Below are 72,089 nucleotides of genomic sequence, written 5' to 3'. Positions count from 1 at the left end.
GCCAGTTAGGACAGGAAGTGCTCTCTGAAGAGTTGGGTCTTCAAGAGCTTCTTAAAGGTAGAGAGGGACGCCCCTGCTCTGGTAGTGCTGGGTAGTTCATTCCACCAACGTGGAACTACAAATGAGAATAGTCTGGACTGCCGTACTTGCACAGACGGCACTGCCAAACGACGCTCACTAGAAGAGCGCAGCATCCTGGGTGTAACATTTGCCCTTACAAGAGCATTTAGGTAGGTGGGAGCAGAACCATCAAGCACTCTGTAGGCAAGCATAAGTGACTTGAACTTAATGCGAGCAGCTACAGGCAGCCAGTGGAGGTCAATAAGAAGCGGGGTGACGTGTGCCCTCTTCGGTTGGTTGAACACCAGACGCGCCGCCGCGTTCTGGATCATTTGTAGTGGTTTCACCACGCAAGCCGGCAGGCCCGTTAGGAGGGCGTTGCAGTAATCAAGGCGGGAACACTTATGTAACTGCGCAAGGGGCTTAAAACAGCGCTTATGTATCTTACGTGCGTACGTTTCTACGTTAAAACCGAGTATAAAAGCCCCTTTAGTGCTCATGCAGTGCTGAGCGCCAGGCCAAACGGCTGCAGCCTACGGGCTGAAACACACCAAACGCGTTTCTAAAAACGTGTATGCTTCAAAAACGCCTTGGCAAAGTGCGGCGGGCACAACAGCCACAGGGGCACCAGGCTGTTTTGCCCGGCGCCTAGGAAGCGGAGCTGCGTGCGCAACCTGCCTGGGCCGAGTGTGACATTGATGAGCGGTGCGCCTCCGCGCCTTGCGCTGGAAAGTTGAGAATAGCTCAACTTTTAAGCGCATCTAAAAAACGCCAGAAAGACGCAACGCGTGGCGGAGAAAAGGTGCACACGCAAGGCGCGCCGTACCATAGGAAACAATGCATTTGCTAGAGTCCCGTTTTTAAAAACGCGTTTGGTGTGTTTCGGCCCTATTTCTTCTCTGAGCATCAGAAAAACAGGTAATGGCGGTGTTTGTGCAATCCCCCGACGTTGTTTGGTGATAAATTAACCACAATATTAGCGCCGTTGAAAACATTACGTCGCAACTGGTCCGACGTTTCCTAAATAAATAAACAAACACAAAACTCCAAGCCTTGTCCAGCTGTTTACTGACGTCTGTCATGTTTAATGAAGAGAGAGGGGTAGAGAGATACAGGCAGGCAGACAGACAGACAGACAGGCAGGCAGGCAAACAGGCAGGCAGAGAATTTAAAGGCAGTTTTACGGCTCTACAAATTAGACAAGTTCACTAGTTTTGTTTATTTTAAAATCGTAATTATTGAAATGAAAGGTAGGTCTTAAGTTGAGCTACATGACAGTCTGGTGAGGTATATTGTGGTATATTATTAGTGTAATGCTGCTCATGCTTCAACTCAGTCAGAAAACAGTAAAAACAAATGTGTGTGTAGGCTACTGTGTTGTCAGATTTACAGAGATTGTAAGTCACTCTTGATCATTATGCACAACATTGATTTATCTCATTTACAAAATTTGCAGCATAATGCCAAGAAAAGAGAGACTCCAAAAGCAGGACAGGGAACTGCAGCACGCAGCTCAGGGTAGCAGCTCTCTTTTATCTTGGATCAGGCCCTAGTAAAACAAATAAGGGAGAATCAGTAACCCTACCTGGTTCAGAGGAGCCCATCATGGATGAGGAAGGACAGACAGAGTGTAGAACTGAGTTATGTTCAGGAGATAATTTGAGTTAGTTTGTTAACAAAAATAAATATTTAAGTTGAGAATATCCTACTGTGTTTTTTTTATATTTATTTATTATTATTATTTTTAATTTCATTAATCATTTTGGCGATGGGTGCCCTTTTTTTTGGTTTGAGCACCTGCCCTCCAAAATGTCTGTGCACGTGCCTGATTGGGTATTTAATCGACTGGAAGTACATCGCAACGCGCATTGAAAGGATACTTTTCGACGAGTCAAATGGCTCACGCTGCATCAGCTATCAAAATAATTGTGCCGATTCTAATACTGGTAAGTAAAGAACAATTGGTTACTGTAATAATTTGTCTATAAATTCAGGAACAGCAAATAACGGAATGTTGTAAGTGTAATCTTGCACGTAGGCTTGAAATCCCAAAGAGCTGAACAGAGGGACGTGTGGTGAAATGTCGACACCTTCTCAAGCGTAACTTTTTCAAGTTTCTATACAGTGACTTTATATCTCTTCATCCGCTGAAATGAGTAACTTGTTTGTTTTGAGACACGTACAGTTTCTCACGAAAGTTTCTCTGAGCGAGGGTATCGAGGCTATTTCACTAACTCTGTTTGTAACGTAGAGTGGGAGGTTCAAATGGAAAATATCAGCGATATATTTTTTACGGGATCCCTACATCACAAGATTAAAAAGTAACGTCAGACACTATGTTTTACTCTGTATTGTTTTTTATATAGCCATGGATGGAAAAGTGCTCTAGAAATAAAGATAATTATTATTATATTATGACTATGTCAGTGTTCAACTGTGCACCTACAATATAATACCATTGTGTAGGCTACTCTTATTGATAAAGTTGAGCAAAAATGGTAGGTAATATACCATCATGGTTACTGTTGTGTTGTGTTCATTGCTATATATATATATATATATATATATATATATATATATATATTTGCTATATATATATATACTGTATATATATATATATTTTTTCATATTGATTTTGATTGTGTGTCTCGTTTTATAGATTATACAAGTCCAGGGGTATGGCAGAGGACTAACAGAGAACTAACAGGCAGAGAGAACATGGATCATTGCTCCCAGGAAACTAATGGAAAATGATGACTATACTAAGGAGGATTACATAGCAAAAGTATGAATATTTTCATTATCAGACTCCATTCTTGGTAGTCGATATAACCCAGGCTACTGACACGTTACCACACGGAATACAAGGAATTGGGACTGCTCCCCTTAATTTCGCCATGTTTATTTCATGTCTATTCAAATATACATTAGCTGCTCTAATGCTCCTAATTGAATGTGTAGCATATACTCATCAGACTCTCTTTTGTGGCCACATTTCATTTTCTATTGACCGCTAAATGCATGTCAGTTTGCTAAACAGGATGCATTAGCAGCCATAAAATGTTATACAATCTGGAGACTAGTCTATGTATATAGCTATATTAATTGAGCTGTCAGTGATTGTAACTGACATACAATGGTTTAAAGTGTACATAAATGTGGTGTATCATGTCTTCACTGTTTACATTCAGTGAAGACATGATACACCACATTATGCTGGTACTTTATTGTAGATCAGATCAGATAGTACAGTAGATCACCAACGTTCTTCTCCCTGTCCTTGGTTATTTTTGAAAGCACTATTTGCATTGTCACTGTCTAATTAGACAAGTAGGCATCACCAGACCTTCATGTCTTTTCCAACAGATACGCAGTGATGAAGACGTCAATGTACGATACTCTCTCGTAGGCAAAGGAGCATCTGAAGAGCCGTTCAACCTTTTCACAGTGAATGAACGGACTGGCTTTGTCAGGATCCATGGCATTCTTGACAGGGAGGAGACACCTTTTTACGACGTGAGTCTATTTTTTTCACGCTGGCTGAGAAATTGACTTTTGCCACGAGGCTGAGGTTGTTAGTCAAGCTGCTTGATTTTGTGTTTCTTCTCAGTTGAAGGGAGTGGCCAAGTTCACAAACAGCAGCCGTGCAGAGAAAGACATTGAACTGAAAATAGTAGTTCTAGACCAAAATGATTGTCCACCTGTGTTCTCTTTCGAAATTACTAGGGAAGTCAGTGAAGCAAGTGCGACAGGTATGCGTTTTACCTTTCAGATATCAGAAATGGTATCACAGTTTAATAAAAATATCAATTTGCATCATTATTAATATGATTTATTAAAGTGACTGGCCACAGTGATTGATTACTTTGTTGTGTTTCAGGTACCTATGTGATGAAAGTCAACGCCACAGATGGAGACGAGCCCGGGACGCTTCACTCACAGATAGCCTACAGTATTGTTGCTGGAGGCGGTAGCATGTTCTACATCAACCAGAAAACAGGAGAGATCCATGTCAAACAGGAAACTCTAGACAGAGAGGTGAGTGTCTGACTGTTGAGTGATGGTTGAGCAATTGTCAACCACACTGGAAAGTAAAAACATGAGTAAGAATATGATATGATGATATATGCAAATAAGGACATGCGCAATCCAAGGATCCCACCTTCATTTCATAACTTGCATAGCACAAATTGTATTAGTGTTATTGACTCTGGCATGTTGTATGTCTTTCTGATATCTGTTTTCTATGGTTTCTAATGTGTGCAGACCCTTGGCACTTACACTCTAACAATCAAAGGAACTGATATGAACGGAAGTCCTGGAGGGCTCTCGGGAACTGGAAAATTTGTTGTCAAGATTCTGGATGTAAATGACAACATTCCGACCCTGGAAAATACCTATGTGAGAAATGAAGCCTTTTCGCATTTCAGTAACTTAACAGTAGCTTTAAGATATTTCACTTCATCATTATGAGTTTGTTGAGTTTTGTTGAAGATAAAATAACCAGTCCATGACAGCAACGGAGCTATTTTTGACAACATCACGTGAAAGAAAATATTTGTTTAGGAACAAATGCTCAGAGATGTTTTGCACTTTCTATATTTACAGATGAAATACCTCTCTAAATGCAAGTGAATTGCTGAGATCTGTATTATTATATTCACAGTACGAGGCCAAAGTAATGGAGAACACATTCAACGTGACGGTGTTGAGGATCAAAGCACTGGACGCTGATTTAATCCACACTGATAACTGGCTGGCTCTCTTCACCATTGTGTCTGGAAATGAAGCAGGATACTTTAGCATCACCACAGACAGCAAGACAAACGAGGGCATTCTGGTGCTGAACAAGGTGTGGCATTAAGACATACTACAGTACACACTGGCATTTACACCAAACCACACAGGCTGCAGGCGGATAGGCTTTTTTGTTGATGAATGTTCCCAACTGAGTGAAATTGGCAGCCATGATAAGAGCTGGTCGAATTCTTTAAATGCTATGGAAATGTCCTTCAATGCTTCCTTTCTAATCCCCCCTAGCATAAGGGACACTGGACCATCATTTACGAAAGGAAATGAGATAATGCTGTCCTACAATTCCTGTTTCCATTCCCCCTCTACTGCTCCCTTCTCTCCCCAGCAAATCATCTGTGTTTTTGTGTTTGACTGACATTGTAGAAGCTCAGTCCCTTTTTTCCCCTTCCTCTGGGTTTTTGATTGGTCAAAGATTAAAGGTCAAAGGATTAAAAGTTAAATGCTCACCATGAAACTGAGAGGGATAGAGGGGAATATTTCAGCAATCCACGTCAGGCAAATATTTGGAGCACATTTCAGGGAAAAAAACACATAGCTGACCTTGAGTTATTGTATATTTACTAATCTAAACATTTCTGATGTCCTTGGAAGGCCTTAGACTACGAGCAACTGAAAGAGCTCAACCTGCTAGTGGCTGTTTCCAACAAAGCAGAGTACCACTCCTCCATCATCACCTCCACCACCAAGACCAAGACTTACCCCATCAAGATTCATGTCCAAAATGAGCCAGAGGGCCCTCACTTCCAGCCTCTAGTCAAAGTGGTGCGTGTCTCAGAGGATCACACCACCATTAACCTAAAAGAGGTCATCACTACCTACACGGCCATTGATAGTGACACGCTGCTGATTGCCACCAATGTCATGTGAGAGCCCATTTTATTTTGTCTGTTTTGTTCATTTTATTCCAATGCTTCCATACAATGTGCATTACTCTACACTTGATTCAATATACCATATGCATTAAATGTTATTTTATTGTCTTTGTGAATCATTAGTTTTTCTAAAGGTGTGCTGTTGAATCTTGTATCAATACTTATGTCCTTAGCATTTCATCTTCATATTTGCTGTTGTGTTCATGGCTTTCCTTTTACCTCTTTTTCAGATATGCCAAAGGAGAAGATAAGCATAACTGGATAACAATAGATCAACACACTGCTGAAATCAGACTGAATAAACTCCCAGACAGAGAATCCCTCCACCTGGTTAATGGGACCTACTATGCCAAAATCATTTGTATCACAACAGGTAGGGATTCTTTTTTTCTTTAACCATGTCTTGCAATTACATTGATATGTGTTAGGGTTGGATTACTGGTAGAAAGAGCATGTTGCAATGTACATGAGGATCATTCATTTAACAGTGTATGTGGATGGCAGATACTTTCATTAGTAAGGTATTTATTAACAATCCTCAATATTTAATCTTAGATATTCCAAGAAAAACAGCCACAGGAACCATCGCTATTCAAGTTGAGGACTTCAATGACAATTGCCCGACCCTTACCAGCACGAATCAGACGGTGTGCTTTCAGGATAATGTGGTGTATGTCACAGCCGTGGATGGGGATGCCTATCCCAATGGGGCACCATTTGAATTTAAAGTTGTGTCCAACACAAAAGAAGAGTGGTCTGTAGAGCGCCTGAATGGTGAGTATTTGCATAGAGTCACAGACAGATCATTTATTACCCTGGGAATGAACTCTCAAACAAATTGACATATTTCTGACGATGACACTGAAATATACTTTCATGTATTGCTAGTCTGAGGAACATAATGAATATTTTGTATTGTTAAGTTAAGTGTGTGTGTGTGTGTGTGTGTGTGTGATTTTTACTCCTCTGACCATTTTTACTTTCAGACAACACAGCCATCTTACGACCAAAAGAGAGTCTGTGGCCAGGCAGGTACAAGGTCTTTATGGTGATCCAGGACCAGCAGGGAAAAGCCTGTGATAATGACCAGGTGTTAAATCTGGAGGTGTGCAGTTGTACCAAGGACAACAAGTGCCCCCCACGGCTGGATAGGAGACCTAGCGCCACCCTGGGACCAGCAGGCATCCTATTGATGCTCCTGGGACTCCTACTGCTTTTCTGTGAGTTAACTCACAGGATCATGAATGCTCAATGAAAAAGTGTTTCATGGCACTAGTTCCTTCGTAAATAAATAATAATAAAAACTGGTTAGACTAGCTCTACAGAATGCAACTGTCAACAGCACACAGGGTAGATAAGGATTGTTATGTCTATGCAAGGAATACTAGTTTTTGATGATTAATCCTGTGCATTTCACATGTGCTTGCAGTGCTGCTGCTGTTCTGCCTGTGTGGTGGTGCTGGAGACGTGGGCGGTTTTAAGCCCATGCCCTGGGAAGCCAAACAGCACTTGGTCGATTATAACTGCGAGGGCCAAGGGGAAGATAAGGTATCAGTCGTGCGCAGTCTCACAGCCGGGCTGCTGCTTTACTGTGTTTTTAATCATAGTATACTGCAGACAGGCAGGATTAAATTAAACTAATGAAATTAATCTCCTCAACTGAAACATGCCATTTTGACTTCACAGGACGTGCCCATGGTGATCTTAGTAACGGAAGGGAAGGTGGACCTCACAGGCGCTGCTGGTTCACATTTGTCTCAAAGTAACATTAATAATGGACACTACCATTGGTTTAACCAAGTAAACCGTAGGGAACATGGTTATGGGCAACATGGCCAAAGGATTTGGGGATCATCAGTCCAGAGGGTGCATTTGAAGGCATTGCTCTGTCTGAGGGTTCCTTAGAAACTATTATCAAAGTGAGTGTTTGTTTATTTATTATTTGTTGTTATTGTATCACTTTCATAACTGAACGTTAGCAACTTACATAGTCTGAACCATCATTAAGCGCCACAGGTGTTCACAAAAACATAGATTAACTGAAAGTTTGCAAACACTGTCGTTAAGTTGTATAGTGCAAACAACAGCTCTCAACCTCGTGTTGTGAGGAAGGAATACAGTGTATGCTTTACATAGAGCTAGTAACAGAGGTTTAGAATGAAAATAATTCAGATTAAAGAAATCATTCAGCCTAGATGTGAATTCATTGCCTCCAAGGTGCAGCCTGCTGTGTTTATTTGGAAATACCACAATAGAAGCCTATAAAAGTAAACTGAATATAGACAGCAATTTTACAAGATAAGCCTGTATGTTGAAATTAATATTCTAGATGACAGAGGAATTTGGGGAACATTATTCATAGGAAAAATGTAAGTAGTAGTATGTGCCCCTCATTAAAATACGCAGGTGTGCCAGTCCATGTGCTACACTGCGTCATTTACCAAGTAAGTTTGAACTACTAACTAACAAGGTTCAAACTTACTATTTTGGTTTCCGAAAACTGTACTTTAGGTGTTAGTTAGTTTAACGACACATCGTACCATGTTAGTTTAATGCTAACTTCCATCATTGTACGGGAAACACACCCCTATAGTTTTTTTCCCAATTGCATGTCAGTAACTCTCAATTTTCTCCTTGACTTTAGAAAGCCAGCTGCGTGGAGGGGCTTGAATCTGCAAAAGAAAACCTGCTCATCTATGAGTATGAGGGCCAGGAGTCTCCGGTGGGCTCTGTGGGCTGCTGCAGTCTCCTCGAGGAAGACCACGACCAGGAGTTCCTCAATGACCTGGGGCCTACATTTAAGACTCTGGCTGGCATCTGTGGTGGTGCGGCTTTTGAATTTGAATCTAGTAGGGTGATGGTCCCAGCTCCTCAGCCATCTGCGTCACATGTGACAAACGTTTGTTCCAGTGGGGAGATCTCACAGAGCATCAGCGCAGCCAAAGCCGATGCCAAAAGCTTGGCCACTTCCTCCACCATGTTCCAGGAAAGCGTTTCCTCTACAACCTGCCATGCAGCCACCAACATGCATCTTCAAGAGAATATAGTGGTCCCAACCCAGACACTACTTATCCAGCAGCCAACTCTCTACTATGCTGCTGCCCCACCTATGTATGTAGTGGACCCACATCCCCATCCCACCCTGCTTGTAGGTCCTACAGTCAATGTGGGTGAAAACCTGGTCATGGTAGAGAGACAAGCCACTACAGGTGGCTCTATCCAGCTACAGGGGATAAGGCAGGGTGTGGTTGGGCTTGAGAACCTCCAGGGAGGCCAGAGCTTGGTTCTGGTGGAAGGGAGGGCCTCTGCTGCTGGTGACCCTCACCAGATTATTGGCACGTTAGGTAGAAGGCAAGTGGTTGAGATGCAACAAGGAATGGGCAGCAGTTCTGTGAACCAAATGGGCTATGGTGTGACCTCTGGTAATATCTCACTGTCAGAGACAGCAGTAACTGCTGGAAGTGGAAGGCTACAGCATGAAGGCAGTGGAGGTTTCATTCAGGTTGTCCCATCCCAAAGCCATATGAGTCAGAGTGTAGAAATGAGAGGCCAAAGTGCGTCTTTAAATGTTCCTCTCGAGACAAACAAAGTGTTTGTTCAGGAGAGGGTGTCGTTCACTGAGAGAAATATGCAATCCAGTAGTATTGCATAAAATGCTAAGACTTAAACACACATTTTCCGTTTAATGCATTAGGTATTGTGGGTAAGAACAGAACCAAACGGTACATTTCTGGTGGTAACACTTGTTGCTTTTATTGTTGATGTTGCCTGTATTCCCGGGTGGAGGGCACGGCGAGATAAAGGTTTGTTGATGTGTTCTCCACTCTTGTTGAGAGACATTTTGACAAGCACTCCCGAGCAACTAGGGAGACCAGTGCCTACTACTACGGCCTACTTCTGATGAAAAGGGAAAGTCAAAGTATTTACCAAACACTGGTACAAAACCATTAATGTAAAATGAAGATATAGTGTTACTAGGATTTAGTGTTTATTCCATTAGCGGAAAAGGGTCGCCAACAAAAAGAAGTCCTTAGTTTTATTTTGGCTTCGGTAGAGGATTTGTATATATTTTAAGATGATGACACATTTTAAATCAGTCGTTCTCAAAGTGTGGTCCGCGGACCACTGGTGGTCCGCAAGTGCCCCGTAGTCAGGGGCGGACTGGGGGAAAAAAGTGGCCCGGGAGTTACTGTCAGACCGGCCCACGCAATACACGGCGCGCGGCCCAGTCAGTACACGGCGCGCTGTCCAGTCAGTACACGGCGCGTTGCCCAGTCAGTACACGGCGCGTTGCCCAGTCAGTACACGGCGCGCTGCCCACTCAATGCATCGCACGTATCGACCAGTCAGAGGCCTACTTGGAAAAATACTCATACACTTAACATTATTTTGGATGATTACAAAGCAATTACATCATATATGTTTGTTTTTTAATAACATTTGGATCCACCAATTTGCCTGGATGGACACATGGAATAAAATGATACTGGCTATTGTAACACTCCAAGGTAGGTATAGTTTGCTAGATGAATATGCTTAACTCTGGGCTAGTATCAGATGGTTATACTGTACGTACGGTATAACTACAAAGCCTTAAGGAATCTGTCAAAGTCACTGTCATCTTCAGCCTACATGAGTGGTAAATAGGGATTATTATGTAAGTATGTTAAACCATTGACACAACACTATCAGCAAACTATGGTAGTATTTAGTATTAGTGCCCCAGGTGAAAAAAAAACTACACTTAAGTACATTACATTAAAGTGTACTAAGTATACTTTTTTGTACTTAACTTTCCACTATTGGTTAGTACACTCAAAGTGTCTTAGATAAATATACTTTAAATACATGTGCTGAATTGAAATACACTATTTTTGTATATTAAAGTGTAACTTAGGTGTACATTGTACCCTGGGTCTTAACTTGGCTCTGGGGCCCCTGGCTGCTGCTTCTAGCAGCAGAATCATCAATCTAGATACCATATTAACATTGTTTATAATGTATGTGTTGTGTGTAACACGGTGATTTTAGCATAACAAGCTAGCTGGTTAACTTAAGTTATTAGAAATGATAAGATTTCCCTCTTTACAACTACCACCATGGATAGCTTGCTCATCGATTGTAAACAAGTAACTACGGCTAACATGTTAAATAGATAATCTCGATGATGACAACAGCGCCAGCTTGCTTATTTTACCAGATCATAACGGTCTCAATTTTGGACATTTATCTACCTAACGTTAGCTAGGCTAGCTTGTAGGGAACGTTACCTCATCTGTGAAAAGCAAGCTAACATTGACCAAGTCAACAACTTACCTTCTTATCACTGTCAACAGTCGGTGGTTTCCCAAATAAATCAGAGATTTTTGCATATTTTGATGCACCTTCCTCCAGACATCTTTTTTTCTTCTCCCTGCCACCTTTGCGTTTTGGTGCCGATGATATGCTCACTCTCAAAAACAACTTTGTCTGCTAGCGAGTGACGCAAGTGTTGAGTAGGCAAGGCAAGGAAACTTTTTTTAATTTATTTATTTATGGAAGTCAATGTGCTTTACATATACAATAACAGGAAAGGCCACAAATAATTGAAATAAATTAAATTAAATGTAGACTAGAGTGATCGACATTTAATAACACAAAACAAAGTTAGACTGACGGAAGAGATTAGATGAGTAAAGCTTTCTTTTGAACTCCACTTATGATGTTTTAGGGCATTCATGAAAGTTTTCTCATGTGGGATTCGTTTTGAATTTAGACCAGAATTTCAGAACGCGAAATAACAGCCGTAAATGGCCCAGAGTTTTCAATCAGGCTAGGGCTGACTGCACACTTCACTACGGTTGCGTGCCCTGGCTGGCCGTGTATGAATGCAAATCCAAATTTAAGAATCCTCATCCTCAATCCGTACAGCTGAGAACACTTTGGCTGTTTAAGAACCCATTTGCAGGCGTTCATTTATAAGGTGGAGATCGTTTCTTACGTTAAACTTCCGAAGTCCGTAAGAACACATTTCAGAAGACACTTCAGAATTTTTTCGAAAAATAGGCACCATGAGTGTGAATACAGATCGCGAGGAGGAGTATAAAACTCAGTCAGTGCAATTACCTTGGCGAAGTTCTTAGAGCTAACTATACGTGTGCTGTGTAATAGGGAATCTGTAAATTTGACCGGCCATTTAAGAGGGTGGGCCGGTTGAAGATAACGGTGGGCCGGTATTTTGGACAATCCCAACCCCGTCGGCCCACCGGGGATTCCCCCGGTATCCCCGATGGCCAGTCCGCCCCTGCCCGTAGTGGTCCGCGACGGCCACAAGTAAATGATTGCGACATTTCTAACATACAACTCAGAACGAAGAGAACACAGTCAGTAGAAGCCTAATCTATTAAAGAGTAGCCTAATCTATTAAGAAGGTCATGGATCGGTGGCTTAAGACAGGGACAATGAAAAGAAAATTAAATGAGAATGCCTCTGACACAGACAAGGAGAAGGGTCACTCCCGCCGCGGAGCTGCTTTCAAACAGCATTTCTTTTCTCCCGCTGCGGAGACAGCAAGATGTGAACTATAGTTTGTAACTTAACCAAGTCACGCATGGAGCAGGGTTCCAAATGCTTTGCCTAGCGCATTGTCATATCTATAACTAGCCTACCGATAAAAAAGGAGTGCCCATCCGCGAAAATCACGTGCCGCTAACAATTGTCTGGTGCCAGGTCTGGGTAGGTGGCCTGTTGTTCCGGGGATATACTATTTAGTTAGATGGTCCGCGAGGTTTTTTTAATTGGCTAAGTGGTCCTTGGTCTGAAAAAGTTTGAGAAACACTGTTTTAAATGATCTATCATTATTTAATACAAAACTTTATTAAACTGTACCCAGCACTGTATTTTGTTTCTTTGTATGCCCCCTATATTGGAGATCATGAATTAAGTGTCATTTATAATAATAATGTAATGTTTTCATATTTTGGGGGGAAGGCTTGTTTTTTTAAAAAGTATTTAAAAAAAAAACTTGGATAAGCGGTACATAAACGGGGAATAACAAGAGTGTTTGGCTTAGGTTTTCTCTGCTTATTATACACTGCTTATTATTACTTCTAGATGGTGCTACTGTTCTTTATATGGGCTCCCACATCGTATTAGTGATATGCATTTATGTATATTTGTGTAATGTAATAAGCAAAGGAAATAATCACTTGAACCACAGAATAATCTTTTTTAATGTTTTTTTGTTCCTTTTCCTGTGGGTTTGGCCCTGCTTTTTTGGCACAGTTGGCTAGGGTACAGAAATGCAATGGCGATTGAATTATGTTTTATTGCCACATTTTCAGATTTTTTTAAAACGGCTTTATGCAGCAGTATATGTATTGTATGCCTAAATGCACTGAAATAAATGGATTTCGAATTCAAACATTCTTGTTTTGTATTCTTTTTTACATTGTTTGGGAGGTGAGGCTTCACAAGTTTCATTTACCTCAAATACAACCACTGCCACACATCAGTTGTCTGAAAGGATGCATAATACAAAAACCAGTGTACATGTAAGGAAAACTCCTTTGGTGTTGAAGGATCCATTTGCATGGAAAATTATAGCTCATAAAACAATCCCCCAACATTGAGCAAGAATGATATATGACAAAAACTCTGGTTAGTATACCACAGTGCACTCAATGTATATAAAGAGAATACTTGTCAATCAGTGTTGATAACCTTTTCCTGAAAACAACCTACTTGATAGGTATTATTTTATAATTACAAAACAAGATGAGTAATGACTTTAATTACAATCAAGTGGTGAGAGTGGGGAGTAAAGTTATTGTATATATCCCTAATCCAGGATATGCCTTATCAGTTACAATTTGAAGAGTGTGCATATGTGTGCATATGAGAAGAAGATATATCCTATTTAGGATAACATTTATTAACTTTTGTTGATTAGATTAGATTAGATTAGATTAGATTCAACTTTATTGTCATTGCACAGAGTACAAGTACTGAGGCAACGAAATGCAGTTAGCATCTAACCAGAAGTGCAAAGCAGAAGAGTGCAGAGTATGTGCATAATGGTAATATAAATATAGATAAATAGGGATGGGAGCTGTCCTTCTCGATGCAACATAGAGTTCCACATAGAATGAGAGGAAACATGTAGGCTAACCATGGATCTTTCACAGCTTTTATAGCTGCTCAGCTAATGGACCTGGAAAACATCTAATGCTTAAAGAGAAAATCTATTGACCATGTCACCGACTTTATAAAATCTGTGTGCAAATCACAATGAGATCATTTCCTGATTGCCATGTATGTAACTATGGAAATTGCTAATGTAAGGAGTCCCTTTCCAGACCAATGGTGGAACTGGGAGTGGGTGAAGGTTTCTGCGTGTTCCTTTGTCTGTGCTTTAATGAAATATAATAGTTTATTAAAGGACCCCATCTTGCTAAACCACCCTTATTAACTGGTTTCTTTTAGGAATAGTGTCGTTCAGAATATTGCCACTGCCGTTTTCTAGATTCAGGCGTATGCCACGGACACAACCTGTTACTAGTTCTGGAGAATAGCTCAGAGGATGCAGTGCTGCCACGGATTGCTGTACTTCCCAGCATGTTAGGCCTAGCTGGTTCAGGGACTGCGTGACCAGTATAACCATTTGGTCCAGTGCTGAGGCTGGAAGGCAATCCACCACTGTATAATACAATGTATTGAACAACAGTTCTGCTACAGGGTGTCTAACCCAGGTGATTAGCCAAGAACCTCAAGACTTATATCGCTGCTTTTTGACTATTCCTAGCAGGCACGTGCACAGATAGACCCCTAGTGGTGCTCAAGCACCTGCCCTTTTGCCCTGGATGAGAAAAATGCCCGTTCTGCTGGAGCCAAATGTTTTCTTCATTCATCAATATTTAAGAATAAAAATTACTCTCTCTGTCATCAATTCCCCCCAAATGTGTTTTGATATATGGCGGGGCATTTATTTGAGCTCTTGTCAGAATTTCGCCCCGACATGCTCTGCGGCGCTCACAAGCCCCACGCGCCCCTCCCTCCTCCTCCTCCACTTAGCGCTCATGCAGTGCTGAGCGCCAGGCCAAAGCGCCAAAGCTAGCGCCAAAGCTAAAGCTAGGGCACACTCGCACACCATGAGGGGGGAAGAAAGGAAAAAGGGGGGAGGAAAAAAAAGGGAAAAGGAGAGAAAAAAAGAAGGAAGGGATTTTGTATGGCCTAATCCTCCATGACTAAAGTTTTTTAATGTTGATGTACATCATAAATTATTTTTAAAACATTAAACTTCTGTTTTTATATACATTACTATGAGCGCAGAGGTTTCAGGTTCGAGTCCCACCGTTGGCAGAAATTGAGGTTTGCATTATTTCATGCAAAGCTCATTTTCATTATTGGAAATCACAATTTGTTTGCATATTACCTTTTATTAACCTTATACTAGTGAGATATGGATAATTCTACATTGAATATTTCAATACATATATGCATTTATGAGAGAAGAGTTGACCCCAAAGTTCCCGGTTCGAGTCCCACTGTTACCAGAAATGTAGGTGTGCATTATTTACTGCAAAGTTCAATTTTATTACTGGAAATCACAATTTGTTTGCATATTACTTTTAATTTACCTTATATTAGTGAGATATTTCTAAATCTACATTGAATATTTCAATGCAAGTTCATGTACAGTTATGTGTGAGGTACTTTAATTGTTTCACAAAATATTTGTGTTCCAGTTAATACATCCTTCTATTCACAAAAGAACAATGTATACATCTTTGTTGTAAACAAACTTTTATTTGCAATAACAAATTCAACAACAACAACTATAGCATAATATATATATACACAATATAATAATATATATCAGAAAACATTGTACTGGCTGTGTCCAGTCTCCGCTGTCCTGAACTGCCCGCATTTCTTGCACGTGTTGCGCAGAACACTGCAGGTCCGTTTTCGGACTGGAGCAGGAACGGCAGAGGAGAGGCTGGCACCCAGAGCCTGTGGAGCAGCACCCAGCACAGGCCCCTGTGAGGTCACTGGACCCAGCATGAACAGCTGAGGGCCCGAGGGTGGAGCAGGGAAGAGTTCTCGCTGGGGGCACGAGTTCACAGCCGCCGGTGCGACGGCGGACGATACCTTCCTCTTCACCTGTGCCTGGCCCGCGGTGCTGCCAGCCCGGGGGTACTGGTGAACTGGGCCTGGTTGGGGGGGGGTGCAGATGGTGGGCACACATTAGCAGGGAGGAGAGGGTCAGTCGCCACAGACAAGTGGCTTGGCAAGTCCAGTCCTTGCACCACCACGTTGCCCTGCCTCTACACCCTCTTGTTGTGCCACTGTACCAGGTTGGGTGGTGTGGCTCACGTCTACCAGCTGCAGGGTGGTCTGCTGCATAACAGCCTCATTGTCTAGAATGTGCCGCCTGATCCTCCTGTAGTCATTAAGGATGAGATCCCATCTGGACAGAGAGAGAGAACACAGCAGCCCGTGAGAAAAGACAAAAACATGAGTATGAATATGTATGACAGGGCACAGAGGGAAAGTAGTAAGACAATAAATGTTCCTGACCTGCTGGTTGGTGAGGGCCAGAGAGAGCTGGTGCCTCAGCTCCACCAGATACTCTGCCATGCTGTCAACTCGGTCCATGCCTGGCACCCCAGAGTCATCCACAGCCTGAGAAAGAAAAAAAAACATAAAAACTGATGAGTGACAAATTTAGTAAACAGATGTGGGACAAAAAGCAGATACAGTGATTTTACTTCTTTACACACAAGTATGAATTTACATAACCCAGACTCATCAGGAGAGGCTGGGACACCTGTGTGCAGCATGGAGGCAGCAACAGTCAGGTCCCCCACCCACCAGTTCCTGCAGCAGCCGCTCAATAAGGCTGATGGCGCCCTCCACGCCGCATGTCCTCCTGCAGCAGTGGCTCAACTCCCTCCTACTTATTCTCCTGTCCACCAGAAGATCAGTAAGGGCTAGCACCCCTTCCTGCCTGAGCTGCTCCCTCGTCATCTGCCGCAACAGAGCGAGGTCCCCTGCATCCCACTCAAAGGGGCATGCAGACAGGCAGCCCATGAAGGTGTGGTAGAGCATCGGTGGTGGTGCTGCCGACAGCCAGCCTCCTCATGAAGGGCCAGGTGTACCTGGTCTGCAGCTTACTCGCCCCCTCACTCACGCAGCGGCCACAGTCCACGTATAGCAGGACTGGGGGTGGAACAGCTGCTTGGTGGTACCGCTCCATCACTCCATCCTGTCCAGTCCCAGCCCCTTCTGCACTGTCACGACACTGGTCAGGATGTAACCAACCTCGTTGCCAATGGAGGTCACCCAAAGAGCTGTCCCCCTGCCACGACCAGTCAGCTCCTTTGTGATCTGAAATTAGATAACAGTGATGCTTAATATTACGCACTTTTTTTTCCTACAGCAGTTAGTGTATGTGGATTAAATACACAGCACACATTTATAATAACTGCTTATAATTTAAATCAATGTTATTAGCTAACTAACTAGAACCATACAACAGGTACAATAAGCAAATAGGTACAGTAGTCAACAAGTAAACACTGAATATGAGCAAGCTTTGAACAATACACTGAGACATTGCAGCACATAAACATACACTTCTGTACCATTATCGTTATCAATAGCTATCATATTATGCATGATCAGTTACAGTAGTTGTATGAAATACGAGAAACGACGCTTAACACCGCTGGTCAGGCGTCATATACAGATAGCAAGCTAACTAGATGGTTAGCTAACTGATACAAGCTTTCAACAACTACTTTAATCACTGCCAATACTCGGCCGTTTGGCTGTTTCAGCTCAGAGTAACATTATAGTAGTTACACATGGCTGTTTCCATTCATAGCAATGTTGTAGTTATAAGACTTAGCATAACCTAGTTCATAATGTAACCGTTATCTTCAGTGAAAGCGTTAACGTTAGTTATGCTTGTCAATTAATACAATATGGAAATGATTGGTGCACGTATCTTCAGTGAAAGCGTTAACGTTAGTTAGGCTTGTCAATCAATACAATATGGAAATGAAACGTGTGTCCGTCTAAGAGAAAAATTAAAACAAGTCGTGGTTACTTACTTACTTTGACGAGTTGTCGTAGCTTCAGCCATCTTGAGGAGCTTGCGTCTGCGTAACTTGGCAACGTAACGTCACACAAGTTCAAGCCAAGTTCTCGACTATGGAGAGAAGTGCCGCGATTGGCGCAGGTCCATTCTCGTTCCACGGCTGGATTGGATACTGAGAATGGATTTGAAAGGCGAGGATTGGCCGACGAGACCCGAGCGGTCCTGCTCCAAGTAGCGCCAGCAGCCTACGGGCTGAAACACACCAAACGCCTTTTTTAAAACGGCAGACGCTTCAAAAACGCCTTGGCAAAGTGCGGCGGGCAAAACATTCGCAGGATCACCGGGCTGTTTTGCCCGGCGCCTAGGAAGCGGAGCTGCGTGCGCAACCTGCCTGGGCCGAGTGTGACATTGATGAGCGGTGCGCCTCCGCGCCTTGCGCTGGAAAGTTGAGAATAGTTCAACTTTTAAGCGCATCTAAAAAACGCTAGAAAGACGCAACGCGTGGCGGAGAAAAGGCGCACACGCAAGGCGCGCCGTACCATAGGAAACAATGCATTTGCTAGCGTCCCGTTTTTTAAAACGCGTTTGGTGTGTTTCGGCCCTACTTCTTCTCTGACCCGCAGCATCAGAAAAACAGGTAATGGCGGTGTTTGTGCAATCCCCCGACGTTGTTTGGTGATACATTAACCACAATATTAGCGCCGTTGAAAACATTACGTCGCAACTGGTCCGACGTTTCCTAAATAAATAAACAAACACAAAACTCCAAGCCTTGTCCAGCTGTTTACTGACGTCTGTCATGTTTAATGAAGAGAGAGGGGTAGAGAGATACAGGCAGGCAGGCAGACAGACAGACAGGCAGGCAGGCAGGCAAACAGGCAGGCAGAGAATTTAAAGGCAGTTTTACGGTTCTACAGATTAGACAAGTTCACTAGTTTTGTTTATTTTAAAATCGTAATTATTGAAATGAAAGGTAGGTCTTAAGTTGAGCTACATGACAGTCTGGTGAGGTATATTGTGGTATATTATTAGTGTAATGCTGCTCATGCTTCAACTCAGTCAGAAAACAGTAAAAACAAATGTGTGTGTAGGCTACTGTGTTGTCAGATTTACAGAGATAATGTAAGTCACTCTTGATCATTATGCACAACATTGATTTATCTCATTTACAAAATTTGCAGCATAATGCCAAGAAAAGAGAGACTCCATAAGCAGGACAGGGAACTGCAGCACGCAGCTCAGGGTAGCAGCTCTCTTTTATCTTGGATCAGGCCCTAGTAAAACAAATAAGGGAGAATCAGTAACCCTACCTGGTTCAGAGGAGCCCATCATGGATGAGGAAGGACAGACAGAGTGTAGGACTGAGTTATGTTCAGGAGATAATTTGAGTTAGTTTGTTAACAAAATAAATATTTAAGTTGAGAATATCCTACTGTGTTTTTTGATATTTATTTATTATTATTATTTTTAATTTCATTAATCATTTTGGCGATGGGTGCCCTTTTTTTTGGTTTGAGCACCTGCCCTCCAAAATGTCTGTGCACGTGCCTGCAAGTATGCAAACTTTGCAAAAATAAAAGGAATATGGTTTTGTTTTGCTTTTTCATTTCATTGCAGTTTGTTTTGTCTTTTTCCACAGGTCTGCAGACTTTAACACATTTAACACAATGCCACAATGAATGACTTCAGCATACAGAGATGTCCCACCTAATGACTGGCACCTATCTTCCTGCCATCACACAATACTTAATTTCTCACTTATACTTTCTTTTTTTTTTTAGAAAAGTATTGATGGCAAATCAATTTAAATAAACCGAGTATTTTCACATTCAAAATGAATTACTGACCAAGCATCGTATTCGGATTTTTATGTTAAAAAGTATTAGTTACATTGCATGAATTGACATATGAGGTAGATAAATGTAACAAGTGATTGATAACAAAGCTGAGTCACAGTGGACGTGAAACAAATAGCCTGAAAGGTAGAGGGGACAGAGTATCTATGCATACACACACACATACAACGCTGTTGAATCATCAACAAACCAACCAACCAAACAACACACCTGACCGTGGAACCAGTTCCCATTGAAAAAGCCATTGGCAAAACCTTCTAGTCGGACTGGTCAGACAAGTTCCAACGAGTTCTAACTAGCTCTGTGGAACACAATGGACCTGGCTCCAGTTCAAACATGTGCTACAACATGTGCAGAGGAACTGGAAGCACAGGAGCACTTACACCTCTGTCAAGTCCATCTCTGGTTTGTTTGGGGGAGAACACTGGGTAGTAAACACAGGTTTCCAATCTCCCTGGCACAGACCACTCCAGATGTGGTGATTAACTCTCGCCCTGTGTTTGTTCACTGAGGCCAGGAACCAGAGGAGTTAGCAATCATCTGGACTCAACGCTATTAGTTTCCAATCACTGATTTAGCTCTCCACATTCCTTGTTACTGCTACTAAATAAAAATGATGGATTGTTTTTCAATTTTAGTTTATTTAATATTTCAGTTAATTGTTAGCCCTCTCTGCCACTGTTTCTGGCAAGTGGTCACTCACTTGGGGGACAGAGAGAAATACAAAACACATCAAACAATACCACAGTAAGATTAGTAGTAGGCTATTTTTTAAATGTTCTAGCTTCGCTAGGTCCAATTATTCGGGCCAATACTCTGAATATTTTTCATTTTCAGACATGTTTCATGTCGTTTTTTGGCTACTCACACAATTCCCTCTAAACAAGTGCATGCGATTGATAAACATAAACCTGACATTTCATAAATGGAAAACTGGTGATGGTAAAATAGAAAGATCATGGTAAAACAACAGAAAACTCTAAACTGCTTAAGGGGTTCACATACTTTCAAGCAGCACTGTATATGCGGCAAGAGGGCCAACAGTCAGCAACCTCCTAGGCAGAGATACAGCAGTAGAGATGGGACTGGTGAAAAGAGTACAGCAGATTAAGTAAGCAGCAGACCACCAGGGCACGCTGAAAACTGACCCGGTGAGGATACACCTAAGAGAGTGTACACCACCAGAAGAGTCCCACTAACTCTCCTACCTACAGTCCAGGCAGAGCTACAACGTATGGAAGAACAGGGCGTGATTGTGAAAGTGATGCAACCAACGGACTGGTGCGCTGGAGTGGTGCGGCCCATGGTTCCGGTGATGAAGGCGTTAGGCGCAGTCAGAATCTACGGAGGAGACATTAGCTAAGCTAGCAGGATCCACTGTTTTCACTTCCCTTGATGCTGCCTCAGGCTTTTGGCAGATACCACTGCATGAAGCAAATAGGAGTCTTACAACTTTCATCACACCCTTCGGCAGGTACTGTTTCCCTTGATGCTGCCTCAGGCTTTTGGCAGATACCACTGCATGAAGCAAGTAGGAGTCTTACAACTTTTATCACACCCTTCGGCAGGTACTGTTTCGGAATTAACATCTGTTAGAGGGCCTGGAAGGCGTAGCCGTTTACATGAATGATGTGATTATACATGGCAAAGACATGGCGGCACACAACAGACACCTCCAGGGCACGCTTGAGAGGATGGAACAGGCGGGCCTCAAGCTGAACAAGGAAAGGTGTGTGTATGCACAACCAGAGCTGCGATTCCTGGGCCACATTGTGGACGCTAAAGGAATAAGAGCGTGACCCAAGCAAAGTATTGTAACAGCGTCAAATACCGGCACGCGTCAATTATCGGCCACATTCAGCATTGTCATGTTTACATTCACTCTTGTGATCAACTTCGGGCAACTATTTTGCTCCCACAAAAATATGGCATTTAAGCTTTACTTGTGAAAAAGATGAACTCTGTAGACCTATTTTAAACAAAGCGACAAATATTTAATTTGGTCTTAAAGTTGTACTGTCAGATTTGTTCTCTCCAAGATGAAGTTTAACTGTCATTTTAAACTGTCATTTCAAATGCTAACACAGCTAGCATGATTTAATGTAAGTATGGATGCTCACAGAGACCAAATCCGATTACTCTGGTCGTTTAGACCTATTTCAACATGAAAGGCACTCGTTGAGAAATTGGGCGGGAGAACAACGTGATTTGTCGAGGAAGGTCGCGTTCCGTAGTTGCGTTTACAGTTAAACTAAAACAAAGTTGAATTAGATAAAAATGTTGTATTTCCACGAACAATAGTACAATTACAATACTGTTATAATAACATAACATACATAATCATGCCATGTTTGTTTTGTGCGATAGATGGATAGATAGATAGATAGGTAGGTAGATGGATAGAGATATGAATGGGTGAATGGATGGATGGATGGATAGATAGATAGATAGATAGATAGATAGCTCACTCATTTAACATCTGGTAAACGTGATGTGAAAATACAGTATATGCATGGGCATATGACAGAAGTACAGAACAATATGGAAATAAAATGAGAAGACAATCATATGTAGACATCCTTTGTTTATTTGGTCCCTGCTGAGCACATAGTTAGGAGAATGACACAATAAAACATAATGAGTGTGAACGTCTGAAGCATATTTACTGTGACTATGAGACACATATCTCCTTAAGATTATGATGTGTTTACAAATATGTGTTTGCATACCAGTACAAATATTTTGAAGTAGTTTACACATTGCACTTTCAAAAATAACAGTATGAAAGAGTATAAAAGTGTACATTACAAGTTGGGTTATTTGAAGTTAAAGCATATACTACTTACAGTATAATTGCAAAGAAAGTATTTATAATTCATGATAGCACCTGTCATGAAATCATAACGGCTAATGTGAGCAGGTGTGTGTTGCTTTTGTGTGGGAGTGTTCAAATGTATCTACGGCTATCTGAGCTCTAGCTTCCTTGTTTGATTTCTCTAATTCTAAGCAGTGTAATTAGGATTATGTGATAATCTAAGTACCTAAGAAGGACACTTTTAATTTGGTCTCATCATTTTGGAGAAACACTTGCTTTAGTAGCACAGTCACACAGAGGGAGTCAGATGGATCAACAAATAAAACCAGACTGGTTCCAAGAAAGGCCAAATTTGTTAGTTAATCACAGTTTACAACCAGAGAAACACAAATGGTCAAAAAACTTTAACATTAGTTTTATAAGTACACCTCAGTGATGTGTGTGTGTGTCTGTATTCACCTCACAAGTCCTAGTCGTGTGTGTGTGTCTTTTCCCCTCACAAGTCCTAGTGGTGTGTGTGTGTGTGTGTGTGTGTGTGTGTGTGTGTGTGTGTGTGTGTGTGTGTGTGTGTGTGTGTGTGTGTCTCGTTTCTCTCCCCTGCATTTCTCTTTTGTTTGTTCTCTCTTGTGACTACGATAGTTTAGGCACGGTTCTTCAGCTCCCTGGACATCTGACACCACATGCAACAGTAACAACAGCAGGACAGGAGGAGATCGTTAACATCTGAACCCTGAAAAAGAGACGGGAGAGAGAGAGAGAGAGAGAGAGAGAGAGAGGACATGATTGGCATGTTGTAAACTTTCACCCAAAGTTTATAACATGCCATTTGTGTCAGGCTTGAACAGTCTCAACGGGTAACTCTTTTTCATAGGACCGCTTCCTGTCGATGGGTCATTTCATCTTATTTATAGGACCGCTTCCTGTCGATGGGTCATTTCATCTAATTTTCATAGGACCACTTGATGTTTGGTTGAGTGTATACTGCAAAGTGCACATGTTTGGTGGAATGCATACTGCAAAGTGCACATGTTTGGTTGAGTGCATACTACTGTCATTCTTACAGACGAATGTGTGACGTAGTCATGACTCGCAGTGAAAACACTACTTTAAGTGTAAACAGTCTTTTCAGTATCCCTAGTGGATTTTTATAACTGCCAATCGACAGTTTTATAACTGCCCAATTGAGCCAAATTGAACTCAAAGGGAGTACTTTACATGACTCTTTCATGTGCCTCAAGGGCAGACCATTAACCAAGACGAGTGACCAACCATCAGATTATGTTACTTATTATCTATCTTCACCTGGCAACTGTGTTTACTTGCCAATAGAGTATTTCTTTAGACTTCCTGGTTTTCACTGTGTTTGTATCCCCCCTCTGAATGAGCTGACTAATGCCACCAGGAAATTGAGTTTTCATCTGAAAACCACAATGTTTGTGTCAGATCATAAAAGCCTCAATAGGTAGCTGTCAACATCTCATCCCATTTTCATAGGATTGCCTCTTTTCCCCACATCGGCACACCACACCCATTCTAACCCTTTCCCAGGCCATTCCTGTCTGCATGTGTCTGATTCCCCTCAGTTCCCCTTGCTCTCTCCCTCTGAAACCTCCGGCAGCCTTACCTCGATGCCATGTTTCTCCCGGATGGACTTGCGCAGGCAGCAGCCGACAAATGGCCAGGCTATGTAGTCCAGCAAAGGCATTAAGAGGCACCAGCCATGCCTGGAGGCCGTCTGGCACTGCTGGCAGGGGAAGCACCACCACGCAAAGCAGACTGGAAGGACATAACGTGGATAAGAGGCACAAGAAGAAGGTCAGATGCATCCGTACCTTACAGTTCCCAAAGCATATTTTTGTTATTGCATGTCAGGTTCATATAGTCTGAGTTGTGTTCTAATTCGTGCACATACACTGTATATGAATGAGGAAGCCAGACGGAAAGAGGGTTCTGGGGAAGATTTTGTGATTTTTCAGGGAGGAGCAGGGAGGGCAAATATCACTCCATACACAGACTGTGTCCTGCCCGCCACACCCACCACAGCAGCTTTCCTGTTTACTTTAACCAGCTCTCCCTTTCAAATGCAATTTGCTGCCAAACTGCTCCTCTCTCTATCAAGGGCCCCTGACAACTCTCAGCCTCCAAAATCATACATTTTCCAGGGCTGCTGTTCAGCCTGGAAACCCCAGGGGTTTCAGGGGTTTCAGGAGTTTCCCCTTCTTTGCTACGCAACTGCTTTCTGTCTATCTATCAGGGAAAGGGGAAAACCAGCGCTTTAAGCAGCAGTCAGTTTTTGTCTTAAACTAGTGAGTTACCTCAAACGCATGCGAAAAACCTCTCCACGAAAGCGTTTCTTACAGTTTTGCAGGGTGTTCCATCCCATTTCACAAAACTACATATTGCATAACCTGGATGGTTAGTGGGAAAGATAGGTGTGTTTATCAGTCATTCATTATTTTTTTATTCATTTAAAGATGATACCAAAACTAGTTGCTCATTAAATCATACTTCAAAAAGTAGCAAATTATAGTGTTGTTTTAAATTATTGCCTGAGTATTGCTGCTCTGTACCCTGACAGTGCAATCATATTTTGACTTCCATCGCAGTTCCATGTTTAGATACATGTTGACAGGTCCAGTGAGGACAGTGTATGCATGTCTACATGGACTCTCTCTGGCACTCATCAGCACATCATGATCAATGCAATACCATTAGGGTGGGCAACAAACACTGCAGACTGAAGAGGGGACTGGAAGTAAGAATACTGCCAGCCATTAGAGAGGGCAAACACTGAATACATGGCTTCCTATATGAAATGAATTGACCAATTCTGGCCCGCCAGCGATTTTCTTTTGGCCCGTTAGATTATTCCGATCGTAGCCGAGTTTTTTTTTTCCCCTGTCGACAGGCTCACGAATTAGGCAAGCTGATGCTTAATAGAAATGAGAGAGAACACCAGGGCGGGCCGATGATTTGCATTCTTAATTTCATCAGTCGTCTTTAACTGAACTTCAAGCCGACAAAAGTCAAGGGTTTGGTCTCAGCATTGGTATGACACTGGCATTTTTCTATCTACAAAGCACAAGGGTCAAAAATATCAATGCTGAGACCAAACAAAATACTAATTTTCAAAATCAACTGTTTCAAAGATCTTTGGGATGGATAAACAACAAAAGGTAAATAGTAAATAGTATTTACAAAAGTGTAACCAATAAAAAAAAAGAAGCTTATTAACCCATTTCATTTTAAGACACTTGAAATATCTGAATAGCTTGTCACGTGAATAAGCCCATGGATAAGATAGGACAAGGCCTTTGACTGAACATTAGAGAATCAACATTTGGTCTAATCAGTTGCTGTAGGATGGCTACTACAGGCACGGAAGAGAACACTTCCTTCAATGTTACAACAGTGCAAGCATTTATTCGACATGTGTTTTAAATTAAATGCGCTGGTGTCTTGATTGCAACAAGCACCAGTTTTGATTCCACAACTTCATCTGGCTTTACCTCATTAAAAGTAATTTCTAATGTCTGCACTATGTGACATTAAGGAATGGCTAACTTGAAATAATTAAACAATAATTATTGTTTTAAGCAAAGTCAAGAAGGATAACCCAAAGCCTACCACAGGACAGGATTTTTGATGGATGTGAAAGAATCATGGAAACAGTACACAGACATGACAAAAGATCAGAACTCAGATGTACTGTTCTGAAGAAGGGGTAGACACTTACAGCTTTCAATGTCTGAAAAGCAGTCAAAGAGTTCAGTGCTCCAGGAGCCGGTGCTGTTGGTGGTGGTCGCTGTGGTTACCTGCTGTTGCACTGGCATGGTTCTAAGACAGCAAGAGAGGAAGGTTTCAAAATACAAAAAACTAGAGTTGACATCCACTAGAAAATGCAGCTTTGCGACATTAAACTCACTTGCGTCAGATATGTGTGTGTGTTTTGGGGGAGGGTTAGCACAATGTTTTTCACAGATGTCTATCATTCAGGCTAAGATGGCTGAGTTCGTAAAGGGTCTGGTTCTGAACGTGAGAATCTATGGTTTGTTTTACTCTGAGCCTCGCTGACAAAAACAAAAGAATGAAAGAAAAAAACTGGTCGCTGGTTTTTCCCCAAATAACTTATACTTGACTGTTATCTTGTTTCTTACCTCCCCCACCCCATTCCACCAGCCAGTCTAATTCATTACCTTTATAATAAAGAGTTTTGTACCATATTCAAGTCACATATCCCCCCTTATTTCTTGGTCTGAAATCCGGGAATTGTTCCTTGAGGGAGTCTCTTGCTACCCGTCGGACATTGCCGACGGCCAGGGTCAGTGCTTCTAGCTCAGAACTTCCAAAAGTCGTATAGAAGAATAGAATGAGTATTATTTCACCTACACTCCCTACTTTGACAGAGTAATGCAAACGAGGTCAGACAGGCAACCTAGGCTACGCATATTTCAAATTAAATGGGACATAAAATAAATGTATTGACAAAATTGAAAATGAGAAGTTAAGAAATGAGAAGGAAAACTGTTCGAAAGCATTACATTTTCTTAAATGGCAGTCTACAGGAAAAGCGTTTATTGCTGAAGAAAAACGTGAACGTGTGAAAGGATGAAAAAGATATAAACAGTTACACACTTAAACCGAGTTTGTTGGAATTCAGGGACATTTGCAACTTTTTTTTTTTTATTCCGAGGTCCAGAGAACCTTGTGTGAACAAAGAAAACCTTGGCCTAAATAAATAAGCAATAGAATATAAATGTGGAGAAGGTAAACCATCAGAAAGGTTTAATGTGGTCTTACCAGTTTTATCCTCGAGTAGCCTCCTCTTTGAAGAACTAATAATAATAATAATAATAATAATAACAGTGCAGGGTGTCCGCAGCAGTCCTTAATGTCAGAGCAGATCAGTCTTTTTAAGCGTGTGTTGGCGCAAAGAAGAATGTTGTAAATCCAGGCTGACAGGCTGACATACGGTAAAACGTTTTCATTGACTTCCTGCCAGGATAAATGTTTTGTTTGCTCCGACCTGACTGTGGGCGGTGCGATCCATGGGTTACATCAATCAACTGTGGCATCACAATATGGGGAGTGGAGCTAGGACTAAACAGAGCACATGCACGACTACGCCACCCTGGGAGTTTCGGCCAGGGAAATAGTTAAGGTCTAGGTGGAATTAAACTAGCCCACAAGGGGCACACAGGTTTGTGAACTGAGGAAGCTGGAGACGTGTTTCCATAAATAATAAATATGTTTTATTTAATACACAAATATAAAATACAAAAACACAAAGTGGTAACAGTAGGGGACAGACAAGGGACAACACATACACAACAGATGTAAACAACATAACACAGAATAAACACAAACACAACACAGAAACTGGACTGAGGCTTACCAGTCAGGCAGGGGTATTTAAGTAGCGGGGTATTACCTCCAGGAGGACACAGCAAACGTGCACTGCTCACACCAAATGCACACAAACCTAGTGAAAGGTGAATCCACACACATCAAATTATCTCAAAATCACACACACGGGAGATACTACCACCACTAGGGTGGGGGAGGATGGACTACCTTGGGCACAGCCAACTTGTTGCACAGCCAACAAAACATTGAACACAAAACAAAAAAGTAGCCACCTAAAGATGGATACAAATAAACAGAAAAGAAATACGAAACAACCAACAGCAACAATAACACACAGACGCAGCAAAACAGCAAAACAGCTAACAGCAAAACAGCAGCGGTGTCAAACCACCCAGGCCAATTCCAAGCATCCAAAGGCACGGAACGCAGGATGACACAGGCAGTGGCGACTATGCGTCCGCTGGCTGTACGTAGCGCACAACGAGCATATATATCCAACCCGGAGTGATACAGGAGTGATACAGGTGCAACAGCTAGAAACGAACACCCAACCAAATAAGGCTTAGCTACTACCACAAACTGGTGGACCTGAGCTTGATGCAACAGGTACCGTGGAGTATGAAGCATGCCCAGATGGCATCTTGTTGTTAATTTATAGGGGCTGGGCAGACTCGCAAAGTGTCACTTAATTACAGGTAAATTAAGAGGGACAGGGAGAAGCAAACAGATGGTGCAGTGACGTCAGATTTTACCCGCCCTGTTACACATGCATTAAGCAATACGGATCTTTCTACCACAACAATGAAGAAAAAGTCTAGTGCATGTGTTGCTTCAAACTCTTGCACCTACGGATACATGTTTTTAAAATGATAATAGCTATCTATTCATTCGAATACAATTTAACACTAAACTTACAACTATAGCCAGAAGCAATTGACGGATAGGCAACAAATTTAGTCCGTATCTTTTCAATACATGACTGGATTTGAACCCTGCTCCTGCAGTTTCCAGGTATTGGCTTGAGACAATGTGACTGTTCAAACACAGACAATACATGTTTCTAAACCTTTCCTGAACACCAGAGTGTTAGGGTGGCTTGAACGTTGGAACTTGTCTGACCAGTCCGACTAGAAGGTTTTGCCAATGGATTTTTCCATGGGACCTCGTTCCACAGTTGGGCGTGTTGGTTGGTTGGTTTGTTGATGATTCAACAGCGTTGTATGTGTGTCTGTGTGTGTATGCACAGATAGTCTGTCCCCTCTACCTTTCAGGCTATTTGTGACACTTCCACTGTGACTCATCCTTACTTGATTCATCTTTGTTATCAATCACTCATTGCATTTATCTACCTCATGTCAGTTTATGCAATGTACCTAACATGTTTTTACGTAAATCTGAATATGATGCTTGGCCAGTAATTCGTTTTTAATGTCTAAATACTTAAATTGATTCGCTATCAACACTCTTCTCCAGTTTAAAAATACTTTTTTTTGTAATCTAGTGTATCAGAAATAATGCGAATAGCAAATGTTCCTTGTGCAAAACATGTCGTGAAATACTAAGAAGGGGGGGTTGTGAGAACATTGTGACGTTGTGAGTTGTGAGCACGCTGGAACAAAGAAAGGGCGTAATCAATTTCTTGCAGAAGTGCTCTCGGTCACGTTATACCATCCCTCACGTAGACGTTGTGATACTTCATGTTGTCTTTATCTCAGTAACTCTGTATAAACAGAAACTGCCAATGAGATAATGAATCTGACTCTCACAGACTGCTTGCCACTCTGTGTGATTCTGATCCTTCTGCAGATTTCTTTTCTTAATCTACCTTTCTTCACCTGTGTACCTGTCATGTAATTTAGCTGACATTACCGTGAAAACATCAAAATTGGTTGAAACGTTTATCTTTATATTTTTACGGTGTTGGTTTAAAAAAAAAAACTTGATGTATATGTTAGAAATTAAGTATTGTGTGATGGCAGGAAGATAGGTGCCAGGCATTAGGTGGGACATCTCTGTATGCTGAAGTCATTCATATTGGCATTGTGTTAAAGTCTGAAGACCCGTGGAAAAAGACCAAACAAACTGCAAAGCCTTTTGTTTTAGAAGACTTTGTTTTGAATGCCATGATTGGGTTGTTAGTATGACAGGACAAGACATAACACAAGGTTAATGAAAAAGCTAAACAAAATCATATTCCTTTTATTTTTGCAAAGTTTGCATACTTGAATTAGACAAATCACTGACAAAGACATACAAACATCATACACACTAAAAATAGGCATATAGGGCAGTCTAGTGTTAGGGTGAACTGGTGACATTGATCACTTTGGATCCTATACGAGACACCACCTCCACACAAGCTTTCGCAATCGCTTATCCCCCCTAAGGGCAGGCTCAAAGCACGTAGTTATTTTAACTGCAGAGTGAATAGCCTCAGCAACAAGTGGGCATGCCAGTTGTGTCTATTTCTCTTTTACATAACCGTGCATCATCAAAATTAATTTCAAAATGTTACATAAGTTGTTGCCAAAAAAAACACAGTGGCGTGACTCGCACAAAATCTTATGAACAGATTAAACTTTACAACCTTTCCCCATTCCTTCTTCAGCTCACACAACACACAACACACGGCACAACACTCATGTCCAGCTACACACTTCCGTATTTTGACAGTCAACGTGATGACGTTTGTCATGGGGAGGTGTAGGGAGGGAAAGTTAAAAACATACGCTTGCGTTCCTACCGGAGAACAGTTTACACATGAAATTCCATTGACTGGATAAAATATAGACTATTAGTGAAGTTATCGAAAACAAATATCTTTCAACGGTTTTACAGTAATCATCTACTAACTGAACATTTCAAGCGATATTTTGTCTTTTACCATTTTGAAATCGCTCCTTTCATTTCATACACTGACTACAACTCTAGTCCCATGCCCCGCGGGCAAAGTTCAGGAGACAAGATACCAATGGCTGTGGTCGGAAAAAAATCAAATAAATAAAACACAATATGAATGTCAGTTATATTTCACATGAGACCATATCTACCTCAGACAGAAATGTATCCAGATATTTAGTACAAGAATGCACTTGCCACCACACTGTTCTTTAGATTACGGTTAGTTCATGTCACCATCTAGTGGTGGACATTATATACTTGAATAACGGCTATGATGCTGAAAAATAGGAAATTACCATGGAACAAAATATCATTGTAAATCAGTAATAATGTTTCTAGAAAAAGGTTCCATTAGTACTAAGGAACTAGATATGATTATCGAAATCTGTACAAAATTGCAACCATAAGGAACATGTGGCCTACCACTTAAGGTTGCATAACACACAGCTCCTGGAACCATAACACACCGCTCCTGGAACCATGATAGACAGCTCCTGGAACCATAACACACAGCTCCTGGAACCATGACACACAGCTCCTGGAACCATGATAGACAGCTCCTGGAACCATAACACACCGCTCCTGGAACCATGATAGACAGCTCCTGGAACCATAACACACAGCTCCTGGAACCATGACACACAGCTCCTGGAACCATAACACACCGCTCCTGGAACCATGATAGACAGCTCCTGGAACCATAACACACAGCTCCTGGAACCATGACACACAGCTCCTGGAACCATGACACACAGCTCCTGGAACCATGATAGACAGCTCTAGTGCCTTTAGCTCACATTTCTTGTCCCAAATCCAAGAATGCGCTGGCAGGGAAAACTACTATTCCACAGAATGATCTCTTACCTGTACTGTAGATAAGATGTGAAAGCCTTACTCATCGCCCCCTGCAATACAAATAACCATAAGTTACTGAGTAACGTGTTAAAATAGCAGTGTGGCATTGTGGAGTGTCTCAGCCGTTTGGACCAATGGGCCCCAGAGTTTGCAGTGTCATCCTGAACTCACGGCGAGAAAGCACACGTAAGAAGATGCATCCTGGCTTAAACAACATGGTATTCTTTATATTTGCTCATCATTTTAAGATTAAGGAAATAGTGCTTCATACTCACCTTTTAGTCTGAATCCACCTTTTAGGATATGCAAGCAACTGCTTCAGCAGAAAGCCCAGTTTGTTAGGGATCTTATTAACCAGGCCTTCCCTTCTGCATCCACTAATTGTTAAAACTCCAAGGATGTTGGACAGTTTCTGGACATCTGGATGAATCTACCGGTCTTACTCACCCAGTGCATGAGTGGATTCACCCAAGGTCTGTATTCACTTTTTCCTAGCCTCAGTCTCTGTAATGTGAATATTCAGACAGCAGTGTGTGTCTGTAGCCCATCTGAAGGATACACGTACACAGCCAGCACTTTGAAAGGAAAAAATAAAATACATGTTCTACTGCCCAGAGAAAACCATTACCTGAAGTGTACTATATTGTAAGGTGGTCTTCATGTAGATTGCTTTTGGTAGAGTGGTATTCATCCTGAAGTTTTGTAATACATCAAAGATGCAATTTTCAATCCATTTCTAATGGATGAAGCCTTGGCCTGGAGGAGGGGTCGTCAGGTGGTCCCCAACCTTCTTAGAGTGTTTCAACCCTTAACCACAACACTCTCCAGTTGGCGGGTCAGCAGTGCTGGGCTTGATGATGTCTGGTCTCAGGGTTGTGGACAGTACCGCCTCTGGGAAGTGGAGTTTCCTCCCCAGATCGACCTCCAAAACGCATCCCTGGGCTGACTGCAGGAGATTCTGCTTGGCTTGGCTTTGGACGGCTGGTCTCTGCCCCTCTTTTACAAAGGCGATGGTACTCAACAGTGGAAGCAGTAAGCCACACTTCAACAATGACTAATGGCTAATTGGATTTATACGTATATTACATGGCTACTTAACAAGGATACTGCCAGGGGTGAATTAACCCTGAATAATGAGTTAACATGATATATTAGCAGTAATACACTTCCTCCTAATGTAAACTGTTCCTTGCAACTCATGCATTGTTAAATAATTAGGGCAAATATCAGTAGAGACTAATATGTGCCTAGATGGTCATTGCACTGGATAGGGGACAGAAGAAATTGTAGTATCCATGGACGCATTGCTGCCCTCTGTGCTAGGCTGTTTCCCATACATGTATTAATATGGTTTTGCCTGCTCTGCAAACTCCATCATCCACTTTGGCACCGCTCCTCTAGGATCTTGCATCTTTTCCAGATTGTGCCCTGTCTACGTCTCAGACACAGCTGGTTCAGTGAACCACAAATTACACGCATGTTCCATCTGCTTCCAACACTGCGTACACATTAATTGCCTTGTGTAATATCGGTGCATTAATGCACTTATGTCAATGTGTTAACACTGAAGCGCGATGGTCTTGCTTTTTGTAATTCTTCACACTCTACTTCACAACCATAATGTAGACACTATTTAAGTGAGAGGCTAATATGAAACTGCAGTGGAGACCAGAAAGGAGGTCACCAAGTGCAAACCAGCCGATGCTCCACACCATCAAACACTATTCAAACACACGAGGTGCACTGCTACCGATGTTGTCTGTTTGAGTGCTGGAGAAGCTGCCATCAGAACCAACCAGCATAATGCACCTCTTAAGTGGCAGTGTGTTGGGTTGAAGTCAGGCAGTTCACACAGATTACTTACACAGCTTCCCTCCACAGGATGTCATGGGTTTGGACTTAAAAACATAGAATGAAAAGTACCATTTCAGCTGCGTCTGCTATCAAGAAGCTTCTAGACTGTTACTAACCCCATCTGATCTCTGACGAGGATCCCAAGGATGCATGTTAGCAAAAGCTACAGTGGAGTAAGCACATGAGACGATGTCGATGACAATGTCAAGCCAGACATTTTTTAATGCATCAATTCACATATTGTTCTTTAAATGAATATAGCACCACAGAATCAAACATCATCTCCATTTACAATGTAGCTGTAAAACCCTTTCAAGTACACGTAAGGAGTGATCCCAACCAAACATTTCAGATTTACCAGAGTGCGTCAGGACTCTGCCAAAAAAGAAGTTCTCCCAGTGTGCCATTGTATAAAGTCTTACGGTATCTAAAGGAATGGGTACGCAAGGTTAACAGAACACAGCTTTCAGATTAATAAAATGATTCTTACTTTACATTGTGCGCAAACCCTCGTTTTCATATCCCAACACAGGAATGGCCACAACATGACTTGAATACATCAGGTATGATGACCTTACAATTCTGTTGCTGATTTTCATTATCTTAATTTAATGTAATAAGTAAACGAATATTGTGGTAGTGTGTCTAAAACCAGTGGCACATTACTAGCACATTACTTTGACAAACTTTAAAGGGAAGCGAAAAGACATTTTGATAACGTATTGACCATAATATTAAATACTGTTATAAAGTTCTTTGACATTTATTTAAAATTCACATGTTTTCTTGCTAGAAACTAACGCTACTGAGATGGCCATCCCATAACAGAATATGACTCTTCTGCCTCCATGAGCACTGATCCCTGTGGTTCTAATCCAGCACCTTGGACAGCTCCCCTGCTATTCACTATGCAGAATATCCCCTGGAGTAGGAAAGACAATATTCCGTTTTGGGAATAGTGGCGTCAGTGGATAAAATACATATCAAGAGTTCCGTTGTGCAGAAGTAGAACCTGATCTCTCTTGTGTTTTACTAGTTTTGATGTTTCATATTGTAACGGGTACCACAGCGACGGCACCGAGCTGACAGATAGTATCCAGAAATGCAGGAAAAGAACTGAGGCAGGGCAACAGCGTCTCAATACTTTTGCGTTCTCGCAGTTTTTCTTGAACTTGAGAAAGAACGTTTACCACGAACGTCCAGGAGATCACTCCATGACTCCGCCCCCTGCTGGCATGGATGAAGTTTATTTTTCTTCAAAATAAAATGCATTCATAAAATCAATGAAAGCAGCATTATCAGAACAAAACACAATCACAAAAAACACAAAGATGACACTTTTGTGGACGTCAAATTATAATGGTAAGCCTTTTTAAATATACTACTTTTTTCAAAACTGATATGTGTGTGACCTTAATGAAATAAAACATAGACTATAGGTATATACAGATATTCATACATTGAATATCATAGCCAACAGTATATAAACCACCCTCTTACACCAATGTGTGTGTTTATTTGTTTTGTTCTTTTTTTTTCTGTTTCTTTTGTTTTTGTGGCAAATACTGCAACATAGTTCAGCTCAATGAGGCCCTGAAAGCTTACCGGTACAGAACATTTGAAAGAGGGCAGTAAGACTCTTTATAGACCATGAATGTCATATGGAGCACACCACTGTCCTCTCTGTAAGCCTCCATCACAGGTTCTTCTGATTAAGGTAAAGACTCAGACATGAAACTGCATTGCAAGATAATTTCAGCCAAACTTCAAAGTTACAGCCCCAGACATATAAAACCATACATCTGATGCTTTTTCCTTAGCAATTAATCTGAACTTAATGATTGTTCTAATGTTTGGTCCTACAAAAGGCGTTCGAGGCGTTTTATTATTCATTACCCTGTTTATGCCCATGTATTTGATGTCGATGTTCATAGAACACAGTGTATGAAATGCAATGGGGATGCGTTATGGATTGCTATACACTCAGAGTAGGTACTCTCTAATGCTGTTGACACAGTGAATGCATGCACATCTGAGGTGCTCTAAATAATGATAGATATTGTAAATAATAATAATAATACATCAAACATACATATAATTTTATTCTGATCTAGTACACACTTCACTGTACTCTACACTATTGGTTTTTCTTCTTCTTTTTCTACTACATGGTTTTATTGTGAGTTATATTACAGGCAGCCTAACGACTAGGTGACATGCATGAATACAAAACATACGATGCAAAATCAATGCAGTTGTACTATAAACTCAATGCAGGAATGGCAGCTAGAGGTTAGCAAAACCCTTTCAATGACTTTCAATGGCTGCTCCATCAGTCATAGCAAGAGGGCAGGAGTACAGACCAGCTGAAGGAGCGTAGAGGAAGAGCTTAGACATCTGGTACACGCGGCTGAAAGGAGTTTAGATAAGAAAGATGAGGTTTACTCAGTTGTGTCTAGGATGAGGTCCACCCTGCGGCCCCACGCATCGAAGTGCTTCAGGCGAGGAGGGTTCTCCTCACACTCCAGACCCAGAGCATCGATCTCCTGCACAATGCGCTCCCCAAACTTAGTCAAGTCCTCCTCCGCGTCCTGAGAAATAGAATTGCCACAAAAAGTAATTTTACTGTCCTGACCAGAGAATGGCCAAATATTTACCATATTGTCTTCATCACAGGTCGAAAAACATGTCCATTAGATTTGTTAAAAGTTCATCAGTATAACAACAGTGCAGAACAGTGACAGTATTAACAAACAAAGAAAAACCAGGAAAGTGGTGAAAACATTTAAACAGTCAAGCTAGAGCTATAATTGTAAAAACTACTCAAATGACTGACGGTCTGACCTACCCGTGAAGGTAAATGTCTCCGCAGGTAATTTCGCAATAAGGCATCTTCTAGGAAGGGGTTCTTTAGGAGATGCTTGTCTTGAAAAAACGTTCCTATGGATGAGCGTGAGAAGACAGGGCCTTCAGGCGACTCCACAGGCTGCTCACGTGAGTCCGTCCAGCTCTGCTGAACTCTACTGCTGCATGAGAGAGACCGACTCAATGGAACCAGACCCAGTTACTGGTGCTCACGACTTGTTGGCCAAGCCAAAGGAGGGCCATGAGATATTTTGGAGAAAGTCTGCAAAACAATGCAAAAGGGATAACACACACATTTACTCATATGCAGGGAAACCCTGATACGCAGTGAAGTCTTTGTCTATTACCTATGAGAGGCTACAGATCATCTTCAAATCACCTGGGGCAGGCCTGTTGTTCTACATGGCTGCAATGGAAGAGTTTAACTCTCTGTAGCATGTTCCAAAATTGCATATTTACGGTGAATATATTCTTGATTATGTTGTTGCTAAAGTGCTTTGTTTAATAGCAACCCTGACAGAACAAAAGGGGAAACAGGCATTAATAACCACCCATGGCGGAACTAAACTACTTTTTCAATGGACAATGCTGGTCTGTACTGAGGTCTGTTGATTATAAGATGGCCTAAGGGGGAAAACACCGTGAGCAGCATTGGTATGCTGTTCTACACAGGACACTAACCAGCACGGACATGATCAAAATAGAACATGCGGATTTCTCCGAGCAGCAATCAGAGCAAAGCAATGCATAGGTTACGGCAGTTGCGGTACCTTAAAAATCCACAGGGTGGCAGCAGAATTGCGTAGAAGCCCTAAAACTGATTTTGACCACCAAGTGGATACAAGTGGAGAGGTGTCTAGTTGACACTGACAGCAATATGGTTATGTAATGTGTATAGTGTGGAGTGTTCAGTATTGTATTGAAATAATACGGAAAATACTTTACACCAAACTGTTTACATGAAGATGTCACATGCATCTGCATTTTACAGTTGCAAAACATAAGCAGCACTAAGATGATGGTCAATTAGTAGTAGTTAAAGAAGCACTATTTCGATAGTTTAGATTTCTTTTCAGTATTTCAAAGTGAATGAGCTGTGGGAGCACAAGAACAGTGAGAGTCTAGCAGCGATTATCATAAACATACATGTATCGTAACCCGACCAACAAAAGTGACAAACAGTTAAAAACATTTATAGATCGAAAAATCTTTAATCAATCAATCTTACATATTTCAGTAGCGGTGGGTGTCTAGATTACGACTGGTAACTTGTTTTCGATTTTTTTTCGTTGTGTAGACCAACACGCAAAATTAGCTGATACAGGAGGTTGTACCCATTAACAGCCTTTCGTGATTTACCACAATGCTTTCAACATGAAGGAAGTGAATGTAGCTTGTTTCTCTTTTTCAGATCCCCTGAAAGAGTGAGCACAACACAGACTCTCAGAGTCTCTCAGAGACTCTCATGGTCAGAGTAGGCTACACCATTTTTTTGAGCATCCATCCCAGATACAAAAAAAAAACTCATTAAAGATTTAAAAACACAAAAAGAAGGGTTTTATTATTTATACCTTCGACTAGAAAGCAATTGAAGTCAGCTGCCTTACTGTAATGTTCTTTTGCGAATGTGTGTGTAACCCTGTGTCTACAGAGAGACTCTGGGTAGACACTATTATCAACGAAAATCTACAATATCTGTCACTAGGTTCACTCAGGGGTATCTTATCTCTAGGTTCGTTTAGGAGGACTGCAGTAGTGCTTAATTACATCAAGATATCCACCCAAACCCACAATAACAACAGCAAAAGTATGAAATGATATTTATAAAAGTATCAGTACATCATACGTAATTTCAGGATGAATGGGAAGAAAGATAAATGCTACTAATAACAGTGTGTAATATGCTAGTGTGTGTGTGTGTGTTATATTTCACTATATTGTAACGTGCCGGCATAGTCGCCCCATAATGCCGTGCGGCGGGCACATACTTTTCTCTATGTAATTTCTCTAGCGCTCAGGACCACTCACTTGGGAGACCGGACGGAGCAAGCATGCCGCGCTTTCTAGGCGAAGAACCACGCCCCCCGCCCCTAGAAGGACCACAAGCTGGAGAACGGGGAGCGTACAGCTGGCCGCTGCATCCGCTACGACCCGCCCTCTCAAGGGACCCAGAGCAGCGACCCACGATGGCAGAGGCACCCCGTCGGACCAACACCAAGCTGCCCCGCTATAATGGCGAGAACCCACTAGAGACATACCTGGTCCAAGTGCGGCTGGCAGCGAACTTGAACGGCTGGTCGGCGGAGGAAACGGGAGTCCAGGTGGCGCTGGCACTGGAGGGGAAGGCCCTACAGGTACTGGTCGACCTGCCCCCCGAAGAACATGCAAGTTGGCCCGCCATCGAAGCCGCCCAACAACGCAGATACGGGCGGAGAGTGTTCACCGATGACGCTCGAGATCAACTCGCCTCCAGGCACAGAGGTGACGTGGAAAGCCTGGGAGCGTTTGCGGCAGACCTCCGACTGTATGCACGGCGAGGTTACCCAACGTTCAACCAAAGCCAATAAGACGAGCTGGTGCTACAGGCGTTTGTGCGAGGTGTCCATCCGGTGCGATTGAGGGAGCACATTCGCCTGAGCACTCCTCGTTCGCTGGTGTCGGCCCTGGATGAGGCAGAGCGGGTTGAGCACATCTTATGTGCAACGGAAAACAGACACCGCATACGCCAGGTGGAGATGAGCGAGGATGAGGAAGAGTTGGAGCTGACACAACAAGCATCAGCTTAACCCCCCTTAACGCAGCTGGCGAGGGCCGAAGAGGGCCGCGACGAACGAAGGCTGCTACAGTGTAGAGGAGGGTGACACGGCGGGAGGGATGTCACCTTCAGTATCGACCACCTCCTTGACTGATGACCACCTGCGACTGAAGAAGAGTTGGAGCTGACACGACAAGCATCAGCTAACCCCCCTCAACGCAGCTGGCGAGGGCCGAAGAGGGCCACAAGGAACGAAGGCTGCTACAGGTGTGGAGAGCCTGGACACGTATCCAGGAACTGCCCGACTCCGGCGCCCCGTGCACATTTAAACTAGAGGAGGGTGACACGGCGGGAGGGATGTCACCTTCAATATCGACCACCTCCTTGATTCATGACCACCTGCGACTGGGGCGACTAGGTCAAACCAGAGGACTGTATGTGGACTGTGTGTTGGATGGAGCCCTGTGTCGCGCACTTACCGATACGGGCTCCACCATTTCACTAGTGCGACCTGGCATACTCCCCGGCACATTGACCGCGAGACCCCCAGGCTGGGAAGCGACGAAAATGCTCATCACCACCGTTACTGGTGAGCGTGCTGACCTGAACGGGAGGAAAGTGGTGCGTGTGAGGATTAACCAGGTGACAACCCACCACCAGTTCTGGTTGGCGAACATTCAGGACGAGTGTATCCTGGGTTTGGATTTGCTGGAGAAATGGGGGGCCATGGTGGATGTTTCCCAGGCACAGCTTCAACTGGGAGCGGACACTGTGTCTCTACAGGCAACGGAGAATTCTTGTCAGGCTCGGCAAGGATTCGCGACATCGCCAACACAAGCCGCGCCTCTAGTTCAGGAGCACAGAGCGAGTACTCCTGCACGGAGGCGCCATCGAAGACAGAAACAAACATAGCCTCATGTCCAGCGTGTTCTCTCGGACACTCAAACCACACCCCCAGCGCCCCCGACCTCCAGCCCACATCACAGCCAGCCGCCACCGAGTTGAGGCAAGCCACCCTCCGCCGAGACGAAACAAGCCCTACAGGAGATGTGTTTGCGCAGCTGTGAAGGGCTGGATGAACGTCAGTGCAGCCAGGTACGAGACCTACTCGACAGGTATGTCGACATTTTCGCTGCTAGGGATGAGGATTGTACCCGCACGAGTTTGGTGCAACATGAAATCGACACCGGAGATTCCCGCCCAATTCGACTTTGTCCCTGCCGACTGCCGTTCACCAAGAGAGCTTTAGCAGAACAGAAGGTCAAGGAAATGGCAGAGGCGGGGGTGATTGAACCCAGCAACAGCCCGTTGGCAGCACCGGCAGTCCTCATCACAAAAAAAGACTCTTCATGGCGGTCCTGCGTGGACTACAGGCGCCTCAATCAGGTAACGAGAAAAGACTCATACCCCCTCCCCCGTATTGATGATGCGCTTGATAGCATCTCTGGCTCCAGCTGGTTTAGTTTGCTGGATTTACGTAGCGGGTACTGGCAAATAGAACTAGCCCCTGAAGCCCGACCAAAGACTGCATTTACTATCGGGCAGGGGTTGTGGCAATTCAAAGTGCTACCATTTGGACTGTGTAATGGACCCGCAACTTTTGAACGCTTGATGGAAAGAGTTCTGGCGGGCATGCCACGTAGTTGCTGCATAGTGTATCTGGACGATATTTTATGTTATGCATCCAACTTTTCAGGGGCTCTGGAGAGTTTGGGGAAAGTGTTCAATGCTATCCGCGGGGCTGGATTAAAATTGCACCCAAAGAAATACAACCTGTTGAGGAGACAGACTGGGTTTCTGGGCCATGTCATGGGGGAAGCGGGAGTGGCCACTGACCCAGCTAAAGTGGACACGGTGAAAAGCTGGCCTGCTCCTCGTGATGTGGCAGAACTCAGGAGTTTTCTGGGTCTGGCATCTTATTATCGACGGTTTATCCAGGATTTCGCTACGGTTGCCAGCCCAATGCACCAACTGACACACAAGGGCCAGCCGTTTCTGTGGACACAGAGCTGCAATGACGCGTTCCACCAACTTCGGAAAGCACTGTCCGAGGCCCCAGTCCTGGCGTTTCCAAACCCCCAGCTACCATTCGTTCTGGAGTTGGATGCCAGTGAAGAAGAGCTCCACAGTGACCAGGGGCGGAACTTCGAAGCGGAGGTATTCAGTGAAGTCTGCAAACGACTGGGTATCAGGAAGACCCGGACGATGCCGCTCCACCCACAAAGCGATGGGCTGGTGGAGCGGTTCAACCGGACATTCGCTGTTCAGCTGGCCATTCTAAGCAGTCGTCGACAGCAGGACTGGGACTGCCACCTGCCCATGGTCCTCTGGGCATACCTGACAGCAGTGCAGGACTCGACGAAGTGCACCCCCGCAGCCCTAATGTTTAGATGAGAGCTGCGCACACCCATTGACCTAGAGTTTGACTCACCCCCGGAGCCAGAGATTGATGGAAAACCTGGGATTGAATTCTACAGGCAGTTGTGTGAGAGGATGCGAGAAGTGCATGAAATGGCCAGACGGGCAATGTGCGCTGCCGGAGTTCGACAGAAGCGGGCTTACAAAACACGCTGCTGTGGGCAAGAGTTCCACGCCGGTGACAAGGTGTGGGTATTCTGCCCTGAAAGGAAAAAAGGTATTTCACCTAAACTTTCTAATCAGTGGGTAGGACCGTGTACTGTACTGGAAAGACTGTCTGATGTGGTGTACCGGGTCCGGGTGTTAGGGCGGCGGAAGGTTGTGACCCTCCATCGCGATCGGCTGGCCCCGTACTGGCCATTGGCACCGGCTGGAGCTGAGATAGACTGTGAAACAGCGGCAACACTGGTGCCAGCCCCATCGGCAGCTCCGGAGGCTGCGCTGGCTGCTGTGCCGACTGTCGCGCCCGCAGGGCGCACACCTCGACAGCACAGATTGCCGGCACATTTGAAGGACTTTGTTGTAAGGACTTGGGTTGATGAGGACACCAACCAGTCTTAGTGGGGGCTGTGTAACGTGCCGGCATAGTCGCCCCATAATGCCGTGCGGCGGGCACATACTTTTCTCTATGTGATGCACTAGCGCCCAACGATGTTCCTTAACAATGTTCCTTACTGTTCTAATTGCATGTCGTTGTTCTGTGTTGGGACGGAATTTATACAGGTGTGTGACAGTAGCACAGTCTGTCTGTGATAACTTGTACCAGGGCATAAAGCCCGTGCCATTTTGACATTGTGTTGTGTTTAGTGTTTAATAAAAAGCCATAACAAATATTCCACACTTCCATGATTTGTTACAATATGTTTAAATTTGGAAGTTCATTAAGTAGTCTAGGGGGATGCTAATAAGGATATTTTGTTGCTCAAGTTTAAATGTTAAGTTAAATTATCTAGAACATTCAGTGTGGTATAGTAACTATCTAAAATATGTAGTAGAATGGCCCACTTCGGATCTTCACAATAACCGTTGATGCGGCATTCAGGGGTGGGGAAAAAACCAGCCTGTACACACCTGTGTGGCGATTAGCAAATTTACATTCTTAGAACTTCATCGTTCGTCAACACTAGGACTAAATAGTTCATTGTCCATGTCATTACTTCGTAATTTGAACATACAGTGTGTATTTATGTCAAAAGACACAGGTATTTCTCTCCTTCATTTACATATGTCTCCTAGCTTATTCACGTTTAGCACCATAGCCATGTGGCTAAAACAGCTAGCATACATGCACATAAAATACGGTAATTACACAAGTTTAGCTAATTACATGACAGGGAACATCACACTTATAGTGTATAGTATTAGTTGTCACCTATCCTGACTGGTTTAAATTACTATTAACAGGTAATCTACCGTGAACATTTAGCTAAGTGTCCACGTTTTAACATCATAGCTAGACAACGTCAACTCACCAGGTAGGGTGACCAGACGTCCTCTTTTACCCGGACATGTCCTCTTTTTGAGACCTAAAAAATGCGTCCGGCAGGGATTCCAAAATCGTCTGGGATTTTGCCTCGTCGGATATTTGTGTTGCTTTTCTCTGGGTCTTTCACAAACTAGTATTCATGAAAAGTGGCTACCTGTTAGTATCGCTATGGTAACACATCCGTGATCTAAGATGAATTATTCTAAAGATTCCGAAGTACCTTATGCAATTTATACCCTCGAAATGCCAAACCTATCTCTGTCATGGTTTTTATTATTTTGTGAAAGGGAAATAGTCGGTAGCAATCTATAACACAATGATATGCTTATCCTACAAAAAAATCCATTCAATTAAATGAATAATTTCTTATTTCCGTTGGTATTGTTGTCATATACATATATGCAATGATGATTGCTGGGTAATATATATATTTTGTTGTCCAATGTCAAGTCTCTATTTGATCATGTGACGAGACGATACGATATAGCTAATTTAGACGCAAAATCTGAACGTCAAGGCCGACAGGCTGACTGAGCACAGCCAGAGGCAAAGCACACATGCAAGCCTAACGATGCCTTTCAAACATAAAGGTGGTGATGCATGATAGGCTTTTTCAATGGACAGGATAGCCAGCCCATTCAGCCTCTCCTACCCAAGCTGCCCCTCAGGTAGGTCTTTTGGAAAAGGATCATTCGGCTGTTGCCACTGTCACAGATGTCATAAACAATAGCAGGGCAGTGCACACCTTACCGAAGGTGGATGTTACGGAGTGATAATCCACAATCGGCATCTTGGCAAATTGGGAGACTGAGGACTGCTGAGCAATCTGCTCTAGAACAGGCCCTGCATGATAGGAGTTGTGCAAGAAACACTATTGCTATGTCCCTGTTGTAGTGGTCAGACAAATGTTTTGCCTTGTCATATAGCTCATCATCGCCTACGAGCTGATGACCACTACAACAGGGACATAGCAATAATTTCGGAGTCAGGTCGCCGCCGAGCGCCTGTTTGATTGTGTATCTGTTTTTCAGATGTGGGTAAACTGCTGTGTGTGCAACAAATCGTGCCTTTCATCAGTGTTTTTAAAGAACCTGTAACACATTGTTGGTAATATACCTATATTGTTAGAAAATTAATATTAAGAAGTTAATATTAATGAGACAGAGACCAGCTTTATCTTTTGCAAAAGGGGAGAGATGACACGAACAAGATCATGCACATGACTCCAAAGTGCAGCTGGGCGCAGCCAGCTTTTATATAAGTGCTCACATAAGCTTATATGGGCATGTTCATATTCTGTACATTCTGCAAATGTCTGTGCGTGCAAGATATTGTTGTAGCGAAAACAACCTCTTTAAATATCAGAGTTGATACTTCGCCTGTCCTTGACTTGTCTGCATCTCCTATCCCGAGACCCCTCCATGAATGCTTGGCTGTCTCCATCGGCCTGCATAGTAGTCCAGGCAAACTAACCCCTTTTGGAGCCAAAAGTAGAATAAATTGTAAAAGAATTTTTTGAAGCTTAGATTATTTCTCTGAGGTGTCCAGAACAACATTCTAAAAGTCCTAAGAAATCCTAGTTGAGGAAATATGTTGAATTCTCATCAATCCGAGATGTGTGCCAATAAGGCCAGGCAACATTACACCCCAATGGGGATATTTTTTTCCTTTACTCTTATCAAAATTAAACTTTACATAATGAAACTACCAATGAAAAGTAACATTTTTTGTATTACAAGTTTCTTTGAAAATTAATTTTAATATGCAAATGAGCTATACACTAATCGAATATGCCCAAAATACACCCAAATAGGCTTAATTTTTTCCTTTACTCCTACCACAATAAAACTTTACATAGTAAAAGTATACATGAAAAGTAACTTTTTTTGTATTACAAGTTTCTTTTGAAATTAATTTGAATATGCACATGAGCTCCACAATTATTGAATACGTCCTAATTTGCAAAGGGCAGAAACACCATTCATATGTATAACAAATACATCTGCCCAATCTTCATCCAATCATCCTACTGCCAATGGGTGATTGCAATGCTGCTTTTAGACTGGCCTCTAACCTGAAAACTGCCTGGCTTGGTAGTACCTGCCAGGGGTATAACCCCCCGCCGGTATAGTTAAATATGTCAGATATGTCAGAAATATGGTAAGACTACTATCATAGTCTTTGATGGCTACAAAGAAGAACCAACAATAAAAGATGCCACTCAACTGCGTCGGACAGGTGCTACTCCCGATGTGACTGTACACTTCTCTGGTGACATGATCATCCAATCCAAAAAGGACCAGTTCCTTAACAATAAGGAAAACAAACAACGGTTCTTGGTTTATCTCAGTGCTAAACTTGAGAAGGCTGGGTGTATCACAGACCATGCAAAGCACGATGCAGATGTGCTCATTGTCCAAACTGCCATTGCCTCTGCCAGAACAAAAGACATAGTCTTAGTAGGTGATGACACAGACTTGTTAGTACTCTTGTTGCATCATGCTGATCTGAATGCACAGGAGCTGTTTCTGGCATCAGAACCAAAGAAAGCAACAAAAACAAGACGGATATGGTGCATAAAGTAGACGAAGGAGTTACTTGGTCCCAAGGTGTGTGACAATCTCCTCTTTATCCATGCCATTTTAGGCTGTGATTCTACGTCTCGTCTATTTGGCATAGGAAAGGGAATGGCACTGAAAAAAGTAAAGAATGACACTAGCTTTCTCGAACAAGCTAAGGTGTTCAGCCAGTCACAGGAAAATGTGGGAAAAGGCATCATCATTGCAGCAGGTGAAAAAGCTCTAGTATCACTGTATGGGGGCGAAAAAGATGAATCACTGGATATGCTGAGATACAGGCGATTCTGTGATAAAGTAACTCAGAACTCATCTCCAGTGGAACCTCAAACTCTCCCTCCAACGTCAACAGCTGCAAAGTTCCATAGTCTTCGGGTCATTTACCAAATGATGGAGTGGAAAGGAGGAAGTGAACGTATGGACCCAAAAGACTGGGGGTGGCATGTTTTGGATGGGAGATTTATGCCAATAATGACCGATCAGCCTGCGGCACCACCAGAAATACTAGATGTAGTCCGCTGTAGTTGCAAGAAAGACTGCAGCACAAAGAGATGCACATGCAAAAAACATGGACTCCCTTGCACTGCCATTTGCGGAGAATGTCGTGGTACTAGCTGCACAAACTCACAGTTGCCTGATTTATCAGATGAATACGACCCAGAGGGGAAGAATTAAGCAAAGAACAAACCAGGAACTGATATAGGGGGTGCCAGAACCAAGAGCCACAGAGAAGGGGTCGAGGATCCAGGCTGGATTTAAAAAAAAAAAAAAAACTTTAAAAAGAAAAACTAAAAAAACTCCCCTGTTGTTGCTACCTTGTCGTGGTGGGGAGGCTTGTGTGCCTCTGTGACCCTGAAGACTATACCGGTGGGGGGTTATACCCCTGGCAGGTACTACCAAGCCAGGCAGTTTTCAGGTTAGAGGCCAGTCTAAAAGCAGCATTGCCATCACCCATTGGCAGTAGGATGATTGAATGAAGATTGGGGCGATGTATTTGTTATACATTTGAATGGTGTTTCTGCCTATGCAGATAAGGACGTATTCAATAAGTGTGGAGCTCATGTGCATATTCAAATTCATTTCAAAAGAAACTTGTAATACAAAAAAAGTTACTTTTCATGTATACTTTTACTATGTAAAGTTTTATTGTGGTAGGAGTAAAGGAAAAAATTAAGCCTATTTGGGTGTATTTTGGGCATATTCGATTAGTGTATAGCTCATTTGCATATTAAAATTAATTTTCAAAGAAACTTGTAATACAAAAATGTTTACTTTTCATGGGTAGTTTCATTGTGTAAAGTTTCATTTTGATAGGAGTAAAGGAAAAAAATAGCCCCATTGGGGTGTAATGTTGCCTGGCCTTATTGGCACACATCTCGGATTGATGAGAATTTAACATATTTCCTCAACTAGGATTTCTTAGGACTTTTAGTATGTTGTTCTGGACACCTCAGAGAAATGATCTAAGCTGCAAAAAATTATTTTACAATTTGTCTGTCGAAAAACACTACTTTGCCTGGCCTATAGGCCTGTTTTTCGAAAACAAGTCTCATCCCTAGGGACAGGCCTTTCTGCTTGACCTTACAAGACACCCACCTCTGCACGCGGGCCATTCTGACTGACCTTACAAGACACCCACCTCTGCACGCGGACCATTCTGACTGACCTAACAAGACACTAGTCTCTGCGCACCAGCCTAATGACACTTGTTGTTGCAAAACTCCTTCGTGTTCACCACACCACTGCATTACAGCCATGATTCTCAACCATATCGATTTGCAGAAGTGGTTTCAACCATAACTGGCCTTTAGCTCAGAATATGTCTTGCACAAGCATGAAATCAGTATGTGTTTATTGCAGCAAGAGCGTTTCACAGAACACATTCTTTCAGCATTACACTTGTGTCTCTTACACAAGCATACAATGGATTATACATAATAACAACATAGGAAAGTTTAACTATCATATATATACAGTATATATATATATATATATATATATATGTACATATACGCCTAACGGTGTGTGTGTGTGTGTGTGCGCGCGCGCCTCTTAAAGCTTTGATGTAATCTTTTATTTTGTCAGTTGTTTTACAAGAAATATAAACGATGTGATACCTCTTAAGTTTTTCTCATCTCACTCTTTTTAATAGAAATCTTACATAGATTTGAATGTTTCTTGTAGAGTAACTATCAGTTTAAAGTCAGTTTGTAAACAGAACCAGAAAATCAGTATATGTGGTCAATAATTGAAAATAAGTAGTGCTCACTTAAAAAAAGTTAGCTATTTAAGTATTACCTACTCAGAATAATCAAGTGTGTTGAGTGAAAATAATTTAGTACATAGAGATTAAAAGATTTAAGTATAAAAATATTTGAATATAAGTTCAGAGAACTTAAAAATTATGAAAACGATAACAAAATAAATCAGTTTAGCCGATGTATCATTTTTAAGTTAAGTTTACTTAAAAATAATAATATATGTACTCAAATTTTATTATGTAATCGGTTACATCAAAAGTTTTAAGTACTCTGAACTTGTTCAGGTTTACAGTGTTGTACGTCGCTTTGGACAAAAGCGTCTGCTAAATGACTAAATGTAAATGTTCTTCCACTCTTCTTTCTTTCTTCCACTCTTCTTTCCTTTCTTCTTTCCTTCCACTCTTCTTTCACTCTTCTTTCTTTCTTCCACTCTTCTTTCCTTTCTTCTTTCCTTCTTCCACTCTTCTTTTCTCCTTTCACTCTTCTTTCCTTCTTTCACTCTTCTTTCTTTTCTTCTGTCCTTCTTCCACTCTTCTTTCCTTTCTTCAGTCTTCTTTCCTTCTTCCCTTCTTTTACTCTTGTTGATGTTGATTTTGGCTTCTGTCCAAATTAGATTGAGTCTGGGTCCGGATCTGGACCGGAGTCCGCCTATTAAGTACACCTGGTTTATTGATTGTACAACTTTAAACAAAGAACATGAACATAAGAACATAAGAACATAATCCTGCTTTTGAATGCCTCCATCCTTGAAGGCTCTACTGAGTCAACATGCTCATGTCTCCACAGGCTCTTTGTCAGCTGACAGACCATCCATTTATATTGATATCTATCATTTTGTTATAGTTCAATTACATTTTCAATTCAATTTTATTTATATATTATATTATATATTTTACCTTTTTCTGCGCTTAATTCAGCTCGAACCGCTTAACGTAGAAACTTCGTTCAAACTTTGTCGCTTAGGTCTTGTAAAGGACACTTCAGCTATGTATTTTTCTAAACTTTATACTTTTTAAGATATTAAAGATTAACTAATAAAAAATGTCCCATTGACTTACATTGGGCCATTGTGACATCATAATAGGGTCATTAAAATGGCTTGCACCTGTGCTTCACTGACACCTGCGCCAAGGTTCCAAGGCTCCTCTTTCTCTCTGTCCCTCTCCATTCAACTGTATAACTAGGAATATTAAGAGACACCTTCCATACTCTCCTTTTTTTTCTCTCCATCTTTCTCTTTATCTCTCTCAGTCTACTTTCTCTCACACTCCATCTCTCTGCTTCACTCCATTTTTCTCTCCTTCTTTCAATATTTTCCCTCTTCACTCTCTCTTTATCTCTTTATCCAGAGTCACTCTTCGTTCCTTTCTTCCATTCTTCTTTCCTTCTTCCACTCTTCTTTCCTTTCTTCACTCTTCTTTCCTTTCTTCTATCCTTCTTCCACTCTTTTTTCCTTCTTTCACTGTTCTTTCCTTTCTTCTTTCCTTCTTCCACTCTTCTTTCTTTTCTTCTTTCCTTCTTCCACTCTTCTTTCCTTTCTTCTTTCCTTCCTCCACTCTTCTTTCCTTCTTTCACTCTTCTTTCCTTTTTTCTTTCCTTCTTCCACTCTTCTTTCCTTCTTCCTTTCTTCTTTCACTCTTCTTTCTTTTCTTCTTCCTGTCTTAACTTTTGCATTTCATGCACTGGTATTTCCTTCAGGAAATGCATTTTCTAGTTTTAATTTGCTAACTTTACTAAGCCTGTCGGTTTAACTCCAACAAGCCACTCACTTCCCATAAACCTTAGCGACATCCCCATACAGGGTTTATCCAGACCCCAGCAAATGCATTGAATGTAGGATGGCAGCACTACTAAAATTCCATTCCCACACTCCTGAAAAAGTGTATTTATCTATTGAGGTTCAAGTTGCAGTCGGATGAGGAAAGAAACACACACCTTACATTGACAAGATCCTGACAATTAGCCTAATATTACACTGTCATCTTCTAGATGTTTATCTTTTTGTCTCAAATGTATTTCCTTGATCACATGTAAAGGTCACTTGATTCACACATGTCCCCAAAAAAACACAGGCAAGACCAAAAAGTAACTCCAGCGTGTTAAGTGACTAGTCCATAGAACACAAAGATGTCTGAACAACGCCATAGTCCCAGAATGTTCAAACCGTCAAGAGACGACGACTAAATTAGCTCCTTATTTATTTGCTTAGGATTTAACTTTTCCCAACTTCCAACAAAGCTGAGGTCCCCGCAAGACAAAACTGTGTACTATTTGTTCTTAAATAAGAAAGAGAGGGGCTAGTTTTGTTTCACTCCTACACACACACACATGCATACCCACACGCACATACACACACACACACACACTTTTCACACGTCTTGTTTACCTGTTACCTTTCAGTCCATTCCAATAATTTTTAACACCCTCTAAATTATCCACAAATGAATACTCATTTCCTCAAAATGCTTCTGACTGGGTGTGACTGGGAGCGCTGGGAACTCCCCATCCTCATTCCAGAATGTATAAAAACCTGCTCACCTGTCCTTCTACAGACTCACTTGTCAGTTAGAGTCGCTGACTGAGCCATGCCTCTCCGCATCGCAACACTTCTCTTTGCTCTGCACTGTTTGTCGCCAACTTCATGTGTGGGTAAGTTCGTCTGACTGTTGTATCCTGTGCATGTTTTCCATCTTTCCCTCCTCTGTCATACTACATCTGAGGCCCCCCCCCCCCCATTTCTTTGTCTTGCAGCGTATAGCTGTAAGTGTGCTCCTGGTGCCCTGGTGCAGATTGATGTAGGTGTTGGACAAGTGTTCGGGGTCAACAAAGACGACAACATCTACACAAGGTTTGGATCGTCATGGACACAGTTGCCAGGCAAACTGAAGCATGTCACCGTAGGACCTGCTGGAGTCTGGGGAGTCAACAAAGAGAATCACATCTATAAACTTGTTGGGGCTAACTGGGTGAATGTACCTGGTAAGAATAACTACACTTATAATAATATATGGAATTGTGGGCCACCAATACAGACAAGGTTTGCATCTAGTCATTTTTAGACAGATAAAAGTGCAATATGTCTACAACCTCAATGTGCACCTGTATGATTCCATAGGAATGTGCTGGTATGATTTAACAGAAATGTTTATCTTTTTTAAATAATGTGTGTCTAGTTGATGATGTCAACCCATATGGAGAAAGATTGTAAAATTCAAATATGTTCATTTTGATATAGTACATATAATAACAGTGTGTTAACACACATACAGTACTTATGGCCCCTTTCAGATACGGTAACAAAACATTTTTTTTGTTTTCATCTAAGACCTACCTGCACGTTGAAGGACCTTGTACCATTTCTATGTGAAATGTATGTGCAAGCTCTTTCCCACAGATGTGTTGTGCCAGTGTTGTACATGACGAGTGTAATTCCAATAGGATTTCTACAGACCTTTTCCATATGGGATCATGAGCAATCATAAGTTCATGCTTTTGTTCTGGACCAGGGCTCTTGAAGCAGATTGATGCTGGCGGAGACCAGTTTGTGGCAGGAGCCAATCATCACGATGCCCCTTTCTGTCTTCCAAAGAAGAACACAGTTGGCTACAGTGGAAGTAATAGTGCCATGAACTGGCGCCACATTCCTGGCGGCCTGAAGTACTACAGCTGTGGTCCTTATAGCTGCTGGGGTGTTAACAGTAAGGATCAAATCTTTGTGAGGAAGGTAAGGCTGGGCTGGGCTGGGCTGTCTGTGGAATAATTACTAATCAATAAATTAATTGATTATCAGCCTTTGTTGGGTCCCTGTAGGGGGTGAACTCCTTTAATTGTCTGGGGGACGGCAGCTGGCAGCATATTCCTGGAGCCCTGTCTATGATCGAGGTGGGAAGTGACGGATCTGTGTATGGAGTGAATTCTGCAGGACACGTGTACCGCAGGTTTGTCTTTACAAGCTCTTCTGTATGGGAAATGCACCTTTGCATTTTTTCCAAGCCACAAAGTTATTTTTTCATAATTTCATAATTGTGATACATTTTACTCTCAACTGTAAATTGTTCCTTCATGACTAGAAGTGAAATGTCCCCATTGCAGGGAACAGACGTCTGCCTGTAAACCTGAAGGTAGTCATTGGACCCACATTCCTATCTACGGCGGACAGGTGAAGCATGTGTCCTTCGATCTCGGCCATCTCTGGTTCATCCTGAAGAATGATACCATCTACGACTGCACTGACCTCTGAGCACTGCTCTTCCACAGAGGCAGCCCTGCTGGTCAAACCATGCAGCTTAATCACTTAATCAATTACGCACCACTTAATTATATTCACCCCTTAATTATTTTCTGATCTTCTAACACACCCGTTATTAGAACCCGTCATAATAACGCTGTGCTTCTGTTCTATTATCCAGTTTGGTTCATATGGAAAAACACACTTATTGTGCAGATTTTAAACAACAGTATCCTGTTATCCTGTATTCAAATATCCTGAAGTGATCCTGTCATTGCATGATGGTATATCAGGTTGTACTTTCCAGAACTGTTTGTCTTTAAAATAATCATAATGATTTCTTGTGGCTTTGGTGATCAATAAAGCATATTGTACTCAAAATGACATTGAACTGCTTGTGTCATGCTTCATAATACATCTCTATTACGCAGTTCTCCAGATATACTCGATTGGTGACACAAAAAGATACAATAGCTAATGTTAGCTATCAACACAATTAGCCAGCAAACTGCACTACTATCAATAATCATATCAATCATCATATCAATCATCATATCAATCACCATATCAATCATCAGATTCTTGTCAATGTTAGGTGTATGTACAAAAATCACACACATTTATACACACACACACTCGACATGCACATTTGTATACCGTACAAACAGTACTGCTTAGTGCTAAGCATGCTGAGCAAAAATCCCACAAATGTATACACACTCAACATGCATGTCATGTACACAACACACAGTTTATATAATAAAATTCTCTTTACAAAGCCCAGGGCCTGAACCCCCTTAGAGCAAGCAAAGTGGCGACAGGGGCAAGGGAAAAGTCCCTGTTAATCAGGAAGAAACCTTAAGCAGAACCGCGGCACATAAGACCTCAATAGATAAAGAAAACTGTGCTGTTTTGACTGCGTTTTTCCGTGTCCAGCAGAAAAGCACAGAGCATCATGCAAGCAAGTCATGTGACTGGTGAAACCAGATCAAGCACACAGATTAGCGTCCTTAAATGACATTCTGTAAATGAAAAAAGTATTTGTTTAAACACACTCTCACTTCGCTGTCAAGGTCAGCTATGCACACACACACACACACACACACACACACACACACACACACACACACAAACCAGTGTGCAGTTCAGGGGTGCAGGACTGAAATTCCACCAGCGCTGCCATCTTACATTCAATGCATTTGCTGTGGTCTGGATATGCCGTGTTTGGGATGTTGCTAAGGCAGCGTTTCTCAAAGTGTGGGGGGCTGACTGTTGGCCCTCTTGCCACATATACAGTGCTGCTTGAAAGTATGTGAACCCCTTGAGCAGTTTAGAGTTTTCTGTTGTTTTACCATGATTTTTCTATTTTATCATCACCAGTTTTCCATTTATGAAATGTCAGGTTTATGTTTATCAATTGCATGTACTTGTTTAGAGGGAATTGTGTGAGTAGCCAAAAAACTACATGAAACATGGAATTAGTGTACGTGCAAAAGTGGAATATAATCCAAACGCTCAGAAGATAGTCAAAAACAGAGAGCAAAAACAGAGAAGTTGATTCTAACAAGACTAGGAAAAACAAGAGATTTACAAAGACTATGACTTAGACAATAAAACTGGAACTAACAAACTTGAGACTTGACAGCCTTGAGAGACTTGAGAGCCCTGAGAGACTCGACACTTGAAACAAGAAACATGAAAGCTAGAAGCCAGTACTGACCAGAACACAAACGAGTAAGTCACCGAAAAGAACACAAAAAGCAACCGGGTATAAATACAACACTTTATGAGTCATGAGACCAATTAACTAACAAACAGACAGGTGGCAACAATGAAAGGAAAACCGACACAGGAAGTCAACAAAAGCACATGTACAAACACAGAAAGCATGTACAAACATAACCACACCAAAAGCCTCTCTAGTTGGCGGCCTCTAGAGGCCCGGAGGTCCCAACTCGTGACAATTACATTTTGGAACGGATGAAACTCACGCTCCGCCTACACACTTTTTGTTTCGTTTTCGCTAGTATTTTGCGAACATTACACCTGGACGAATTCAGTTTCGCTTGCATTAACGTTGAAAGAGACAGCCTTTGCCCTGGGCAGAGGAATACGCTCCAATGTGTGCTATTGTAGTTATGTCATGAATTAAAGCACGTGGCCATGAGGCAACTGGATATGAAAGACATTGGGAATTCTGGGCCCGTGAGGATCAACTTTTTTAGTAACTTACAATGCTTCATCTGAGTCTGAAAATTAATACTGATTAGTTTCAAATACATTCCATCATTTCTCTTATCAAGGAACTGCCTGTGATGCAAGCCTGGATTTACCTGTTTTTGTTTAACCTGTTTGAGATTGTCCCATCATAGTCCCAGTCGTAGTTGATTTTTTTTTTTTAACAGTGCACTGAACTTTCACAGAATCTCCTTAAATACCTCCTTACTAGATTCTTGGCTGTCAATTTCCAAACTCTGCACTGGACTCTGCTTGTGTAATCAATAAATACATTTTACAGGAAAAATGAGCATGAGTACACGTAAACATTATTGCATGGTGGAAGGAAAACATAGGTAACTTTTTAAGAGTACATCAGGCCTTTATTGTAACTCATGATGATGAAAGTTCTCTGTTGGTACATTACACGTGCACAATTAGTGTAAGTAATTTATGCTGTTCCAGTACTGTGCAGCCAGACGTCAAAAATGCAACATACAGTGCTGTCAATCATAGTCATGCATTGCTAATAAGTCACGTATCTGTAAATAATACACTAAATCAAAGAAACAGCATCTTTTAGTGCACATGAGAAACATAATTTGATGATTTAAAAGTGAATCTTATATTTATTTGAAGAGCCTACATAAAAGGTTTCATTAATATGTCAACATGTGTGATACGTGTGATACATTTGTGATGCAAGAGATATTTCTGTGACGCCATGTAAGAACTGTGAGGGTTCCTCATTCTTTCCAGAAGCCTCTCTTGTGGTTCACAGCCTCAGTGAGCAGAGTCTGGAGTGTCTCTTTGGACTGGTACATGGGAAGGTCTAGGATGGCATGACATGTGAGGGATTCTGGGAAATGATCCTGTGATGACTCGCGCCTGGGACGTATGGTCATCCTAACCTGGTCCATGCCCAAGATCGGCACGCGACCACAGCCAGTCAGGAACACTTAAAGAGCACAGGGATGGGTAGAAGACAGAGGGAGAGGAAGCCAGTGGCGAAGGAGAAAAAAGAAGAAGAAAAACAAATAGAATAGGTTCAGACATCCATGCACCTGTTATGCCCTGAGATTGTCTGCCAATACTAATTTTGGAATGTGTGTGCTGGACTTACAGAGGAAGGCTTTCTTTTGATCATGAGAAAAGTCGTCAAACACTTCCCAGAACATTTTAATCACAGGGTGGTTTCCATGGTATCCGCTCTCATAAACTGTGTTCTACATGAGATTTACAGTTTAGCAGTGTAATAACAAAACAAAACAAAAATGTTATGCAGAATGGCCTACATGTTTAGCAGCAACGGTAATATAGACAGATAATGTAGATACTGTTTTTAGCAGCAACAGTGATTTAGATATAAAGCTGATGATATACTAGGCACTGTTTAAATAAAAACAGCTTTTCATCAGGGCCAAAAATCCATAACACACATTATATACCCAGAGTTTCAAATTCCCAGTGATATTTGAAAAGGATACTAACTATGAAGTAGGCCAGTGTATCATCATTGTAAGACTGCATAGTCATCATAGGTAGACTAATCACCTGTTTGAGTTTGTCCCAGTCGTAGTCCTCCCTCCCCACCATCATCCCCCTCAGCTCCTCTGGATGGAACATTTCTACCACCTCTCTGGCACACACTTTGAAGAAGCCCCTCTTGAACTCCTTAAACACCCTCTCCACTGATTTGTTTAAGGCATAGTTCACATAGGCCTGCACAAACGCTTTCCTGTTGGCAAGGATAGGCAAATATGACAAAGAAAATTACGTGTCTGTATCTGGATGGTTACACTGATTACGTGAAGGTAGAAACATGAGAAGATCAACCTCAGCCAGTGTCATTAGAAATGGAGAAAAAAAAAGGTAAATGTGAAGTGAAGTACTTGTTTTTGCTTGTCACAAGTTTTCCCATTTCTTTTGGAGCCAGCTCCATTTCAGTGTCATCCCAGGTAATCTGTTAATATGATAAACATGAATTTCTTTCATGTGGCTGTTAATTATATGGTTTTATGCTTGCAGTTAATGACAATTGTGCTTAACTTAAAAAATGCTTACTGAATAGGTCATGTCTAGATTTTCAATGTCATCATCAGTAGAGTCGTACAAGGTGTACCGCAAGTGCCTTCAGAAACAAAACACATATGAAGACTGTGAGAAGGTGAATTCTCCCCCTTCTCACCGTGGCAATAAAATGGAGGATTGCCCTTTTAAGACAGACTCCCCCGGCGCAATGGTTAGATCCGGGCGTCCCCACGAGTGGTTGGCTCCAAGAGCAACTGATTGGACTGATTGAGCCAAAAGTGGCTGTGCCCTATTTAACAGGTGCCTCAGTTTCATGAGAGGAGGACTGGCTGAGAGAGACATTTTCAGAGAGGCAGTAAAGAGCACCAAAGAGGACTTGTTGAGGCAATAAGGTAAAACACTTCCCTGATGTGAGGAAAAGTGTTTTGGGTCTAGTTGTGTGGACACCGTTTGCCTTGTTTTGTGTGCCTTGTCTTTGTTCCTTGTCTGTGTGCCTTGTAGTGATGGCAGCCTGACACTGAAGCGCCGGAACGTGCTTCATACCTTGAACTACACCAACCATAAAACCACTGCTTCGAAGGTTGCTTTGGTACGGAAAAAAATCACGTGACATATTACGCGCGAAACAGCAACTGCTTCTTTCTCCGAATGAACCAGCTGAGTGGTTCACAGCGCCACACACGAACCAGTCAGTTGCCTCGTTTCGAGTCTGAATTGTAGCGCCTTCAAAGCATACAAACTTTCATTTGGTTCGTAGTAGCCGTAGTAGTATCTCATTCTGTCACAGTCATTACGTTCGTATTGATTTATCATCATTATGGAAGCATCTAGGAAGAGAGGTCATTGTTTTGAAGCCTCGTGCCAATGTCAATTTAGTTGCAGCCTTGGCACTTCACCAGGAGAGGTCACTGTTACTGAAGCTTCAAGTAATGAACCGATTTTTGAAACATGTGCCTAAATGGTTCAATGCTTCACCAAAGCTTCATTTGCCCATCACTAGTGCCTTGTCTTTGTGCCTTGTGTGTATATGTATGTATTTGCTATATGGCCAGTATATGTACTTAGTTTAAGGCCAGTCTCTGTGCCTAGGTTTGGGGCCTGGCTTGGGCCGAACAGGTGCCTGTGATTGGGCCTAAGTAGGGCAAGCAGGTGCCCAGGGTGCAGAGTACTGAAGTGCCTGTGACTATGAGTACGGCCGGTTTGTTTGTTTTATTTCATGGGCACATGTGTTGGGGTGCTATAGAGCCCTTGTCAATAAATATATATATTTTTGTACGGAAACACCACCATCTCCTGCACTCTTCTTCCTCACTACACCACCAAGTCCAGTCGCCACATCCCCAAATAACATGGGGTGACCGGTCGGTCCTTCACAAAGACAATCCAAAAACGTACTGTATGTTGCACTAGTATTGCATTAGTAATAAATTATAACTCTATCAACCAGTTGATGTTTATCAAGTTATGTGTGCATACCGTATTTTCCGGACTATAAGCCGCTACTTTTTTCCCACGCTTTGAACCTCGCGGCTTAAACAACGATGCGGCTAATTTATGGATTATGATACCTGTGACTGTATACGGTGGCTTTGTGTTTACGGTGGCTTTGTGGAGCTAGGATGCTAGCATGGATGCAGCCGCATGGATGCTTAGCTCCACGCGATTTCTCAGTATCTCTCAATAACTTAACTAATGTCAAAATAACCACAGTCTACCAGCGTAGACAGAACACAACTCAAAACACTTTAGAAAATAAAATAAAAGTTTACAACAATACAAATCCAGTCTTCAAGTTCTTTAGCTCACTGGTTTCAAACTAGCGTCTGTCTTCAATCTAACGTTCTAGCTTCTGATTGACTCTTGCGACTGTGCGCTCTTAAAGCAACAGTGCACTTATCTAACTGGCAAAACTAACTATTGTATTAGTTTTGATATTCATTTTAGCCTGTGTAAAGTTAATTTGTTTCAATGTTGCGGTAGGCACCTGCGGCTTATAGACATGTGCGGCTTATTTATGTTAAAAATAATTATTTTTAAAAAATTCAGTGCGTGAGGCTTATATTCAGGTGCGCTCAATAGTCCGGAAATTACGGTACTTACTCTCCAAGAACAGGACTGAACTCAATCAGGTCTTCCAGTGTTACTTTGACACCCAGAAGTTTCTTGAACATAGCCAGAGGAAAGGGCAAGTGTACAATGCTGTTGTTGTTCAAGGCTAGGCCACAAAGTATTCCAAAAAGGAAGTACCTTTGGGTTTCATGTTCTGGCTGTTAGGGAAGAGAAAAGATTAACAGATAAGGAAGAGTACAACAGAGTACAAGGTAGACGGCTCTCTGTGGTCAAAAAAGGGAAATAATTTACCTTAGATGGGAACCAGACAAGAGTTTTGGCGTCATCGTATATGAACATGCCAGAGACAGGTGCAAGCAACTTTTTAAACGTGCGAAGGAAAAAATCCTTTTGGTCCACAAGTGTCAGGTTTGTCGTGTCAACAAACTGGACCTAAAAACATTTCATTATTGGACACCTACCACAAATGCAGTAAACACAAAATGCAAAATGCAAAAGCTATTACCCTCCTTGTCATTCCTAACAACACAGGCTAAACCAGTTGATCCACAAGCAAAAGGTGCTTACCACCAGCTGTTTTGGGAAGTTTTCATGGTCAGTGGCGCCCAGTTGCCTAAATGTATCCTCCAGGAGATGAGTGCGTCTGATTTTGAGCATGAACACAGGAGTAGGGACCTCCGCAGGGAAGACGTTAGGACCTTCCCTCCCAGAGATCGCTTGCTGATGCATCCGTTGGTGGGTTTCCTGATATACAAATAACCCAGACAATGTCAGAATTATGGCTTTAAAGCAGAGATGCAAGTGTTGTGATGGCTGTATGAGGTATTATTTCTTATCCATCATATGTGGACTCCAAGGGATACCTTTCACCCCTCGGTGACAGGTGTAACAAACTCTAACAAGCTATTTCCTATTTCCTAGTAAGTCAAGTAACTGCTGATCTGTTATTCTGAGTAGGTGGCATCATTTAGCTTTCATAGACAAGTTATGAGGTAAGGCGCTCAAATGTTTTATGATGAGTAATAAGAATATTGAATAACACAAAAATATATTGAGAATGATAATTGAGGAGAAAGAAGTATACCTTTGTAGCTTGAGCACCATAACTGTAAATTAGCACCTTGCTCGGAAGGTTTAGGAGAAATGGAAAACGGGAGAAAATCTCATGTGTCAGTTCCATTTCCTACAGGAAACAGACAATGAATATATTAGTATCTATACAAATTCATCAAGATATGGGAATATAGTTCGAATATATTGCACTGATACCTGCACTTGTAACCCCTGATTTTTTCTCCACACTGTCATGGTGGAGTGTTGGTTAAGTTCCTCTATGTAGAAATCAGTGTAATGAACTTGCTTAGACTTCTCAGCTTTCCTGTTTGCCTTCAAAGAAAATTTGAGAGATTTGATCACCATGACACTCCCGTTCTTAAGACAAAGCTGAGCAGGTAGATGTTCAAAGCTTAGTACAAAGTACCTGATTTTATGAATTTATGGGTTTGAATTACCAAGCCTCGATTCTGGCCAAATGAGAGGGGGTTTATGTTGGCAATAGGGATGGATAGACAACACTACTAATAAACCAGAACATACAGCAGACCTCACAGTTATACAAATGTGTACTTTTTAATGAAGGTGGCCCAGGAGGCATAAGGTCCCACAATTTATCTTGAATCTACCCCAAGTCTATGTGCACAAATGAAGTAACCATTCATGAATTCGTTGACCCTTTTATTGTGCACTGTGTAGTGGAGCAGTGCTCAAAGGAGGACAGGGGATGCATCCCCGCATCAGGTTTTCCATTCCTGCAATACTGCAGTAATACCTCAACATTATGTTTCTTAGACTCATGAAATGCCATCAGATGGCTAAAGACACACTCACTCTGTGCAGGTACTTGAGGACCTCGAGAGTAGCTTTCACCTCAGGGATGTAGTCCTTTATCAGGTTGGCTCTCAGGAGGAAGGACAGGGCGTGTTTCCACACCTGGATGTGTTTGGACATCATCGCTTTCCCCATGGATCCCCACCAGCCCTCTGTGTGTCACAGACATCACTGTGACATGTACCATGCTTTCAGGTACTAAGGTTTCAGTTATTGACTTGACAATAAGACGAGAAGAGAGGAAGACAATAAGAGAAATCAAACTCAAAGAGTTGAAATAAAACTCAGCACCTACCGGGTAAGAGAGAATTAAATCTAATTATTCAGTCACTGAATGTAATTGAGTTTCATGAGCTTTTGGTGGTCTGGTGTGTCTTTATGAGTCAAAGCAGTAAGATCCAGATGTCTAAACTAGATTTCTGAACGATCAAACATTATTAGGTTCATTATCATGTCCACACAGCATATATGTACTACATCAATCTCAACATAATCGCAGTTATCACAGAGGTCACATGTGTTTTCCTCAGGTCACATGCAGATCAGATGGATGGCAACCCGACCAGGTTATCAAAAGATAATGGTAAAGGCCAGTAATTTAGCAGATGCTCTTATCCAAAGCGACGTACAGTCCACTTACATCGAACCCTAGTCAACCAAAAGCAGCAACGCTAACCGTACAGTACCACTTACATCGAACCCTAGTCAACCAAAAGCAGCAACGCTAACCACTGAACCAACGCGCCATAGACACAGCACACGGTTATCAAAGGGTCACATGATCTTACGTAGAAGTTCCATGACAGAGTCACGAAGGTTAGTTATGGCCACTGCGAGTGGCAGAACCAGGTCAATGACATTCTGGTCTTCATGGAGAAGGGGGCAGACAGGAAGTAGTAGGAAGATGTCTGCTGCCTTCATAGCTGATGAAAAATCACCAAGGATTTTCACCAGTGGTCTGATGTTTATCTGTGAGGACCGAAGAAAACATATCAGTAAAAAGAAAACATTGTATAGTATCTTCAAAGGCGCTATTCATAGATCGTATGAGTTGATTATTATTGGTTTATGACTTAACTGCTTCGCGGATCCAAGGAACTTGCAGCAGTTTGTCAAATGCCTCACTTGCAGCTTGTAAGTCTACTCTAACAGAATTGGCCGGCATCTTAGCTTGAGGCTCACTGCAATTATTGAGACCACATAAATGAACATACATGATTAAACCTTCTATTCCGGATCTCACAATATAGTGCATTCATCAGTTCCACCTGATCCTGTTGTACTGGAGGTGTCATAATAACTTACATGTCCTTTATGAAACTTCCCACAAGACTTGAACTTGATGAAAATATCCTGATCATTCTGTAAGAATCCACAGTAAGCTAATCAATGTATTTGCATACTAAATGTATTAAATATATCTCACTGTGTTGTGAGTTTGGTGGCTATAAAAAGACAACTAAACGAACCGTTCAGCCTCTGCGTCGTTTTGATCACCAGTGGTCATTGTTAGCCATCTCTGCAGCTGGGCATCATTCAGTTTTCCAACTAGTTGCAGTTCTGACGTTGACTGATAAGAATAGCCATGGTACAGGAATGTTATTGTTTCATTATAATATTTTCCATTATCACCATATTAAATGCAACCTGAAATTGTACATGATATTGCCAGCACTGCTCATGACCCCTACCTTCTCAGGTCGGAAGAAAACAAAGTTGGAATTCCATCCCGCTGAGATTTTGAAATCTAGTTGTTGATGAGAGTTTAGTTAAAAGTTTAGTTAAAAAAAAACATATTCATCAAATCCATTGCCTAAAGACGGGCAGAGTAAAGACAGCTAAATTATAACTGCCATCTTGTGATAGAGGTCTACATTACCACTGGCTGCATGTACTTCCACACCAGCCCAGGTCGGTTCCACCATCGTGGGCTGTGTACTGTTCTCTGAGCGGCCATTGCCCAGCTGCCCTCTCACTCCACTCCCAAAGGCCCAAAGGCGATTAGAAGATCCCAGCACCAAGGTGTGGTGGCTGCAAAGGTAACGTCAGCGATGAGCTGCCTCTACCTTAATACCAAAACTGACATGCCAGTTGGCTATACACATTTAGTGTCTGAGAGGTGAAAATTTAGTAGTGGGATGGATGATGATAATTAAACATGACTGTGCATCGCAACTTCAGGAGCATTAAAATGTCAACATGGATGTTGTGTTTTTAAGCAAAACTTTTTTCTGTAATACTAAACCAGTGGCAAACCCCACAGGAGCCAATCAATGATAACCTGCAGCCTGTGTAGAATGTTTTCTCAATAACACAAATGTGCTTCTGCTTACATATAAGCTACACTACAAGGAGTTCTGTTGTTTACAAATACACTTAAGTACCACCTGCCACAGGCTATCTGTGAGGCTGGCCCATCTAGGCCTTCCACCATCTTGGGTTGAAGCTCATTGGCTGTGGAGCTGTGTCCAAGCTGGCCCTGGGCCCCCTCTCCAAAGGTGTAAACATGTCCATTCTAGGCACCCAAACACAATGACAGTTAAAGTTAATAAAGTTACTGATTTCACAAAATTGATAAATAATTCCACGGTCTCTCTATCTCTTGCTGTGTGTGTGTGTGTGTGTGTGTGTGTGTGTGTGTGTGTGTGTGTGTGTGTGTGTGTGTGTGTGCGCGCGCGTGCATGCATGTGCATGTCTGTGTACCCCGGTGAGAACAGCAGTGTGTGCATCTCCACAACAGATAGACCTTATGTCACGATCTCTGAGGGCAGGCACTGAGCATATCCCAAAGCGACCTGTCAGGACGGCAGAGAGAGAGAGACTTAAAGAGGGAGACTGTCAAGTGTCTGCTAACCTCTACACCACGTATATCTTCGAACTCTCTTAATGTCATACTTTACAAAAGAGCGTGTAAAAGTGCACTGTACCTTTCTCATCCACCCTGTTAAGGCCCAGCTGCCCTGCATTGTTGGCCCCACAGCAATATACCAGTCCATGGAGTGTGAGGGCCAGCGTGTGGGCTCCTCCAGCGGAGATTTGAGTCACAGGCACCCCCAAAAGGGCACGAACTGGAAGAGGCACGGTCTGGATATCCACTGCCTTCCCTAAACCCAACTGACCATGGCTATTCTTACCCCATGATAAAACATCCCCTCCTGCAAGAATTGAAATGTCAATCATGTGTTACTACTACTCCTAATCATCATCATTTTGGGTAACGTCCGTAGATTTTAAATATTTACCTGACGATAGAGCTAACGAGTGAACATTTCCACAAGCAACTTGTGTGATCAATACTGGCCAGGGAGCTTGTATCGAAACACATCTGAAATGAAAGAAAGAAAGAAATGATTAATTACTGTTCTAGGCCTACATTATTACCACATACCTCAGTAATTAGTCCACAAAGTTGCCATACCCTGGCTGAGACATCTGATAGTCTCTCCCTAGCTGTCCTTCATCACCACGACCCCAGGAGTAGACATCTCCAGACTCACAGAGGGCCAAGCAGTGCTCCTGACCACATGCTACTGCCGCCACTGCCTTCAGACCCTCTACCACTAGGGAAAAAAAAGGGTATGCCGTTTATTATGAGGATGGTTATATAATCTTAGACAGGTCATGAATAAACTGTTTCTAATCTGTTTATAATGTTAAAATAAAAACTCATGTAACTCTACTCACGTATCTATGTTTTTAATCTGTGTTTTTCAATAACAATAGTTTTTTTTTTAAATACATATGATTTGTAAAGAACAGGTTTACTATACAATGACGTGGGTGTGTATGTGTGGGAGGGTGTGTGGGTGTGAATTGCCGGCCACTTGCATATCGACATCGAATGAAGAAACGAAACTGAAACGCCTCTGCTCTGCACTAGCCAGTATGTTAGACTGCTAGCGATTCTTAAAGAAAATACGTAGGTCATGCACCCACCTTTATTAAATTGATTGATATATCAATGGCTCCCTCTATAACACTGCAACAACTAATAAACTGGAATACTTTTCAATCAAATAAAATAGGTAATTTGAGGACAACCCCAGAACTCCGTGAAATTGCTTAGTGTTTGATCTTACTTCTGCTCCTTCTTCTGACAGCCTTACCACAGCCTAGGCTATTTTATTAGGCAAAAGGTTTCATACCTGTCTTTGCTTTGTCATAGGTTTGGCCGTTTAGCTTACCTTTAGAATCTTTACTTTTCCCTTTTCCCAGTTGCCCTTCATTATTGCGACCACATGACAGGACTCGGCCATCAACCGTAAGAAAAAGGGTATGCTGCTGTCCGCAGGAAGCATCAGAAATAGTTTCTGAGCAAAATGCGACAGGTTGTGGTACATCAAAACATGTGAACTCCTTCGACAGCGACGAACCCAACTGTCCTCTCGACCCATCTCCCCAGCTGAACATTTCGGAATATCTCGTCGTACTGTGGGTGTCGCACTATTCACACGGTTAGCGCAAACCTCTGCCTCTCTGTAAGATCCTCCCCCACACCCATAAACAAGTAAATTTGGGTTGCATAGTCAAAGCCATAATTTATACATGTTAGCATTGTAACGAGAACTCTGTTAACAATAATTTGCGATGCTAGCTTCGTTATGCATTTTTTATTAGGAACTCCGGACAGCAAGGGCAGCTCTAAAGTGAGTTGTTTGTTACAAATTGAGAGTGCTGCTTTCAAATTTCGTGGCTATAGATTAGATAATGGTTTAGCTAACCAAAAGTAGACAATATAGAAGCCTCTTGTCAATGTCAGTATCACCAGGGCTGTAGTGGAGGGTAAACGCCGTTTACGCATCTCTGAAATTTTGGAAATAGCGTTTACGCACCTCTAAATATCGTTTGCGCACCTGTAAGTGGCGTTTACGCACCTCAAAGTTCCCTGGGCCTTGTATTCTGCCGTTGGAATAATCAGAAATAAATTTGGTGTCATTTTAAAACACCTACATTTCAAATTGTTGAACATATAAACGCTGTAGTCTGAATCATTTTCATCTGCGCTGTATTATGGTCTGTGACCATCCAATCGGTGCCTTGGCTGCGGCGGCGACACCAATCAGGATCCAGGAAGTATGTAAACACATACACGTTGTGGATTAGCCTGCCTGCCTACCTGTTCAGAATGGATTCATTAGCCATGGATATCAGGCGATTTTTGAAGAGATCATCAGTGCTCCCACTCCCACAGATGCCCGCAAAAGGCCTCAAGTACAAAGTAAGTCTGAAGAAGATCAATTCACGTTTTTAAACGTTGTTTTGGTTCGGACAACATCACATTAAGACAGGGACAAACTCTATTAATAACGTGCTTGCAAATACGGTGATGCAGGTAATAAACCAGCCTTCCCGGTGCCATCTAAATAGGCCTAATAAAACGTCAATTATTTCAGCAATTGAAGATGCATGAGTAATTATCCTCACGCATATCGCTGTAGATTAGGCTAATTCATTGAAAATTGTAGACAGATTGTTTGCAAACCAGTTAGACATAGCTAAGTGAATTGCTAAGTGAAATGTTTTAGCTTAGCTATAGAATCTTCCATTTTCGCGGTCAAGGTCAAATATAAGTGTAGCAGAAAAGAAACAGCAGAACAAGCATAAACCCGACCGGTGAGGCAGAGGTACTGTTTGCCTCCCCTCCGTGATTTTTTTTATTTTTATGTCAGATCAGCAATACTAAGAAGGTTATACGCATGCGCTCAACCCAGTTTGTGAGGGATTGAGCAATCTGAGATGAGGCACAGCCTCCCCTGCCCGTACGTGGATGAATGGATGAAATATCTCATACCTAGTGAGAGATCTGACGTTTGAGAATTCATCATTCATGTCTTTGGCAACAACATTCTCCCTATCAAGCATGTAGTGCGTCATACATGGCTCTTGCCCCCGTCTGTGCACATCGCGACACATTTTGGCCAGGGTATATCATGTTCACGGAAAAAATTGTCGATCACTTTGAAAATCTCTGAACTTGTTTTACCTCCAGGCAGCTGCTTACAGAATAGAAATTCATCCTGCATCTCATTTTGATCAACAAATCACAAAAAAGCTAAAAGCTGAGCGTCGTTTGACACATTGGTGGATTCATCTAATTGTAGTGCAAAATAATCTGCCTTCGGGAGTTTTGCGACTAGTAGTGCCCTCACATCAGCTGCCAATTCATCAATAGGGCGGGCATTGGGATGCTTTTCAGTTTTTTTACGTACTCATCCTTCCCAAACATTGTTTTGCACATATCACTAGCTGTTGGCAATATTAAACTTTCCGCAATTATGTATGGCTGTTTGGTCTGAGTGACACGTAATGCAACTTGATAAGAGGCTTTTAAAGCTAGCTCGCACACCTTGGCTGATTGTCTCATCAAGGTCTGCTGGCCCTCAAAAGATTTGAAACGGGAAATATTAAATGTTTTTTTTCTTTCAAGTGAGCATGGGTTGTCTTTGAGTGTCGTTGCAGCTTTGATGGTTTCATAGTTTCGTTTGATAGCAAACCACGCACACTGCTAATTCTTCACCATCGGTCTCTTTGTGAAGGCAAACTTCAGATAATTCTCTGAATATTTACGTGTCTTCTCCCGTTTGCGCTTTTGGCTGTTCATGGAAGGGGTGTTGGCATCCTCTGAAGGTCGATCATCTGAACAGCCATCAGTGGTGTCTGACGAGGAGCTTTTGTTCCGAGAAATTACAAAACGATCAATTATTTCAAATTGTATGGTTATGGTAGGTAACGTCTTTTGACACCAGATAGCTAAATGTAGCTAAAAGTGCATATGTTGCCATTATGATCAAATGATCGCGTGAAGACTCATGGGTAGCCTATGTATTATTTTTAAGGAATAGAAAGCAATTGTTACATTCTGTTTATGTTTATGTAGTCTTTTGGACGTTTTTAATTTTTCGAAGAGGGAAAAAATGCTTCAGATGAAATCATTTGGCGGACCCCCTGCAGTACCTCTGCGGACCCCCGGTTGAAGACCTCTGCACTACACGGCATAACAGAGCAGTGTTCGCTTTCCACTTTGACATGATGTAAGGTAAGTTGCAAAAGAGCGTAAGGGAGAGATAGGGCCAGACAGCAATTTTTTCATGTTACTCTTTTACTCTTTGAATTTGTACTGTTTATTGTCCCCCTCCAACAATGAAATGGGATCTCCACCGCTGTGTACACTGTACTCTTTTCATTCTGAACTGACACTACTGCTGGTACATATGTCACACAGAGGACTTGTTTTGAAACCAGACACTAGATATAAGCTTGTCACGTAGGTGGGACTTGAACCCACCATCCTCAACTTCAGAGGCTGATGCCTCATCCATCAGGCCAGTAGGCCTACAGAAAGACACCTGTCCTGAAGCATATCGTCATTTAGTGAGGTAACGATGGATGACTCAGCAGTTGAGACACACAAATACACACTGACACACTCAAAAACACACAATCACACTGACACGATCGTAAAAACACAAACACTTACACTGACACACTCATAAAAACCCACACACACACACTGACACACTTATGCTCATAAAATCACAGTTTTTGAACTTTTTTGTCACAAAAAGAACTGAAGACAGAGAGACGGTTTGGAAGCTCAGACAGTGTAGTAGTCCAGGGGGGTATTCGTCGTAGCTCGCTAAGCGGTTTAGCAAGCTAATTTTCAGGCTAAGATAAAAAACGACCCTCTTTTTGGTTCGTGGAAGCAACTTTCGATAAATCACCATAGTAACATATCAATTAGCACTAACCTGCTCCAGCGCAGGCTAACTTAAGTGTAGCTGGATAAGCTTGCCACACCCCCGGAAAAAGGAGGGATCCTATTGACCAAGGAGCCATATTAGATAGTTAGATTAGCGTAGGGAGAGAGTTCTTTGCGATCGCCAAGATCCATTATTCCATCATGATGAGTTCTTGTATGAACGCTACCGATTCAGCCGACAAGGAATAATTAATTTTCAAGACCTTCTCCAGTCATTTATTGCAAACACCACAGTCGGACATTGACACCGCTTTTTTGCGAGTGGTACATGTTTGTAGTGTCGGTGATGCGGAGAACAAAGCACTCATAATTATATGACAGTGTTATTAGTATAATAATAGCATATCATTATTGTAGAAAATGAAAGAATAGAGAATTACGCACAATTTATTTCCACTGCTTTAATTTATTGCATTTGTTACTAATACATTTACATTTAGTCATTTAACAGACGCTTTTATTCAAAGCGACTTCCAAGGAAATGTAAAACTACACCGAGGTAGGAGGTGAGGGGAATCGAACTAGCAATCTTGCAGTTACTAACCGGTATCGGTATCCTCTGTACCAGTCCACACTTGCCATCATGTTTTCATAATTAAATATCATCCTTTAAACATCCCAACACACCGCCTCTTCTCTTGCTCTCACAGCGGTGGCGGTGTTGAATTTTGCCATGATTATGGTCTTGTATTCTTCATAAGCGTTCATGTTCATCTCCTGCTCGCCAGCGGAGAAAAAAGAGCCATTTTCTTTGAGTTTAGAACCATTTTACAGTTAGAAAATCACTGTTTTGGTGATCGACCTTTCCTGCCTTTTGAAGTAGGACGTGCACGCGCAATTGCCCTGATAAGTTTAGCCTGGTTGAAATGAACCACATGATTTGGAGGCGGATGAGCCGTTTACGAACCGATATTTATATTTATATCGCTAATGTTAACGGGCTAAAAGAACAATTGATTAACTTAGCTTCAACCCTTACGACGAATGGGGCCCAGTAGATTGCATGAGTCAGTTGGGAGGGACTGTGAACACTGTGTGCCTAGAATGTTGCCAAGTTTCGGTGCCTTATTTATGCATAGAATGTGGTCTAGAAGGTTGCCTAGTTTCGGTGCCTGGTTTTGGGGCCCTGCTTGTTTTATGAGTACTCTGTGTGTTTTTGATTTATATTGTGTGTGAACATGTTTTGGAGTTGATATAGAGAAGCCCCCTGTTACTAAAAATCAACTTTTATATGAACACCACCATCTCCTGCCCCGTGGTATAGGAATCACTCGCTCATGCAGCTCATTCAGAACAGGAAAACCAATCACCCTGCCACTGGCTCTTTGTTTGCCAGTCAAGACAGTGGTCCGCGAGGTAGGGGAATCATTCAAACAGAAGAATGGTAGTTCGATCCTGACTCCTCCATGTGACAAAGTCTCCCTGAGCACAACACTGAATCCCCATCCACTCCCTTGGTGCAGGTTGGTGCCTTGCACGGTAGCCTCTGCCATGTGTGTGAATGATACGAATCTGTGAAGGGGTAAATGTGTGAGTCATTAACCTGTAAAGTGCTACAGTCTGAACCATTAATGAACACAGAAAAAAGTGGTGTTCACACAGGAGCAGGGTTTCAAAAACTCTTCAAAAACTTTTATGTGTGATAAAAATGATTAAGTGTATTAAAAATGAAAAGAGTAGAAGGGCATGTACGAGTATGCAGCATGACAGCGATAATAACACACTGTGTGCCTGTGACTTAACCCTCATTCACACACTTATATAATTACTTGTCCGTCCGGCTTAACCAAACTTTTATGCAATTGTTGCCTCTCCCACACAATCCACAGGGTTAGGGAATGTGTTTTAAATAATAATGCAAAAGCAGAATTTGTTTTAAAAGTCAATGTAAAATATGATTATAATATTTAAAACACATTTCCCTCTCCTTGCAATGTATGTTGCATTTGAATGGCTGAGCGTTTTTTTTGGCATAACAAGCCAAGGACAGGAACCCTCTTCTATTACATTCAGTCCAGACAGTATCAGACAAATGAACGTTTAGGAGTGCAAATATGAAAGTAAGTTATCATTTTCACTATCACCATTTCCCACCGTGATGTCATGACAATCATTTTAAATCTCATTTTAAACCCCTGCAACACTACCATACTTAAACATCAGGGATGTGTTACCCCAGCTGCTCTATCTACTGGGAGGATCAGCACAACCTCCATGTAACATTTTGTGTGACCTTTCTTATTTAGTTGGTCCTCTCTAATCAGTGAAAGAGATGTGAGATGTGCAGGGTCCTCCCAACACCTGAGTGCAGAAACCCAACCCAGCTATTTGTGAGGAGGACAAAGTGAAGCCCAAGTCCAATGCATTTGTTATTAATTGGATTTGATTCGTTTACGGGCAGTCCTTTGTGAACAATACCTGCAAAACAGGAAAAGCCCGAAGTATGATATCCAGCCTATTCAGAAATGTACAGGCAGTGCCTTGCAGACAATTGGGGAGGTCTCACAATTTCACTGCCGCAAGCGCGCAATCAGGAATACAGAATGGGTGTGTAGGTATATGTGTGTGTGTGTGTGTGTGTGGGTTTGTCTGCATCATATAAAAAGATCATGAGCTAGACTATTTCACAGAACTTCAGGATCACGTCATCACGAGTGTCTTGGGTAGTGCCTGTGCATAAAACGTTTTGAGACTAAAACAGGTAAGTGAGGACAGAATATGAACTATGAATTAAAGGTATGTAAGTCAAAGCATACTCTACTATTTTGTTACTCTGCATTTACTGGTACATTTATTATATATTTATCATATAGTGATTTTGTTTTACTGCTATTAGTTGTGTTTTTGTTTTTAAATATCATGTATGTAATCCAGATATATGTTTTCTACATAATGGAAAAGTCAGTCCCAGATTTGCAACTATTAATATCCAAAACGTTGTCCCTATCCAGGCAAAGTCTGGAATAGGCCTTTCACCATGATCCTGCTGGTATGCAATTCCTTCTGCCGTTTTCCTGGCATTACATCTGTAGAAATGTATTTATTTTAAAGCCAGCTCTAATTTTGTTCTTTACACCAATCAAGTAAGAGCACTGTTTAAGGCACAGAGAGCATATTCTGAATTTGATTTAGCTTACTTTACTAAAGGGGATTTGGGTTTGGAAAAATATAGAGCATTTCTCCCTGCAGTGTCAACATTTGTCCTGCTGTATAGGTTGCTGCTGTGCATTATAGAAAATAATCTGAATACAGCACACCATCCCAAAACATAGCAATGTGAACACAGCAGGTCAAACAGACTCCTTGTTATCTGACCAGGTATTGGTGAAGACGACACTGTCTTGTTTTGGGGAAACTGCTTATGTCCCACACTGAGGGCCTCATTTACGTACATTTGCCAGTGCAGCGTAATCAGCGCTTTCGCCAAACCGCATACAGCTCACGCTGTGTTTCTGCATTTTACGTAGTATTTATCAAACCAGAACCTCGTCGGGTAATCAGCGCCTTACTCCACTCTAATGTAATTAGCGAGCCTCTAAAAGAGGGGAGAATGGGTGTGTTCCTGCCACCATGGATGATGAGTTACAATTAGAATTAGAGCTTTTGGTTCACGAGGTTACAGCAAATTTAAGCCCTGTCTACACTAACCCGGGTAAATACAAATACTAATACTCGCATTAAAATGATCTCTGTCTACATTACCGCTTTTCATATGGTTTTCCGAATGTTTGCCGTCCACACTTTGAAATGACAATTGTTTGTTGTCATGGTTATGCCACTCCTACCGAACTTCAGCGTATCTGAAATCTTCCATTTCCCCTGTCCACACTACAACGCGAACCCAGAGTTTTCAAATGTATAGCCTACATCCAAAAGAAAAAGTGACATTTAACCGAGCTCAAACCAGGATGACCGGCTCAGGCCCCCCACAATCCGAACCATTAACCATCTTAGAAGATGTCGTCCAACAAACACTGGTTTCCAGAGGTGTAAAAAGTACTGAAATGTTGTACTCAACTAAAAGTACAATTACTTTGATGAAATTTTACTTAAGTA

General features: G+C 42.1%; 3 protein-coding genes across 3 annotated transcripts; 2 read left to right on the top strand and 1 right to left on the bottom strand.

The window, feature by feature from the left end:
• Positions 1 to 2,555: 2,555 nt before the first annotated feature.
• On the top strand, positions 2,556 to 9,414 carry LOC116219746 (desmoglein-2-like). Its single transcript, XM_031563509.1, has 13 exons — positions 2,556 to 2,562; positions 2,772 to 2,845; positions 3,427 to 3,576; positions 3,671 to 3,812; positions 3,941 to 4,098; positions 4,327 to 4,461; positions 4,727 to 4,912; positions 5,467 to 5,738; positions 5,978 to 6,120; positions 6,303 to 6,521; positions 6,734 to 6,967; positions 7,177 to 7,319; positions 8,392 to 9,414. The coding sequence occupies exons 1-13, from the start codon at positions 2,556 to 2,558 to the stop codon at positions 9,397 to 9,399; spliced, it is 2,871 nt and encodes a 956-aa protein (XP_031419369.1). The 3' UTR covers positions 9,400 to 9,414.
• A 32,212-nt stretch (positions 9,415 to 41,626) lies between these two features.
• Positions 41,627 to 52,081, top strand: LOC105907373 (fish-egg lectin-like). Its single transcript, XM_042703846.1, has 5 exons — positions 41,627 to 41,704; positions 50,562 to 50,820; positions 51,348 to 51,565; positions 51,652 to 51,779; positions 51,934 to 52,081. The coding sequence occupies exons 1-5, from the start codon at positions 41,627 to 41,629 to the stop codon at positions 52,079 to 52,081; spliced, it is 831 nt and encodes a 276-aa protein (XP_042559780.1).
• A 2,814-nt stretch (positions 52,082 to 54,895) lies between these two features.
• On the bottom strand, positions 54,896 to 63,690 carry LOC105894804 (probable E3 ubiquitin-protein ligase HERC6). Its single transcript, XM_042703845.1, has 22 exons — positions 63,680 to 63,690; positions 63,517 to 63,599; positions 63,202 to 63,429; positions 62,978 to 63,069; positions 62,662 to 62,789; positions 62,154 to 62,305; positions 61,966 to 62,021; positions 61,744 to 61,844; positions 61,580 to 61,636; positions 61,353 to 61,455; positions 61,063 to 61,243; positions 60,275 to 60,426; positions 59,657 to 59,773; positions 59,472 to 59,570; positions 58,955 to 59,131; positions 58,679 to 58,819; positions 58,418 to 58,584; positions 56,351 to 56,417; positions 56,179 to 56,249; positions 55,841 to 56,024; positions 55,410 to 55,512; positions 54,896 to 55,244 (listed from the first exon to the last, which is right to left on the bottom strand). The coding sequence occupies exons 1-22, from the start codon at positions 63,688 to 63,690 to the stop codon at positions 55,033 to 55,035; spliced, it is 2,682 nt and encodes an 893-aa protein (XP_042559779.1). The 3' UTR covers positions 54,896 to 55,032.
• Between the last annotated feature and the right edge of the window lie 8,399 nt (positions 63,691 to 72,089).

This window comes from Clupea harengus, chromosome 26, assembly GCF_900700415.2.
Source record: "Clupea harengus chromosome 26, Ch_v2.0.2, whole genome shotgun sequence".
NCBI lineage: Eukaryota > Metazoa > Chordata > Actinopteri > Clupeiformes > Clupeidae > Clupea > Clupea harengus.
Note: the sequence above shows the minus strand (reverse complement) of the source record. Positions and strands in the feature narration are given on the sequence as shown.

Coding starts and splice junctions, on each gene's coding strand:
- LOC105907373 (XM_042703846.1), top strand. CDS start 41,627: ATGTGCGCTGCCGGAGTTCGACAGAAGCGGGCTTACAAAACACGCTGC. Junction 50,821..51,347: donor TAACTGGGTGAATGTACCTG/GTAAGAATAACT, acceptor GTTCTGGACCAG/GGCTCTTGAAGCAGATTGAT. Junction 51,780..51,933: donor GCAGGACACGTGTACCGCAG/GTTTGTCTTTAC, acceptor TCCCCATTGCAG/GGAACAGACGTCTGCCTGTA.
- LOC105894804 (XM_042703845.1), bottom strand. Junction 61,637..61,743: donor AACGACGCAGAGGCTGAACG/GTTCGTTTAGTT, acceptor GGATTCTTACAG/AATGATCAGGATATTTTCAT. Junction 59,774..60,274: donor TCCTCAAGTACCTGCACAGA/GTGAGTGTGTCT, acceptor TTTTCTTTGAAG/GCAAACAGGAAAGCTGAGAA.
- LOC116219746 (XM_031563509.1), top strand. Junction 4,913..5,466: donor GCATTCTGGTGCTGAACAAG/GTGTGGCATTAA, acceptor TGTCCTTGGAAG/GCCTTAGACTACGAGCAACT. Junction 5,739..5,977: donor CTGATTGCCACCAATGTCAT/GTGAGAGCCCAT, acceptor CCTCTTTTTCAG/ATATGCCAAAGGAGAAGATA.